This window comes from Triticum aestivum, chromosome 4A (genome assembly GCF_018294505.1).
Source record: "Triticum aestivum cultivar Chinese Spring chromosome 4A, IWGSC CS RefSeq v2.1, whole genome shotgun sequence".
NCBI lineage: Eukaryota > Viridiplantae > Streptophyta > Magnoliopsida > Poales > Poaceae > Triticum > Triticum aestivum.
The window spans coordinates 533,549,068-533,620,509 of NC_057803.1; the positions used below are offsets into that span (position 1 = coordinate 533,549,068).

General features: G+C 45.9%; 3 protein-coding genes across 11 annotated transcripts; 1 reads left to right on the plus strand and 2 right to left on the minus strand.

Moving 5' to 3' along the window:
* Positions 1-9,292: 9,292 nt before the first annotated feature.
* On the minus strand, positions 9,293-12,680 carry LOC123082217 (probable protein phosphatase 2C 74). Its single transcript, XM_044504591.1, has 4 exons — positions 11,954-12,680; positions 10,706-10,912; positions 10,072-10,242; positions 9,293-9,975 (listed from the first exon to the last, which is right to left on the minus strand). The coding sequence occupies exons 1-4, from the start codon at positions 12,494-12,496 to the stop codon at positions 9,637-9,639; spliced, it is 1,260 nt and encodes a 419-aa protein (XP_044360526.1). The 5' UTR covers positions 12,497-12,680; the 3' UTR covers positions 9,293-9,636.
* Positions 12,681-30,528: 17,848 nt separating this feature from the next.
* Positions 30,529-41,362, minus strand: LOC123086748 (non-lysosomal glucosylceramidase). Of its 7 annotated transcripts, XM_044508528.1 has the most exons (20): positions 41,089-41,296; positions 39,965-40,061; positions 39,310-39,420; positions 38,997-39,053; positions 38,830-38,900; positions 38,071-38,170; positions 37,201-37,271; positions 36,967-37,067; positions 36,791-36,894; positions 36,629-36,682; positions 36,494-36,549; positions 36,363-36,401; positions 36,109-36,253; positions 34,234-34,415; positions 34,076-34,143; positions 33,384-33,456; positions 33,246-33,307; positions 32,235-33,162; positions 31,253-31,543; positions 30,529-31,065 (listed from the first exon to the last, which is right to left on the minus strand). In XM_044508528.1, exons 2-20 carry the CDS (start codon positions 40,037-40,039, stop codon positions 30,792-30,794), a joined length of 2,862 nt encoding a protein of 953 aa, XP_044364463.1. In that variant the 5' UTR covers positions 40,040-40,061; positions 41,089-41,296; the 3' UTR covers positions 30,529-30,791. The 7 variants fall into 7 exon arrangements, with proteins under 7 accessions (XP_044364463.1, XP_044364461.1, XP_044364462.1 ...); XM_044508526.1 differs by having other exon boundaries at positions 38,830-39,053; positions 41,089-41,362; XM_044508527.1 differs by having other exon boundaries at positions 36,791-36,891; positions 38,830-39,053.
* Positions 41,363-47,103: 5,741 nt separating this feature from the next.
* Positions 47,104-54,258, plus strand: LOC123086749 (protein MAIN-LIKE 1). Of its 3 annotated transcripts, none has more exons than XM_044508533.1 (8): positions 47,104-47,244; positions 47,339-47,435; positions 47,840-47,933; positions 51,426-52,615; positions 52,691-52,801; positions 52,900-53,062; positions 53,137-53,679; positions 53,764-54,258. In XM_044508533.1, exons 4-8 carry the CDS (start codon positions 51,429-51,431, stop codon positions 54,148-54,150), a joined length of 2,391 nt encoding a protein of 796 aa, XP_044364468.1. In that variant the 5' UTR covers positions 47,104-47,244; positions 47,339-47,435; positions 47,840-47,933; positions 51,426-51,428; the 3' UTR covers positions 54,151-54,258. The 3 variants fall into 3 exon arrangements, with proteins under 3 accessions (XP_044364468.1, XP_044364469.1, XP_044364470.1); XM_044508534.1 differs by having other exon boundaries at positions 53,137-53,557; XM_044508535.1 differs by lacking the exon at positions 53,137-53,679.
* Positions 54,259-71,442: the final 17,184 nt, after the last annotated feature.

Here is a 71,442-nt window from a genome sequence, read left to right on the forward strand (position 1 = left end):
ACCGTATTGCAATAAACATGATCCAATCATATTCATGCTCAACGTAAACACTAAATAACATTTATTTTAGGTTTAACACTAATCCCGAAAGTATAGGGAGTGTGCGATGATGATCATATCAATTTTGGAACCATTTCCAATACACATCGTCACTTCACCCTTAACTAGTCTCTGTTCATTCTGCAACTCCCGCTTCGAGTTACTATTCTTAGCAACTGAACTAGTATCAAATACTGAGGGGTTGCTATAAACACTAGTAAAGTACACATCAATAACATGTATATCAAATATACCTATGTTCACTTTGCCATCCTTCTTATCCGCCAATTACTTGGGAAGTTCCGCTTCTAGTGACCAGTCCCTTTGCAGTAGAAGCACTCAGTTTCAGGCTTAGGTCCAGACTTGGGTTTTTTCACTTGAGCAGCAACTTGCTTGTCGTTCTTCTTGAAGTTCCCCTTTCTTCCCTTTGTCCCTTTACTTGAAACTAGTGGTTTTGTTTACCATCAACACTTGATGCTTTTCTTGATTTCTACCTTCGTCGATTTCAGCATCACGAAGAGCTTGGGAATCATTTCTGTTATCCCTTGCATATTATAGTCCATCACAAAGTTCTACTAACTTGGTGATGGTGACTAGAGAATTCTGTCAATCACTATTTTATCTGGAAGATTAACTCCCACTTGATTCAAGCGATTGTAGTACCTAGACAATCTGAGCACATGCTCACTGCTTGAGCTATTCTCCTCCATCTTTTAGCTATAGAACTTGTTGGAGACTTCATATCTCTCAACTTGGGTATTTGCTTGAAATATTAACTTCAACTCCTGGAACATCTCATATGGTCCATGACGTTCAAAACGTCTTTGAAGTCCCGATTCTAAGCCGTTTAAGCATGGTGCACTAAACTATCAAGTAGTCATCATATTGAGCTAGCCAAATGTTCATAACATCTGCATCTGCTCCTGCAATAGGTTTGTCACCTAGCGGTGCATCAAGGACATAATTCTTCTGTGCAGCAATGAGGATAAACCTCAGATCACGGATCCAATCCGCATCATTGCTACTAACATCTTTCAACTTAGTTTTCTCTAGGAACATATCAAAAATAAAACAGGGGAGCTAAACGCGAGCTATTGATCTACAACATAGATATGCTAATACTACCAGGACTAAGTTCATGATAAATTTAAGTTCAATTAATCATATTACTTAAGAACTCCCACTTAGATAGACATCCCTCTAATCCTCTAAGTGATCACGTGATCCATATCAACTAAACCATGTCCGATCATCACGTGAGATGGAGTAGTTTCAATGGTGAACATCACTATGTTGATCATATCTACCATATGATTCACGCTCGACCTTTCGGTCTCAGTGTTCCGAGGCCATATATGTTATATGCTAGGCTCGTCAAGTTTAACCTGAGTATTCCGCGTGTGCAACTGTTTTGCACCCGTTGTATTTGAACGTAGAGCCTATCACACCCGATCATCACGTGGTGTCTCAGCACGAAGAACTTCCGCAACGGTGCATACTCAGGGAGAACGCTTGTACCTTGATAATTAGTGAGATATCATCTTATAAAGCTACCGTCGAACTAAGGAAAATAAGATGTATAAAATATAAACATCACATGCAATCAAAATATGTGATATGATATGGCCATCATCATCTTGTGCCTTTGATCTCCATCTCCAAAGCATCGTCATGATTTCCATCGTTACCGGCATGACACCATGATCTCCATCATCTTGATCTATATCAATGTGTCGTCACATGGTCGTCTCGCCAACTATTGCTCTTGCAACTATTGCTATCGCATAGCGATAAAGTAAACAAATTATTTGGTGCTTGCATCTTATGCAGTAAAGAGACAACCATAAGGCTTCTTCCAGTTGCCGGTAACTTCGATAAAACATGATCATCTTATACAACAACTTATATCTCATCACGTCTTGACCATATCACATCACAACATGCCCTGTAAAAACAAGTTAGACGTCCTCTACTTTGTTGTTACAAGTTTTACGTGGTTGCTACGGGCTGAGCAAGAACCGTTCTTACCTACGCATCAAAACCACAACGATAGTTCGTCAAGTTATTGTTGTTTTAACCTTCTCAAGGACCGGGCGTAGCCACACTCGGTTCAACTAAAGTTGGAGAAACTGACACCCGCCAGCCACCTGTGTGCAAAGCACATCGGTAGAACCAGTCTCGTGTAAGCGTACGCGTAATGTCGGTCCGGGCCGCTTCATCCAACAATACCGCTGAACCAAAGTATGACATGCTGGTAAGCAGTATGACTTGCATCGCCCACAACTCACTTGTGTTCTACTCGTGCATATAACATCAACGCATAAAACCTGGCTCTGATGCCACTGTTGGGGAACATAGTAATTTCAAAAAAAATCCTACGCACACGCAGGATCATGGTGATGCATAGCAACAAGAGGGGAGAGTGTTGTCTACGTACCCTCATAGACCGTTTGCGGAAGCGTTATATCAACGCGGTTGATGTAGTCGTACGTCTTCATGATCCAACCGATCCAAGTACTGAAAGCACGGCACCTCCGAGTTATGCACACGTTCGGCTCGGTGTCGTCCTCACCTTCTCGATCCAGCAAGAGGGGCGAAGTAGTAGATGAGTTCCGGCAGCACGACGGCGTGGTGACGGTGTTGGTGAAGAACAATCTCCACAGGGCTTCGCCTAAGCACTACAAAAACTATGACGGAGGATAAACTAGAGGGGATGGGGTAGCCGGCACACGGCTTGGTGTTTCTTGATGTGTCTTGGGTGCTAGCCCTACCCCTTCTATTTATATGTTGAGCCCTGGGGTCGAAACTTGAAGTAAAATCCTCCACAAAGTCGGTTTCACCTGAAAGGCAAGAGTCCTTCTCGGACTCCAGGGCCAGACGCCGGAGTTCCCGGCGTCTGCCCCCTGGACTCCGCAAAACTTCCTTTTGCACTTTCCAAAAACCTTGTGGGCTTTCCCCTTTGGCCCAAATAAAGTGTTCTCGTACCCAAACATTTCGGGAAACATCCGGAACCCCTTCCGGTGAATTCCGGAACCCTTCCAGAGTCCAAACACTATTATCCCATATATCAATCTTTATCTCTGGACCATTCCGGAGTTCCTCATCATGTCCGTGATCTTATCCGAAACTCCGAACAACATTCGGTCACCAACATACATAACTCATAGTACTATATCGTCAATGAACGTTAAGCGTGCGGACCCTACAGGTTCGAGAACTATGTAGACATGACCGAGACACCTCTCTGGTCAATAACCAATAGCGGGACCTAGATGCCCATATTGGCTTCTACATATTCTACGAAGATCTTTATCGGTCAGACCGCATAACAACATACGATGTTCCCTTTGTCATCGGTATGTTACTTGCCCGAGATTCGATCGTCGGTTCTCAATACCTAGTTCAATCTCGTTACCGGCAAGTCTCTTTACTCGTTCCGTAATACATCATCCCGCAACTAACTCATTAGTTGCAATGCTTGCAAGGCTTATAGTGATGTGCATTACCGAGTGGGCCCAGAGATACCTCTCCGACAATCGGAGTGACAAATCCTAATCTCGAAATACGCCAACCCAACAAGTACCTTCGGAGACACCTGTAGAGCACCTTTATAATCACCCAGTTACGTTGTGACGTTTGGTGGCACACAAAGTGTTCCTCCGGTAAACGGGAGTTGCATAATCTCATAGTCATAGGAACATGTATAAGTCATGAAGAAAGCAATAGCAACAAACTAAACGATCAAGTGCTAAGCTAACGGAATGAGTCAAGTCAATCACATCATTCTCCTAATGATGTGATCCCGTTAATCAAATGACAACTCATGTCTATGGTTAGGAAACTTAACCATCTTTGATCAACGAGCTAGTCAAGTAGATGCATACTAGTGACACTCTGTTTGTCTATGTATTCACACATGTATTATGTTTCCGGTTAATACAATTTTAGCATGAATAATAAACATTTATCATGAAATAAGTAAATAAATAATAACTTTATTATTGCCTCTAGGGCATATTTACTTCACTCTCCGCCTTCAGGAACGCTGTGACACAAATGTTTCTTCGGTGTAATAAGGGACAGGCTCAGTCTGTATCTCTTTTCTTCAGGAACACTTTTGAGTGACCGTAGATCTCCTTTGTGATCCTCTTCTTCCTCACCCCCTTAGGGCATGTACAATGGTGGCATATGGATACAGATGCCCCATGATAAAAAGTTGCTTGAGGCATCTATATTGATTTTTTCTCCCCAGCGCAAGCTACTACTAGTGGGCCTCATCAAATAATATAAAATAGACTCTCACTACATATGCATCCCTACTCTCCACTCTAAAATTTTCAGCTTTATGCACTGGACCACACTTTTTCTTCCCAAGCACCAGCCTCCTACCGAGAATCCCGCTACACCATCTGAACCTATTTTTTCCCGATATCCAATCCTATATGGCCTGCGAGGCATCACCCTAGGGCTATGCATTGGCCATGCCCTTACTCCCCATGAAACTTTCTACAATACTTTTGAACTTTTGATATGAAATGTTCAGGTTGGTCTAAGTTCCACCATGGTTACAGTGAAAGAAGAACAATTTTTTTATGCATAAAGAAGAACAATTTGAAAAGTGAAACTTACGCCACAAGCACATGTCATGCAAATATCCCCCTACGGCCGTGCTAAATAATACTTCTGGAGTATTTTCAAATTTTGAATGCCTCACAAATAGTGTCTAGTTGGGGAGTATGCTGGCTATTAATTACTCTAGATCTTCCCAACTCAAAGCAAAAAAAAAATTGGGTTTTCTATTTCTATGCCCCTCTTCACTTAGTCCTCCTTAGTTTTGCCCAAGCACACTTATTTTGCTCACTTATCCCCTCCACCGCGCACCCACCCTCACCAATGCCCAAACGGGGGTTTGTCGTTGGTCAAGGTAGTTGACTGTTAGCCTACGCTGTTACTGACAAATGGGGCACACCATGCTAGGTGGCGCTCTCACAATCAGCGGTGTGCGTGCATCCACATACATGAGTAGTTACATCACGGTTACGTCGGTGCTTTCACACACGGGCAGTATGCACGGCGTGGTTTCCCATGCAAGGAGCCGTGTCGCTGGCATTCCCGGCAGGCATCTATTAATGCATTTTATAGCCGCGTGGGGGCGCACCGGCGTGCACCCACTCTTGTTCCAATCCCCTCCCCTTGCCGCCCCACAGCCTTCACCACCGTGCACCTCTAGCAAACCCTAGCCACCTCCACCAAACCCTGGCCGCCTCCCCTTCCAGCAGCCGCAACAATGTCCAGGCAGAATGGACGTTGTGCGTATGTCATTCCCGGCCTGCCACGCGCCCTCCGGATCGAAGAAGCGTTGCTCCTCGCCCGCTGTGGCGTCATGGTGTCGCTGGACACACGCCTCCCAGCCAGATGGCACCTGAGCGCTAGGGGGCTCCTGGTGGAGCATGTCCCCACCGTCGGCACGCCGGCCATGTCACGCGCAATACATAACTTTCGGCAAAGCCTGCCGCTGGTGGAGTGGTCGAAGCAGCGCTACACGCTCGGCAGCCAGCGGTGGCCAGAGATCCCGGTGGAGGAGAACGGGGGCCGCATCCAGCACTTCGATGGCTGGTACCCATCGCCATCGCAGCACAACATCGACGAGAGGTACGCCTTCTAGGAAGGGTGTGCCTTCCCCGATGTCATGGCCATGTGCCGCGTCCAGCTCGGTCTGCAAACAGGCGACTGGGTTTCATAGTCGTGGGCCACCGCTCGATCCACGACGGGGGCCACACCCACAACCGGAGGAGGCAGTGCCGGTGCCAGCAGCAGCAGGGGCCTTCGCGTGCCCAAGCCGGAGCTAGCGACGCTAGGGACGAGCTTGCGCGGCCTCCTGCTCATGCCCAAGCCGGAGCTAGGGACGAGGTCGCGCGGGCCCATGCGCATGCCCAAGCCTGATCCCAGGACGAGCTTGCGCGGCCCCCTGCGTGTTTCCAAGTCGGAGCTGGAGCCGCCGCTGCTAGCGGAGTATAGGGGGGCGGTGGACAGTGAATCCGGCGGCCCTGTAGACCTGTTGGGGCTACTTTTGGTGCTGCGCGAATCGACAAAGGCGCCGCAACGCCACCCTAATGACCCAGTGGACTCGTTGGGGCTGCGACAGGCAGTCGTGGCCTCGGTGTCTCACGTCACCATTGACCTTGTGAGTGATGACAACGACGACAAGGACGAGAAGAAGGACAACGATGACGACGAGGACTACTTCAGCGGGAGCAGCGGCTCTGACATGGACGACAATGATCAGTAGCTTTGTTTAGGATGTTTGTACAAATTTTAAACTTTAAATGAAATTTGTGTTGTTTGAATGTCCAATTTGAATGTTTGTATCTATGCATGTTTGAATGTCCAATTTATGCCCTGTTTGCTTGTGTGTGACTAGTGGTCACCCAAATTTCATGAAGATGCAAAAAAATGGGCGTTTTCAATTGAAAAGTCTCAATTTTGTGAAGATTTTTTCCAGACTTGTTGTATTGCAAGTTTGATATTTTTTCCCATAAACTAGTGCACATAAGATGGCTCAGTGCAAAGGCATTTGAATTTTTGAGCCTTTTTCATTTTCTTTTTTTTCAAATCGGGGTCAAACTCGCAATGTTGACCATTTGTACAAAACGGCTTGGAATTCCCACTTTCCTTGTCCCAAGTTCATCCATCACCAATATTGTACCATAAAATGATTTTCCAAAAAAATCAGGAGCAATCTACATCACACTTGTAGTGCAAATTTGGGCCTTTTCTGATAATTCACTAAAATTCAACTAAATTCATGGAATATAGCAATATTAATCTGAAATTGTTGAAACCTGGTCAATGGCCATCCAATGTGGCCTAATTGTGATGAAAAATGAAATGGAACAAATTTCTAAATTATTTGAGGCACTTCCTTCATAAACAAATGTCATTTCCAGGGCTTGGAAATTGGAGAATTTATTTTTATTACAAAATAATTACAAATTCCTATTAAACATTGTCCAGAATGGTAACACCAGTAGTTGTGCCAAATTTGGGCATGTTATCATGGATTTTGCCATGTATGTGGCAATTTCCATATGCATATGCCTTGAAAATCCACACAAGTCCAATCTGGATAGTCAATTTTGTGAAGATTTTTTCCAGAATTGTTGCATTGCAAGTTTAATGTTTTTCCCATAAACTAGTGCACATAAGATGGCTTAGTGCAAAGGCATTTGAATTTGTGAGCCTTTTTTCATTTTTTTTGTTTTTTTCAAACTGGAGTCAAACTTGCAGTGCTGACCATTCATACAAAATGGTTTGGAATTCCTACTTGGCTTGTCCCAAGTTCATCGACCACCAATATTGTACCATAAAATGATTTTTCAAAAATTTCAGGAGCAATCTACATCACACTTGTAGTGCAAATTTGGGCCTTTTCTAATAATTCACTAAAACTCAACTAAATGCATGAAATATAGCAATATTACACTGAAATTGGTGAAACCCGGTCAATGGTCATCCAATGTAGCATGTTTTTGATGAGAAATGAAATGGAATAGATTTCTAAATTATTTGAAGTACTTCCTTTGCAAACAAATGTCATTTCCTAAGCTTGGAAATTGGAAATTTCATTTTTTTATTACAAAATAATTGCAAATTCCTATGAAACATTGTCCATAATGATAACACCAATAGTTGTGCCAAATTTGGGCATGTTATCATGGATTTTGCCATGTATGTGGCCATTTCCATGTGCATATGCCTTAAAAATCCACACAAGTCCAATCCAAATATAGTCCATTTTCTGAAGTTTTTTTCCAGACTTGTTGTATTGCAGTTTAATATTTTTCCCACAAACTAGTGCACATAAGATGGCTCAGTGCAAAGGCATTTGAATTTTCGAGCCATTTTCATTTTGTTTGTTTTTTCTCAAACTGGTGGCAAACTTGTAGTGTTGACCATTCATACAAGATGGTTTTGAATTCCTACTTGCCTTGTCCCAGGTTCATCCACCGCCAATATTGTACCATAAAATGATTTTTCAAGAATTTCAGGAGCAATCTACATCACACTTGTAGTGCAAATTTGGGCCTTTTCTGATAATTCAATAAAACTCAACTAAATGCATGGAATATAGCAATATTACTCTAAAATTGCTGAAACCTGGTCGGTGCCCATCCAATGTGGCATGCTTTTGATGAAAAAATGAAATGAAACAATTTTCTAAATTATTTGAGGCACTTCCTTTACAAACAAATGTCATTTCTAGGGCTTGGAAATTAGAAAATTGATTTTTTATTACAAAAAAATGTAAATTCCGATGAAACATTGTCCACAATGTGGCCTGCTTTTGATGAAAAATAAAATGAAACAAAATTCAAAATTATTTGAGGCTCTTCCTTCACAAACAAATGATTATTGAGGACTAATCTAATTTCTGTGGCCTACTTTTGTTACTTTGCTTGTCCCAAGTTCATTCACCAAACCAATATTTAGTACTAAACTAATTTGGTTGACTAAAGTGCATCCGTCACACCAAATGGCTTGAACAAAACTATTAACACCCCAATGGTATACTGCATATAGTGAGTAAACGGTTTGTTTTATGCTTCACTTCGTTTAGTGCATAAAATGGTGAGGACTGATTCGAAAGTCATGTACACATACTTGGTCGGTTGGCTCTTGCGCCTCTCTTTGAGCGTCTAGTCTCGGATTCGAGTTCTCATCCTGGCTTAATAAACCACCTCTTTTTCGGGTTGGCGCTCTCCACTAACAAAGGTGTCCCACAAGCCAGTGACTGCGCCCATCACCTATGACCGTGAAGCCACTGACAAAGGTGTCCCACGCGCCAATAACTGTGACCACCACCTACGACCGTGCAGCCACTGACAGAGGTGTCCTAGAAGTCAGAATACGCGCCCACCATCTACGAGCGCGCAACCGCTGACAGAGGTGTCCCACAAGTCAGTATATGCGCCCATCATCTATAAGAGGACAGCCGTTGACAGGGGTGTCCCACGCGTCAGAAACCACGTTTGGGCTTTTGCGAGGGTGAGTCGTACGGTGAAGGGAAACGTGAGAACTGCCATAGAGCGTGGGCAAAACTGAGAAGAACTAAACGAAGAAGGCACGGAACTAGAAATCCCAAAAAAGTTACTCGAAATCTTCTGCAATTGCAGTGTGTCCACACAATCGATTTTGTTTTAGTACAAGCATGCGGGTGATATACATACATATACAGGGACAAAAAAGACATTGGAGATATAAAATTGCCCTTAAACGAAAAAACAAACATGTGCATATGTACAGGTGATAAATTTAGGAGCTCTCTACAGTTGACCATCTCCGTCTTCATCTCTCCCTCGTCAGCTTTGATTTGTTAGTCCAAACTACTTCGTGACACCCTTCTCTGCATACTCTGCCCCAAAGATCTGAGGCCGGTCAGCAGGATTATTGTCCTCGCTCACCAGGATTCAGTTCCTAAAAATGCTAATTATCCGCACGGGTGCTCACGTTCTTCCTCGACGATTTGCAGAGCTCTGCCCTTGTTCCCAAAAATGTTGCGAGTATGTATCCTCTCCGTCTGGTTCATTCGTCATGCTATTATATCGTGAACCTCTTGAGGTCGACCACCATGACGGTGATGTCATCCCTGCTCCCTCTACACCGCGCCATGTCCACGAGCTCCTTGAAGCACCCCGTGGAGTCCCGGCCGGCGCGGCTCCTGGAGACGGCGTCCACCGCCTCCTGGTTGGACACCTTGTTCCAGAGGCCGTCGGAGGCGAGGACGAGGAACTCGCAGCCGGCGGTGAGGGGAAGCCTCCGGATCTCCGGCTCTGGGATCACCCAGCGCTTGAGGTCGGCGTCGCCGAACGCCCGCGACACGGCCAGGCAGTCCTGCACCCTCCACACGCCGTTGCTGCCGCAGCTCACGTAGCCACCCTGAACGAATTTTGGCTGTCAATCAGCTGCCTTTCTTCTCTATGATCGGTGTGACGTTGCGTGCATGCATGAATATATATGTGCACATTTGCGTACCGAGTTCTCGATGCGGGACCTCTCGTCCTCCCTCGCGGCGGTGTGGTCGGAGGTCACGGCAGTCGCCACACCGCCGCGGCACATGACGGCGCGGCAGTCGCCGAGGTTCGCCACGTAGATGTCGCCGTCCTTGACCAGCGCCGTTGCGGCACATGAGCCACCTCTCAGGCCCTGCGTTCACGAGGGACAAACAAAGAGTTAAATCCCTGCAACTCATCATTAACATTTCTACTAGAAAAAAGAAGATACGTTTTTGTCCTCCCAGTTGTTCCTAGTTACAAGTTCCATTTTAACCCCAAATTCAGACACTTTGACCCTTACTTTCAGCGTCAAACGGATTTGAACTCTGAACTGAAAACATTGGTAACATTAACATAGCTGTCAAACGTAGCAATCGCCAGTCACCAGAGGCGACACCTGGGCACCTGGGACACGGCGAAGGGAGCACTCGTACAATCTAAGCCAGCATCTTTCTCTGTCGCAATCATAGCAACGAACAAACCCTAATGGAGTAGTAGTGGACATCGATCGCCATTGTCGGCATGCAACACGCATCGCACAAACAGGAGGAGTCTGCATGTGTTGACGCGTTCAACTCGGCCGGAAGAGACCTGGTAAAAACAAAAGTACACACCTGCTTCACGAGCTCGCTGTCGGTGGCCAAGTAGGCGGCTCTGATGGCCGCCGTGACAGCATCCGTCGACCCCGACGACGGTTCTGTTCCCTGCGCCTCCTCCGTCGTCGTGGCCAGCACAGCAGCGACCACGTTCTTGCCGAGGTGGTCGGAGACGAAGTCCACCGCTGCGCGGCCGCCGTGTCCGTCGTACACACCGTAGAATGCCTGCAAATGCGAAAGCATTTTGTTATTCCCTTGTTGGGCGGCGCGCGTACATCTTTATTGCCTAGGTCATGTGTGCCCTGACCGAGTCAGTTCAACAAGATAAGGGCACTTATTCCAAATCATAATTAGTGGCACGTTCAGCACATGCATAAGTCAACGCCCCCCTATACTGCTTGCACCCGTAAAAACGATCAAATTATTCCTGAAAAAAGTTCATATTTTGAGGAACTTTACCCCTTAGACAGTTTTTATGAAGGACAAATTGTGTATTTTATTTTAAATTTCTGAAAAAAACAAGCATATGTATGTTGCGGTGAGTACACAAATTTAAGTTTTCGTAAACAAGCATAACTAACCATGCATGATCTATGAAAATCAAACAACCAATGGGCTACTTTTTCACGCTAAATGATCATATGAAAACGTTGGGGTGACCCATGGCTCAATCTTAGAAATATTTAGTTAGATAGCCAATAGATCACTGTTATCTCATCTGTTTTTCTACATGCAAGTGCCCTAAAGTATGAGTTCTCATAGGTGACTTACAAATAGTTATTTCTCGTTGCCGGAGATATAGAATAACTATTTAACTTTGTATACTAGCCATGAATGGTCGTATTTTCTTAATTTATTTCGCAAAAAAAGAATGGTTGTATTTTCTTAAAAAAATATTAAGTACATCCATATAATTGAGGCCATAACTAGCATATACGATATTTATCGGATTTTGAAAAACTTTCAAAAGAGATTTTGTCCTTCCAAAACTCAGCTCATGTTAAAGTGCACCGCCTTACTATGATACAGTACTAATTTAGGAGACTTTGTGAGCCCCCAAATAATAAGGGACAAAGGCAAGCTAAGACCATATATAGTTTAGGATACATTTGAAAATCGTCATTTAGAGATGAGTAGATGACACGAAGGACATGGGAATTAAAATCGGTTTTGCTAGTATATATTTTTCAAGGAAAAATGTAGGCATGATGATGATTCACCCGAAGTCTGAAGAGAAGATATCGATCAATGAGAAAAGAATTTTACCAGCTGGGAATCTGCTCCAAGTTTCTGAGCGATCACACCATATGCATCCTCCATTGCATGCCTGGCCCCTCTCCTGCTCGCCAGCCAAAACCCTTCCCCCTCCACCTCCACCTCGGCCTCCTTCTCGGCCACAACGGTCCCCCAGCCAGCCGCCACCTCGACGGCCTCAGGGGCGACGGGTATGACCAGCATCGACGGCCTCTTCCTCGCCCCCCGCGCCGCCTTCTTCGCGGGCTCGACCTGCTGCGCGGCGCCACCGCCGCCGTTGCACGCCGCAAAGGCGTCCACCGCCGGCGCAATCAGCAGCTGCTCCCTGGCCTCCCTCTGGTCACGCTCACGCAGCGCGTCCCCTACGGCGACGCTGAGAGCCGGGTGCGCCTTCCTCCGCATGGAGAGCGGCGCGGACGACGCAGGGGAGGTCGTGGCGGGCAGGGAGACCGGCGGGGAGCAGAGGACGGATGCCATGGCCTTGCGGAGGGCGCGGGCGAGGCGGGCGAAGGCAGCGACCACGGAGCAGAGGAACTGGACGGTGTACAACAGCATCGCCGGCAGGGTGGGAGATGGACGGAGGCGGCAGAGGCAGTTGGACGGACCAGCTAGCGATGGCTAATTCTGGGAGGAGATCGATGAGAGGCTGCCACTAGCTGGCCGGAGTTAGGTTTTTATATATACAACATGGGAGAGAGAGGGTGACGAGGAGGAGGGGCAAAGAGAAGAGAAGGGGTCCTTGATGCTGACCGGTCAATGGAGTGACCAAATCACCTTGGCTAGGCTGGCCTGCCACATGCGGTTTAATACAATTCCGGCCTGGTTTTACGTGATCCCAATGGCGCATCCAGTTGTTGACTAGTGAGGAGCCGAGCGAGCCCCCCGGAGATTTGACAGCTCCGGCAATTGCTCGCTTAATTTACAAGACGAGGGCTCATTTGCTTCAAAGGAATTCTATAGAATTTCCAGAGAATTGCAATCCTATGGGAAAGGGTTTCCCCGCTTTGTATTACAAAACAACCAATCGATACAGCCAACGATAGGTGTTGGGACGGAAGCAGCACAGACACGCTCAAAAGAAACGAGAGAGAAAATATAAAAGAAACAAATGCCGACAACGACGGATCGACAAAAACACGAAGAAGCCCCGCGACCATTGCGTCCACCGGAGATCTCCCACCAAGCTCCTAGACTCTGAAGCGCCGGTACTAATCAACACCTTCAAGAAGGGACGCGACGATGCTGACGCTGCTGCAAAGGGTTTCCCCCGGTACGCGACGAGGAGAGAAGAAGGGTATCCTCGGACGCCCTTCAGGAAGGTCCGGCAGCACCCTCAGGCGCCACCGCGTCGGTGTCGGCCAGGCCGACAGGGATTTCTCCCGATCCCAACCTTCACCTTGGGCGCTCCGAAGCCCGCCACCGAAACCGACAACCATCATGCACCACGCTGGTCTTGAAGCTTCTCACGCCGTCTCACCACGGCACCACGAAGAGAGGTCTGCACACCGAAGAAGAGGAGCCGGGACAGAGGCGGCAGCATCGTCAGCACACGGGAGGGCTCAACCTCCACCATCAACGACGGTAGCCGACCGGACGCAATAGTAGGAGCACACTAGGCCCGTGGGCCCACAGGCCCGGCCGGGCCACCCAAGGCCCATAAAGCTCCCGCCTTCGCGCTGCAGCAAGCACGCCGACGGCGACGCCGCCCGGGTCTGAGCTGCTCCACGTCCGCAACACGTAGAAGACAACGAAGCCACGCCGGTAGCCGACCCGCTCGGACCCAGATGAGACCCGCAGGGCTTAGATCTGGGCTGGGGCGCGCCGCCGGCCACCCCGCACAACCAAGCTGCCCCGCCGCCAAGGAGCAGCGCCTCCCTCACATCTGTCGCCGGCCACCGCCGCCGGGTTGCCGGACCGCCGCCTAGCCGAGCAACACCGCCGCCGCCCCCCGCCCCGGGCAGGGAGGACGCACGCGCGGGGAGAGAAGATCCCACCGCCGCCGACACCACCCGGGCCAGAGCCGGGGGCGCCCGCCGGCGGCGGCGGGGAGGGACGACGCGAGGTGGAGGACGAGGGAGCAGGCGCGCTGGCCGCCCTGGCCGCCTCCCGGGAAGGCAGCGCGAGGGCGGAAAGGGGGGGAAGGGAAGAGCGGGGGGGACCCGGATCTGGTCGCGCGTTGGCTAGGCTCGCCGAATCCGGTCGGGATCGGGCGAGGGAGGTGGTGGCGGCGACGAGGGTTAGGAGCGGGGGGGCGGGCCCCACTGAATTTCTTGTTCGAGGATTGCAATCCTTAGGGATTTTTTTTATGTTGGTCCTTTTATTCAGGCCTTCTTTGGTTTATAGGATAGGAATTTCATAGAAGTAGGAAAATCATAAGAAATGGGATGCCATGTATCTCAATTTTTACAGAGAAAGACATGTCATTTGACGCATGGGATAGGAATATTTTCATTGAGTCTATGTTAATGTTTTTTTCTTTAAAATGTGAAGGATTGGTTCCTATCCTACATAGAAATGGAAATCTACTCCTACAAACCAATTCATAGGAATTTTTCATATCCTATTAATTATTTTGGTACAAACTCACTCTTCTAACATTCAAATGAACAAAAATAGTTGTAAGGGCATCTCCAACGCAAAACATCGCATGAACTTTCCTATTTGTCCATGGACGCGTCCGGGCGTCCGCGGAAACCCACAATTTGTTCGGATAATTCAACTGTTTGCCGAAAAAGGGTTTCCCCCCGCTTTGCATACAAAGCAACCAACCGAATCATACAGGGATAGGTGCTGGGGCGGAAGCAGCACAGACACGCCCAAAAGAAACGACAGAGAAAGAACAAAGAAACAAATGCCGACAACGGCGGATCAACAAAAACGAAGAAGCCTCGCGACCACTGCGCCCACCAGGATCTACCACTAGGCTCCAAGACTTCCGGAGCGCCGGCACCTATCAACACCTCCAAGAAGGATCGCGACGATGAAGACGCTACTGCCAAGGGTTTCCCCCGGTACACGACGAGGTGAGAGGAAGGGTAGCCCCCGATGCCCTCCCAGAAGGTCAGGTGGCGCCCATAGGCATCACCGCGCCGGTGTCGGACACGCCGACAGGGGTTTCCCCCGATCCCAACCTGCACCTCGGGAGCTCCGGATCCAGTCACCAGACCAACCACTACCCTACGCCAACGCGGACATGAGGTCCCCACGCCGTCTCACCACGGCACCGCAAAGTGAGGACAGCGCGGCGAAGAATCAGAGCCGGGACTAGGGCATCAGCATAGTCAGCACGCGGGAGGGCCCCACCTCCACTGTCCGCGACGGTAGCTGTCCGGACGCAATAGCAGGAGCACACCAGGCCCGTGAGCCCACAGGCCCGGCCGAGCCCTCATGGGCCCGTAAAGCTCCCGTCTTCGCGCTGCTGCCGGCACATCGTCGGCGCCGACGCCCCACATCCGAGCCGCTCCTCCTCACTGCGCCACAGACAACGAGGCCACGCCGGGGAGCCGGCCCGCTAGGACCCAGATGGGGCCCTCCGGGCCCAGATCTGGGCCGGGGTCGCGACGACGGCCACCCAGCACCACCACGCCGCCAAGGAGCGGCGCCGACACCACGCCTGCCGCCGGCCGCCGCTGCAGGGCAGCCGGACCGCAATCACGCCGAGCTGCACCGCTGTAACACCCCGGATATAACTTTCCCTATTTGTACTCCAATTCTTGCCGTTTCCGGCGTTAAGTTATATTTATTTCCTCGGGTTCGGGTTTTGTCTCCGTGTGTTGTTATCGTTGTCATGCATCTCATATCATGTCATCATGGGCATTGCATTTGCATACGTGCTCGTCTCAGGCATTCGAGCATTTTTTCCGTTGTCCGTTTTGCATTCCGGCGCTTCGTTCTCCTCCGGTGGTCATTTCTAGCCTTCTTTCATGTGTGGGGATTAAACATTTCTGGATTGGACCGAGACTTGCCAAGCGGCCTTGGTTTATTACCGGTAGACCGCCTGTCAAGTTTCGTATCATTTGGACTTCATTTGATACTCCAACGGATAACCGAGGGACCGAAAAGGCCTCGTGTGTGTTGCAGCCCAACACCCCTCCAATTTGGCCCAAAACCCACCTAACTCTGCTCCATCATCTAGATCGTTCGATCACGATTGCGTGGCCGAAAACCGCACCTCATTTGGACTCTCCTAGCTCCCTCTATGCCTATATATAGACCTCCTCCTTTAAATTCGCGGTTCCACTCTTCCCCCTAACCCTAGATCCATCCACCGCCGCCGCCGGATGTGTCCGGGACGGACCGGACGCGTCCACTCCGCCGCGCCTAGCCTCTCCCGCGCCGCCACGTGGCCACAGCCACCGTCCCCGCCGCCGCGGCCCGCCAGGCCCAGGGAGGGCCCCCGCGGCCCGAGCCGCCGCGCCGCCACCTCCCGGCCGGCGCGCCGCCGCCTCCCGGCCGCCGCCTCGCCCGGCCGCCGCCGCCTCCGCCGGCCCCGGCCCGGCCTCTCCTCTCCACTCCGGTGACGTCGGCGACGAACTCCGGCATGAACAGTGCGCGCCGGCCCCGCCTCGGATTCCGCGCCGGTCAAACCCTAGATCTGGGGTTGTTTTTTTTACTAAGTCCCTGATATTCTCAGTCCATATGCACATGTTCGTATCCCCGTAACTTTGCATCCGTAGCTCTGATTCATGCATATAGCATATCAAAATGTTCATCTCAGAGAGTACATCATTTCATTCCATTGCATCATTTTCATTTGAGCTCATCTTGATGCCCGAAATGCTGTTAGAAGAGGGCTACTTGAGTTAATTGTCAGATCTGCTACTCCGTTTAGCACTTTTGTCATTTTTGCCATGATTAATGTGTGCATGCTATGCCCATGAGTTCTACATATGTTTTGTTAAGGGTTTTGTCATCTTTCCAGAGGTGCAACCCATGTATTTTTGTGATGTGTGTAGTGACTTATGCAAGCTTGCAAAGTGGTGCACTTGATAATTCTGTTTTCAGGGACTTAGTGATTTCACTAAGTCCTGGAGCTGTTTATCTCATGATGCCATATGTTCTTGTTATTTCCTAGTGATCCGTGCCTTTTTTGAGGATGATCAGTAAGGATGTTTTGTTAATATTGTAGTGCTCTATCCATCCGTATATTTGTTTGCATTTATGGAGCACCCTAGCTTGAGTCAGTCGAGCTCTACTTTTGCTACTTCGTGAATCTGGGCAGATTGTCAACTTGTTTGCAATTTTGCCGATGTTGTTGTAGTTGATCCGTGCTTGCTATGCCATTGTTCTTGCCATGTCTATCTTGCATTTTGTGTCTTCTTGATGTGTGTATGCTTGTATTGCCATGACTTGCACTGTAGTGAGTGCATCGAGCTCGTAAACATGCCTACTTGGGTTATATTTCAGCATGTGCCAGTTTTCACCAAGTCTGAAAACTGATTATGTTTTTGCTATGTTCACGTGCTTGCAATTGTATTTTATGATCCCTTTTGGCTCAAGGTCACTAAGGGAGTTTTGTTAAGCTCTTTGAGTAGCTCCATGCCATGCTTTACTTTGCCATGTTCAGGTCCTGTAGCATATAGTTTTCATGCTCCAAAGAGGGCTACCTGATCTGAAATTTCAGACAAGTGTTAATTTCACTAAGTCTGAGATCTGTTTGTCATATGCATTTTTTCCATGCTTTTTTGAACCTGTTAATGGATGAATTGGCCGTAGCTCAGTGCTAGACTTTTGTTAAGCATCTTGTGTGCATCCCTGCCATGTATTTTGTTGTCATGTTTGGGTGCTGTAGCATGTTCATCTCATTGCATTTAGATGCCTACTTGCTGTAAATCGCAGACCGGTGTCATTTTTGAATCGCTTGCCATTTCCAAACCGTAACTCCGATTCTGGCGTTCTTTATATCGTTTTCAAGCGATTTCATCTCATCTTTCCAGTGGCTCCCTTGGATTTCCAAGTTGAGGTCAGGTTCATGTATTTCCTGTCATATCTTGCGTTTTGCATCCCGCATCGCATCCCGCATAGCATATCATCATTGCATCATATCGCTTGATCCTTGCACGTGGTTGATTGTATCCTTGTTGCTTGTTTTTCTTGTTTGAGTAGAGCCGGGAGACGAGTTCGCTAACGAGGAGCCCGTTGAGTTTTCTTTTGAGGATCCAGTCAACTCTGGCAACTGTGCAAGCAAGATGATCATACCCTCGAAATCACTACTATCTTTGCTATGCTAGTTTGCTCGCTCTTTTGCTATGCCAATGCTACGATGCCTACCACTTGCTTGCAAGCCTCCCATTTTGCCATGTCAAACCTCTAACCCACCTTGTCCTAGCAAACCGTTGATTGGCTATGTTATCGCTTTGCTTAGCCCTTCTTATAGCGTTGCTAGTTGCAGGTGAAGATTGAAGGCCGTTCCTTGTTGGAACATTTATTTACTTGTTGGGATATCATTATATTGCTATGTTATCTTAATGCATCTATATACTTGGTAAAGGGTGGAAGGCTCGGCCTCTCGCCTAGTGTTTTGTTCCACTCTTGCCGCCCTAGTTTCCGTCATATCGGTGTTATGTTCCCGGATTTTTGCGTTCCTTACGCGGTTGGGTTATAATGGGAACCCCTTGATATTTCGCCTTGATTAAAGCTTTTCCAGCAATGCCCAACCTTGGTTTTACCATTTGCCACCTAGCCTTTTCTTTCCCTTGGGTTCTGCAGACTCAAGGGTCATCATTATTTTAACCCCCCCCCCCCGGGCCAGTGCTCCTCTGAGTGTTGGTCCACCTATCAGCTACCGGTGGCCACCATGGGCAACTTTGGCTGGCCTACCCGTACCTAGGACAATCTGAGTGTGCCCTGAGAAAGAGATATGTGCAGCTCCTATCGGGATTTGTAGGCACATTCGGGCGGTGTTGCTGGTCTTGTTTTAACCTGTCGAAGTGTCTTGAATTACCGAGATACCGAGTCTGATCGGAACGTCTTGGTAGGAGGTCTATTCCTTCGTTGACCGTGAGAGCTTGTCATGGGCTAAGTTGGGACTCCCCTGCAGGGATTTGAACTTTCGAAAGCCGTGCCCACGGTTATGGGCACATGGGAATTTGTTAATGTCCGGTTGTAGATAACTTGAACCTTAACTTAATTAAAATGAATCAACTGAGTGTGTTACCGTGATGGCCTCTTCTCGGCGGAGTCCGGGAAGTGGACACGGTGTTGGAGTAATGTTTGCGCGGGTTGTTCTCTAGTTTCTCGCTCGCGCTTTGCCTCCTCTTCTCGCTCTCTTTTGCGAATAAGTTAGCCACCATATATGCTAGTCACTTGCTGCAGCTCCACCTATATTTACCTTGCCTTACCTATAAGCTTAAATAGTCTTAATCGCGAGGGTGCGAGATTGCTGAGTCCCTGTGGCTCACAGATTACTATTACACCAGATGCAGGGCCTGATGATTCCGCTCCAGGAGACGCGTACGAGCTCAAGTGGGAGTTCGACGAAGACTCTCAACGTTATTATGTTTCCTTTCCCGATGATCAGTAGTGGTGCCCAGTTGGGGGTGAACGGGACCGTTGTCGCATGTTGGGTTCTCTTTTATTTTGGCGCCGTAGTCGGGCCATGAGTGTTTGGATGATGTAATGTTATTTATGCACTTGATTGATGTGGCGAGTGTAAGCCAACTATGTTATCTCCCCTTTATTATTTATATTACATGGGATGTTGTGAAGATTGCCTAACTTGCGACATATGCCTTCAATGCGATTATGCCTCTAAATCGTGCCTCGACACGTGGGAGATATAGTCGCATCGAGGGTGTTACAACCGCCGCCGCCTCCCTGCCCCGGGAAGGGAGCACGCGCGCGGGAAAGGAAGGCCCGCCGCCGGGGAAAAGGGGGAGGAGGGGGGCCATGGAAGAGGGGCACGAGCTCCGCCCCGGCCACCTCCCGAGGAGGCAGCGCGAGGCAGGTCTGGATGGGGGAGAGGGAAGGGAGGAAGGGGGCGGAGGAGGGGCGCGGGGCCGGCGGCCGGCGGTGGCGGGAGGAGGGGAGGGGAACCGTAGTCGCCTAGTCGCGGGAGCCCTGCTTCAAGGAAGGGCACTTAGGTTGTTCTGCCGTTTGTGCAACGGAGAGAGGAGAAAGAATGGGAAGGGAGAAAAAAGTTGGTTTGTGGTGTGGTCAGAGTGGTTCTATGCTAAGCCGGCGGTGTCCTGGACATGTCAGACTCCCCTGCTTTGTCGATTTGGGGTCGAAATGAGGAAATTTGGACGCTGGCAGAGGGATGCAGGCAGACAGGTCCGCATTTTCGCAAACGTTTGCGACACCTAGAAACTCGTACTAATCATTTTGCTTTAGTTTCCATGTGTTCTTCAATTTTGCTCAGATGTGGATGATGTCTGTTTGCATGCCTATCTGGATATTAAGGACAGTATAACCGCACCTAATCCCTGCCTTCACAGTGATTTGGATTTTCGGCCGTCCATTTTATTGATCTGGGAGTTTTTGGCCGTCGGATTTCGTCTGAAAGCCAATCTGTTCCGCATCTGTCTAATACTGGCCCGTCTGTCCTGTGGGCCGCTACTCTGGAAGCCGAAACGAAGTTCTCTGGTACATTGGGCCGTCGGCCAAATAGCGACCAGGTCCAGTTCGCTGGGTTGCCGTTTCCGCCACGCCCCTCCCCTGTATCCCACCGTCGGTCCTCATCCCCACCCCCGGCGGCGCTCTAGATGAAGATCGGCGGCAGGTATTCCTACGGTGGCCGCGCCCAGTAGGATCCATGGCGGCACAGGTATGCTCCCCGTCCTCCTTCTCCTATATTTTCTCCTCCGCGTATGACCCTCGTCCGCCGCGTCCCACGCACCTACGCTGCGGCGGGATCCATGACGGCGCCCAGCGGGATCCACACCGGCGCGACCACCATAGCCCAGCCCCATCCACCGTTGCCCCCCCCCTCCTCCCAGGCCAAGGCCAGCCCTTCTCCCCCTTCCTATTTTCTATAGAACAAAAGGGATGTTGATGTGTGACTGATCCACGCCATCTGCTGTAGAACAAAAAGGATGGTGTGATCACAATTTTGTATGAAGAAATGCCCATTCCTTCTGATCACAAGTAAGCTTTGTTTAATTTTTGATCTATTGCTTTGTATTGTGAGTTTATTAGTTATAGAGTTGGGTGTTGATTTACCTCATGCCAGCACACCAGGCAAACGACTATGTTTCTTGATGATGCTTCTATATTACTACCAACTGAGGACATCTGTAATATCTTGATCTTCTCTGTGCAGAACAAAATCCAAGACTGGAGGTTGTTTCTCACATGTCGAGTAGGCATGCCAGGTAAGAATGATAACATGCAACATTTTAAAGTCACACACAGTAGTATTGTTCCGGTGCTATCAATTTTAACTTGTTTTCCAATTGCGGTGACATGCTTCTTGGGCAGATCCGTGTATGGTCCCTGCTCTCAGATGGAGAGAAATTTGACCTCTGCTTTGTTCATTATCAATAAAACCAGACCAGCTCTTAGATTCGTAGTTTTGAGTGTAAACCCATTCATTTGTCTTTGTCAATGTCTCTATGATGTTACTTAACTATATCGCCTTGTCATTATCAATTCCTCAAGAAGACTACATGGATGATGCAAACGAAACGTGCTCACTGTAGGTACTGACTTTTTTACGGTAATGTGTCTGTTGAATATGTAAGTAAAATATTTCAAACATCTAATATGGTGTACCTATTTTTTTAATGTAAAATCTAATGGTGCTTAGATAGTTTGTATTTACTAATTAGTTTTTTAAGATAGATTAGTTTGACTACACGCTTCCTGAGGTATCTTCTGTTTTGGAATAATCATAGAAGATTATTTCTTTTGAAGCATATGTTGCGCATAGAACTGAAATCTTCTTATGTTCAAGTTGGGATTATTGACTGAAACTTAAGGAATTTTCAGATGATTGTGCACTAGCAGTTATTTTTATTTCTATAATCTCTTCATGAACACAAGCATAACTAATGCAGGACCACCATGCCCAAGTGGAGCATGCAGGTATGGCTGAGCTCCTTTTAGCATGTCTCCTCACCCTTGCAGGATATTGAGGCACACGATATCAGCTTCAGCTGGATAAAGTATGGTCAGAAGGATATTCGTGGCTCCAAGTACCCAAGGTAAGTGGTGCTTGTACGGTTTTACCGGAATCACCACGAAAGCTCTTTCTTTTGTGCTCGACCGTGTACAATGGGAGGCTGGCCCAAGCTCTCTCAAGGGTTACTACCAATGCAACCATGGAAATATGCAGGGATGCCTAGCACGCAGGCTAACAATGGGAGGCTGGCCCGCTCTCTCAAGCTAGCACCTATAATAATTGAATAGGGTTCACAAGGCTAAAATCAAAGGCCATTTTTTTCTTGAGAATTATGGCATATTTCTGTTTAGCTCTTACTGGCAACCAACATAGGATGTCCAAACCGAGCACGCAGAGAAGTCAGAGGATACAGGTGAGGATGGGATTGTGCAGGTGTAGGACATGGGTTTGGTCGACAATGGCTTCAGCTGGAGGAACTACAGCCAGAGACCAATTCTTGGGGAGAAGGAATAGTTTAAGAGATAGATCAAGAAGTGTTGGTGCACGCATGCATAATGTATGTATGTACTGAACAGATTTCGTAGGGTCCATGTAAATCAAACAATTTTGTTGTTGTGGGCTCACATGATGCATAAACCCAAGCTTTTAGAAGGAAAAGATCCCATGTGTTGCCTCTTCTACAAATATCATGTATTTATGTTAGTTATATTTCATTGTCTGGTGATAAAGTTAAGAATGACTGTTAGGTGGTATTGTTCAAAGTTGGCAGTTGGTGATTTTAATATTTTCTCTTCGTAATCAGTATGTAATGTTTTAACTTTTTCCTCCTGTGATCGCTTTTTAGGGCCCTCAAACTCCTCCGCCTATGGTCTCCTACCGCTGAGCCATCCTTTTTGAGAGCTTCACATCCTTCCACAAGGTTCCCCGGACCTGTTGTGAAAAATTGTGTCAAATATTTTGTTAAACCAGGGTGTCCGGTTCTGTCTAATTTCAAACAAGTATTTGGTTTGATAAAGATGGAAGTATTTAGAAGCCTAGATGAATTCTTTATTCATGTGTGTGAAAATTAGATTGCACTGCTTCCACGACCAGGCAAGAATGGGACAAATCACTTGCAAAAAAAATTTACTAGCAATAATAACATAAAAATACTTTCCATGTATTTACATGGTTCCTAATATATAGTGTCAAAATGGAAGGGCGCAACAACGCGCGCCTTCAACGATCTAGTGTTAGGGTAGAAGTAGTGACCAACGCTGGATGACTTTTTTTGTCCGGTCTGATCCAAACTAGGAGTAGGGATCTATGTCCTAACACATCACCTAGTGTTATGCACATATTTTTAGTATGTATTCTTTCATGTATACAATGGAGGATCTATGCCCTACCACATCCCCTAGTGTTATGCACATATGTTTAGTATGAAATATTCAAAACATCTTATTATAGGATATAAGATGTTTTGAATATTTCAATATAAATTATATATAAAATAAAATGAGTGAATAAACACGCCAAAACCTATCTATATAAACCCGATTAAAAAAGTTAAATCATTGTATATTTGTGAACGGAGAGATTACCCTATAATAAGTACCAAAATCAAAGCAAATACGTCTACGTTCCACACGTAGCCTGATGCACGGAGTCTAGAAGGGAAAAAGATGTGCGTGCAGGCGGCGTTGATAAAGTAAATGGTAACTAAACATAGTTGCCAAAAGAGGCAGTCCAACTTAGGTGGGAGAAGTACTCCCTTCATTCCAAAATATAGTGCGCCCGTACTTCCCGAGGTCTAACTTTATTAACGAGACCAACTGCGGCGGGAGAAAAAAATATATAATTAAAAATTTCTTTGAAATACGAATTCACTGATATAATTTTTGCTCCCGTCGCAATCGGTCTTGGTAGTTAAATTTACGGCCAAAGTTGAAATATGGAGATAGAGGAAGCACTACATTGTGGAATGGAGGGAGTAGTACGCAATCAATGCATGCAACTGGGCGACGGTTGGAATCGGAAAGGAGCCGCTGCTGCTCGCTTCGATCGGCCGGCCTGCAGGAGACCTTGTATACGTGCTTGGAACCTCCTTACCAACTCAACACCAGCTGCTGCTGCGTAGAATAGTTAGTTTCAACTTTACAAGAAAGTCTGACTTTGTATGAAGTCAACCAAATAGATTAAGTAGATTGTGCCGTCTTTATGACAGCAGGATCGGTTCACGGCAAGTGAGTTGACCCGGTGCGGTGTTGGAGATGTGCCATGTGTTGTTCTGGAAGCAATGAATGATTCCAGATCGAATGTGTTTACGAACATCATCTGTATTTGATTTCAACTACAACTTGTGGATACATATTAGAATACATGTTTTTTTTCAAGAATCACTTATTAGAATACATGTGATTCATATCATCCGCAATTGAGCTATGTGGCGTAGCACAGATGCGGGCGGTCGGCGTCACTGTGGGTCACAATGGGGCTGCTAGTGGGCCCGATATGAGCCCGCGGCATGGTGACACGGATCTGGATGGCGTGGTGCGCTAGGGCACCGGCCCCTGGAAGCGGCAACACCGCCTTCCCTGTTCTTCTGGCGGTGGAGGTGCTGTGGTGTGATGGGTGGCGGCGGATCGAGACCTTGCGCCCGGATCCGTTGGACGCAGGCCGTCGGTGTGCTGCGGCGGTCTGGTGCTGACTGCTCTAGTCGTGCGGGCGACAAAGTGGTAGCGAGTGGTGCAACGTTCTGGCTTTTGGGGTCCTCATTGCAATGGTTGCGGTGGTGCTGATGTCAACACATGTAGTTCACCTTGGTGATCATGAGGTGACTATGGCATCCTTCCATTTCTTTTGGTCTGGTTCGCCGCTACGGAATTCGAGCGGAGCCATGGCTCGGTCTCACAAGTTTCACGGCGGACCGGCTCCTACCCTGCTTTAGAGGTGGCAAGGCATAATTAAGGCTATGGGCAAAAGCCTTATTCTTCAATGGGGGTCGTTGCCAACGATGTTCCTTGGAGGGCATTGTCGAAAAGTACTTCCTCCCATTGGGTCATGGCGGTCGGAAGGGAAGTAGCATTTGGAGGTTGTTGGCTTGGCCGGACCAATCCCAGGTTTCAATGGTGCAATCGTGCGTGGGTCTGGGTGAAAGCCTTTTCATCGACAGGGGTCGATGTCGGGGACAGTGGCGTCTTAGGCGATGTTACCTTCTTGAAGGCGTCTATGAAGATCTTGCTTGCAATTGCTTCGGGGTGAGGTCATGTTAGGTGGTGGTGGTCTGTTTGGGGTGGCTTCGACAATTTTCTTTTCTTTTGTTTCCTGTTGTTCAATGGTTTTTGGCCTAGTTTTCCTTATAAACCGGTCAACTATGTATTTATTTCATCTTTTAATGAGATCGGCAGAGCTCTTGCCTTGCTCATCAGAAAAGAAAACAATCGAGCTATACGGGGGTTTGTGGTTCAATCTCCGGAAATTGAACCAAAGCTATCCAAGGCATCTCACTTTGTAGGTCCATAGATACAAACCCACCATATTTGTTTGCCTCCCACAAGGACCACTTATCACCCATGTGGCTATTGGCTTGCTCATCTTGCACCGTGGGGGTTATGTTTAGAATTGTCTTTTTCCAGTTAGTTTTGCATCTATAAATGGCTATATGACCAATAGAATACATATCAACATATGTATGTGTGTATGTAGGTTTAGTCAATTTGTTAGTATGTATGGTTAGTGTGCCCCTATGAGTTTCCGTCATTATTATTCATGTTTGAAAACCGGCAGTATCCATATCAACTCCGACCACAAGGAAAGTTTGGTTTGAAATACATGATTGTACTTTGAAAAGAAGGTTAAACCTCGGCCTCTGCATTATAGAATGGTTTCCACGATGCACACGGCCATGGTTTGAAATTCAGTATGAGCAGTTCTATATGTGTGATCTCTAATTTCACATTTGGCAGAGCACGATGCCGGAATCATGCAAGATCAGTGGCGGAGCTTAGTGTAGACCAACAGGGGCCATGGCCCCCCCTTATTTTTTGCATCCATTGAAGAATAGGCTACATTATGAGCCTAATTAGTGTTTGAACTACAAATTAGCCCCTCCTTCCCTATTAACTTGGTTCCTTTTCACTAATGGCCCCCTCTTGAATTACTCTCAAGCTCCGCCACTGTGCAAGATGCTAGAATCGACACATTCTCTGTTGAGATGTTCTAGAAACCCACCACGGAGAACTGCACGGCAGGCTGCAGGCTGGGTAGTCTCGGCATGCAGAAAGAAGCATTAAACCCACCACTTGACACTACGAAAGCATTAAACCGGACGGCATGCAGAACTCGTCTGGGCTGGGTAGTCTCGGCAGGCCGGCGAGGGAAGCGGGCTGACGCGGTCGCGCCTCCCCTCTCCTCTACTGCTGCTTTCGTACGACGCCGTCCGCACGTGATGCGACGTGATCTGCATGCCTCCACCCAAGACACTTCCATGTAGTACATATACAAATACTTATAAATAATCCGACGGCGACGTCATGCATGATAACGAAAGGGTAAAGCGCAGCGACTTTCTTATACTATATTTGTCAACTTGTTTAATGGAGATCTTGATGAAGTCAGGGGTAAGTGTCTAGCCTTGTCATCTACTCTACCGCATTAACTGTTGTGAGCCAAGGTGACATTAATTTGTTCCCCTAGGCGTTATCTGATTTTTTATGTTATTTATATTATTAGTATTATTATTAGAAGGCGTGCTACGTCTCACTGAGACTTGTTCTGCTCATACTGATCGAGTTCTTTGTTGTATAGTTCATTTTTCTTTCCTGCTACTTTGTACATATCTGCAGACGACAAGCTATAGACTGGGTATTTTTACTAGAGTGATTGGTAGGTTATTTGGCTGAGAGTAGCTGACAGTTTCAATCAGAATCTTGAACATGTCAAGTAACAGGCACGTATTCTCTTTATTTAATTATTACTCCCTCCGTTCCAAATTACTTGACTCATATTTATCTAGATACGGATGTATCTAGACACTAAACAAGTATAGATACATTCATATTTAGACAAATTCAAGTCAACTAATTTGGAACGGAGGGAGTACATTGTTGAGCGCAGAATTTTTAAGCATGAAAGCACAAATATTTTAACTATTTAGTAGAATCTCGTTCCAACAATCTAGCGCTTGGTACGTACCAAGTCGACAAATGCTTACATTTCCAATTTTTCATGTATCAGTGTGCTCAAGAATAATATACTTGCAAGAAGATAATTTAAAGCAGGTTGTGGGTGAGAGCAAGAGCGGTAGGTCGTGCCACCTTCCTTCTGATGACATACACACTCCTTTTTTAGGGTGTCGTGTTCTTGTTTCAGGTGTATTCCTTTGTACATGTCTATATTTTCTATCAAAATGCATCTAGACTTTAAGTTTCTCCTTTTTTGCGGGGAGGCTTAAAGTTTCTTGTGTTTTCCCAAAGAGAAAATGTTGGTTCCACCCCGTCCTTGCTCGCAGCGTGATGCCATAATTCAGGTGAAATTTCACGGCGGTCTGAACGGGAAGGATGACACTATAAGCTTTTTTTTTACAAAAACTATCGATCTATTCATCTCCAATCATGACAGTACAACGAACACCAGTAAAATGAAAAGTACATCTATATCCATAGACCACCTAGCGATGACTACAAGCACTGAAGCGAGCCGAAGGCGCGCCGCTATCATCGCCCCTCCCTCGTCGGAGCCGGGCACAACTTGTTGTAGTAGACAGACAAGAAGTCGTCGTGCTAAGGCCCCATAGGACCAACGCACCAGATCAGCAACCGCCGTTGATGAAGAGAAGTTTAGATCAGAAGGATCCAACCTGAAGACACGTGAACAAAAAGGAACAAAGACCGGACCGAGCGGATCCACCAAAGACAACCACCGACCGAATCATGCGAGATCCGCCGGAAACACACATCCACGCGTCCTCCGACGATGCTAGACACACCATCGGGACGGAGGCTAGACGAGGAGAACCTTATTCCATCTTCAAGAAACCGCCATTGTCTTGTCTTCTTGAGTAGGACACAAACCCTAACAAAACTTGAAGAAGCATATGAAAACAAAGCCCTTCCGTCGGTAAAGGTCGGGATCCACCCCGCACCCATGGCCCTAAGGCTACAGGAGATGTGGGAGATGCGGCGGCGCCGCCGACGAAAGGCAGAAACCCTAGCCACCTTAGGAGAGGCAAAGGGAGGAGATGAAACCACATATACTTGTAACACTATAAGCCTTTTGGCCTATGGTTTGTCTAGGCTTTGGAAGTTCGCAAGATCCATTGTCCCAGTAGGTGTGAACTGATTATTAAGTCGTGCTACGCCTTACTGAGACTCGTTCTACTGACACTGATCGAAATCTCTGTTCTATAGCTAATTGTTTTCTCCTGCTACTTTGTATACATCTACAAGATGACAAGCTATAGACTGGGTATTTTTATAGTGATCGGTGGGTTATTCGGCTGAGATGGAGAGGAATGAGTTCAGAGTAGGTGACATTTTCACCCAGAATCTTGAACATGTCAAGCAACAGGCACGTATTTATTTAATTAAATCACTGAGCACAACTACCTAAGTGTACCTTCGTGCAAAAAAAAATATCTAAGCCTAAAAGTACTGAGGGTTGTTTGGTAGTACAGTGCATTATGATTATTTATTTACTAGACCGAACCGGCAAATGCTAAGGTTTAGTATGCCATATAGTATTACCACCTTCACATCATCATTCCATGTCTCACCCACGGACTGCTTCTTTCGGGAGTGCTTACCACTTTGGCGTGGCATTGCAAATTCAGGTGTGGCCCCTTAAGGTTGTACATAGCTCTTCCTTTTTATCGAAGTTTTGGCGTTTTCGAAATGAGAAAAGGGCGTGGTTCCATGGTCCCTCTTCCCGACCTTGCCCATGGTGCGGTGTCATAATTCAGGTGAAATTTCACAAAGATCTATATAACGTTATATATTACTAGTTATATATTATAAAACTACACACTGAAAAATTTAAGTGTTCTATTTCTAATGGTATATATAATTCTTATGACATATAATTCGTATTACATTATTAAAATTAGAGACCTAGAGATACAAGCAAGACCTATAAACCCCAAAAAGGAGTGAGTGGCGTAAGTAAAGTGGCAATACCATAGTTTACCTTTCCATCTTCCATGTATCACCCCATTTTCCATGTATCACCCAAGAATAACATAGTTACAAGAAAATAATTTAAAGCAAGCTGTGTGTGGGAGTGAGAGCGGTAGGTCTTGCTGCCTTCCTTTCAATGATATACATTTTTTAAAGAAACACAACAGAAATGCAGATACTCACATACAAGTACGCACACTAACTCCTATGAAGTCACACATTACCTATCCCTATAAAGCATTTCCGAGAGACTGAGCCGACATATCCTCACATATGCCAATTGACGAACATGCCATACTGCTCAAAGAGTATCGCCGAAGAACCTGAAATACAGGAAATATGCAAGCACCCGTGCTAAGTCTAGAACTTGAACCAGGGTGGATTGGTTTAACTACAAAAAACATAACCATCTAAGTTATCCTTAGTTCACACAAACTCTTTTTTAAGAGTGTCGCATTCCAATTTGGGTGTAGCCTTTACACGTAACTATATTTCTTATCAATGCATCGAGACTTTAAGTTCTTTGTGTTTTCTCAAAGAGAAAATGTTTGTTCCACCATCGTTCTGCCCTGACCTTTCGCATCGTGATGCTGTAATTCGGAAGATATTTCACTACAATCTGAACGGAAAAGATGAAAATATAAGCCTTTTTTTGCGAAGGAAAAATATAAGCCTTTTGTCTTATGGTTTGTCTAGGCTTTGGAAGTTTGCAAAATCCGGTGTCCCTGTAGGCGTTAACTGATATTGTGGGGTGCTACGTCTCAATGAGACCTGTTCTACTGATCGAATTCTCTGTTCTATAGTTAAATGTTTTTTCCTGCTACTTTGTATACATATACATTTTGACTTTGTTGTGGTACTTGGGTGTGTGTGTGGACTTGGTGTGGTTGTATGTCCTTTGGCGATCTGCTTTATCTATAAAGCGGGGCGAAAGCCTTTTTCGGTATACATATACATGATGACAAGCTATAGACTGAGTATTTTTGCTAGACCGAGTATTTTTGTAGTGATCGGTAGGTGTAATTCGGCTGAGATGGAGAGGAATAAGTTCAGAGTAGGTGACATTATCAGTCAGAATCTTGAACATGTCAAGTGACAGGCACGTATTTATTTGATTAAATCACTGAGCACAACTACTTAAGTATAACTTCGCGCAAAAAAACTATTTTGAGTATAAAAGTACTGAGGGTTGTTCGGTAGTATACTGGATTATGATTATCTATTTACAGGACTAGGGTCTCGTTTTAACATTTTAGCACTTTGTACGAACCAAGCCGGCAAATGCTAATGTTATTCCCTTAAATGAGCTTAAATTATCTATAACTTTGATTGAAGACTATTAAGAAAAGTGAGCCTGCAAACTACTCGACAGGAAACCATTGTAAATATTTCTCAGCTCTTAAGAAATGATTCCCCCCTTTTGTTGTACTCAAGAAGCACAACCGTACAAGACGCTCCGAAGAACAACATGACATACTATTTTCTACTGGACTACATACATGGATCTCATCTTTTATTAGCATTAACTCCATACTAATGTGTGCTAACCAATAACATGTTTCCGCAATCAACAATCAAATTGAACAATGTTGCTCCAATAGTGCATTCAACATTCAGGCATGTCGCGGCCCATATATCATGAAGTAAACCTGTTCCGGACTATCTCATAGATAACCCGAGGGACGCTCTTGGACGATTCATCTTCAGGTAACTGCAGGAGCTTCGCTATTCGTGCATATGAGAACTGGTTCTTCGGAAAAGAATCTTGTGTTATGTCTGTCGGAGGCTCCTTGTGGAGCTTTGGATTTGAGAGTGCCCACTGTATCGCCCATATGGCGAGTGGGCGCATGTAGCACAAGGACCGGTACTCATCGTCATTGTTCCAAGATTCAGGAGTTTGGAATGCGTATCTGAAAACTCAATTTGTCAGCATTTTTGGACAATGGAATGGAAGCCAGAAGAATTTGGATAAAATAATGCATTATCAACTGCGCGATGATCTAGACTCGCGAAAATTATCATAAAACAGATTCATTTTATGTGCCTCAAGTCCGATATTAGCATGGGGGAAGCCCCGTAATTATGCAAAACACTCACCCAAGTCCTTCTGAAGACCAGGCAGCATGATAGACTCCTTCAGCTGTTTTGAAACCCTCCTCAACCATGCCTTCTTGAATCATAGATGCAGCAAGCGCGTATGTCACGCCTGGCCATATCTCCCTAGATTGCATTGTGGACATGTCCAATGTACCATCTGGCCACATCCCATTGATTGCTCCCCTGTTACCATCCTTGAACTTCATTACGTTGAAAGTATATATCTTTTCAAGTGCACTTTGTGATTTGTCCTTGTCAACAATTGAGGAGAGGCCGCAGGCTTTGGCATACCTGAAAGAAAGTCACATCGTTTGACGAGTTCATGAATAATATAATCGACTTAAAGTACATTAGTCAGTGACGTGTTAGACATGTGACAGAAACAACTTTTGAACAGAAATAGATTGTGATGCACATGTGTTTATGTATACACTGGAACTGGAGTACACCCTGGTACTATGATTGGTCACCAGTATTATGTCACTGCAAGTCTGCAAGCTTTCCTACTCATATATGCAGGACAACAAGAAATATGTATGAAATTTGGGGCATGAGAGATGGCAACATTTTCACCAGCATAATTCTTCAGGCTGCACATAAACAATGATAAAAGTAGCATAATTCTTCAGGTTGCACATAAACAATGATAAAAACTGTATCATATTGTTTTGACCAAATTTTCAGCTATTCGCAAAGCAGGATGAATAAAGTATAAATATGTATTTTTCATAAATTTATTAGTTTTCCAAAATCAGGTAAAAGAAGCTAGTAGAAATCAGCATGGACATAATTCATGATAATACTAGAAGCTAAAAACATAGTGTTCAGTAAATGCTTGGACAAGGGAAGCCAGTAAAAATGTGTTATGTGGCTAACTTGTTTCTATTGCTCTCATTAGGCAATAAAATTGGTTAGATTGGTGAAGATTTGGAAACGAGAACAAAGATAGCAAACATTACAGTCAACAGATTAAGTGATATACCATTGTCCAGCCAACTGATCAGCGTGAATGGAGGTACTAGCTTTAGTGCCAGCATCATCATAATTGAAGTAAGAACCATTCCACAGCTTCTTGTCATAAACAGATTTAGCCTTCTCATACTTGTTCCAGAAAAGCTTTTCAGAAGCTTTGTCACCAACTTCGTGTGCCAAGGCCGACGCAGCCTGAAGAGCAGCCACCCAAAGACCACCACAGTATGCGCTTACACCAGCCATGGACCAAACATCATAAGTTTGATCTGGGAAGTCCTCATTTTCAATCATTCCATCTTTATCTTTATCAAATTGTTCCATATATGCCATCGCCATATAAACAGATGGCCAAACAGCTCGGGCGAAGGATTTATCGCCTGTGGCCACAACATCTCTGTAAACTTGCAATACAAACTTTGGGTTCAAGTCCTTCCAACGGTCTGTGTTATGGAGTGTGTATGCGTTCACTTTGAACCAAGGGTCATATAGACCAAGATCGTGAGGAACAGCTCCAAGAACTTTTCTTGCCGCCAATTTTCCATCATGTAAGAGCTTGAGCTTTTCAGGGTCGTGCATCATGACAGCTGCAGCGAAGTCTCTCTGAACGCTGAGTTGAAGTTTTGGAAATAGCATGATAAGTGAAAAAGATGAATAGAAATGAACATCATATGTGTTCCACATATAGTATTCAATTCCCTCAAGGTAGAGAAATTGGCCAATGTTCTCTTCACCCTGAAGCAAAGTTGTTCCTATAGCAGAATTTGATGCAAGAGATGCATGAATTCTCTCAAGTACTGATGCCATTTGATGAAGAATGTCAGCGGCAGTATTAGTCTGTGGGTTCATCTCATTGTCATCATCTGTTTCTCCATTTGACATGTCAAGGGAGAACTTTTTCCCTCCAATTGCTGTTAAACTTTGAATTGGTGGTAATCCATCTGTGGAGATGCATCTATGTTAATACTTATGAAACGTAGCCTATTTCAGTTAATAATTAAAGGAAACAAGTTCAGAAAAATGCCTGTCCATATAGTTCCTCCGGCATTAAGATAATAAAGTTCATTGAATAGTGTGACTGGATACCTGTTGAAGAAAATTTATGCTATGCATCAGTGTTTAGTACTCCCGGAATTGTTGGTTTATGAAATTTCAAACATACCATTCAGGAAACCTCTTGTCTTGCAAAATAGGATGCTGCCAATCCTCAATTTGCATCTCCCAGGAACTATGATCTAATAGTTGTCCAGAGTAAACGATAAAATTCAGTAACAAATATAAACAGGAAATCTAATTACCGTAGTAATAAGGTAAAAATGCAGGTCTGCAGCTTCCTCTGCAACATTATCTAAGATGACATCAAGAACAAATTAATCTGTTCAATGACCAATTTCACAACACATTTTACATTATGAATTGGTGTGCAGCAAAACATGGAAGAAATGTTCCCACAACCAGTGCTTCAAATGCAAAAGCTTGGTGCATGGTAAACGCTATTTGTTGTGAATACTCATTACTCTGGTATGAGGAAGTATATTGATAGGGATCTCAACTAGCAGTTTGGGTGAGACTAGCAGATAACTAACGAGTTCTTTTTTCGAGCAACCGGCAGGAGCGCTGCCTCTTCATTAAGTAAAAAAGAGTTGACCAGTTAGCGAGGTAAACCAGCCAAAAACCAAAGAATTAGCCAGTTTTGGTCAGTTCACAATGCAAATAGGAAACATGGAGCCATTATGTTCTTTCTTTTCTTTCAAAATAATACATTTCCAAAGCTATGAGGTTCCTTTAATATGCAGTGCACACTCAAGAACAAAAATTATTCCATAGAATCTTCGGGGAGGAAATGGACCATACTAAGAATGGCATCACGGGCAAGGCTTGCAGCTGCATCGACATCTGTGCCATAGAATTTTGTATAACGCCTGCAAACCCAGGAGAGAAGTTAGTTTCAGTTTTTCTTTTTACTATTTTATCCTTTTCTGGCAAGTAATTTTCTTGGCTTCCATTCTAACCTATGGTAGGTTTTTCCACTGCAGAACTTTACTTCAGGGGAAGCCCATGCAAGTGAAAATGAAACATTCTGAGTTGCCTGAGGAGCAAGCTTAACTGAAGCTGCAATAGCTGCTCCTATTGATGTTCCTGGTTTGGAGGACGTTGATGAATTGACAGGATCAAGCAGATCAAAAGATCCATGCTGCCAAAATGGAAAGGAAATTGTGCCAGCTTGTTATTAGTATAAATTTATTTACTGAACTGTCCTATTGCCCTATACAGAATATTTAAATCCTTAAATATTAAACTGAAGAAAAATAAGGTTTATTCTGGTTTGTAAAACTTTTAATAAGAATATATTTAAGCATGAACTCAGAACACAAATTAGGTTTTCTATATTGGAAAACAGATATCTCTGCATCAGAACATCTTGATGTGAATGGTAGATAGCTTGTGGACTATACATGCCTAACCCACAATTCATAAGAAATAATTTCATCTAGGAGTTGCGAATAATATACAGCAAAGTGCATATAGAACCTCAGTACTGTCAGGTGAACCATTTTTGCATGTCAAAATTAAGTTCTGTTGCAAAAATGTCCAGTTCAGAGTTCCAAACTTAAGTGCCTTGCGAACATTAAGTAATGTGATATTCAGTTTTCCAAACTGAAATGGCTGATACAACATAAAATATCAAATTTCAATTTCTGTGCCAATGTCCTACTTTCTAGCAGATTGAATTATTCTAAAATGTTCAACGCATTGTGTTCATATATTACAGGAGAGCCCTATCGAGCGTAATGTAACAGAAGTGCGAAAAAATGAGGGATCTCAAGATGGGAACAAGACAAGAGATACACATACATACATAGAGGGCGGCCCACAGTAATAATACAGAACAGCAAATATTTAGTAACTAACTCTATCAGTTAAGCAAAGAGCACAAAGTGTCCCGGACATTGTAAGAAACTGTCCTTTTGGACCTCTAACTCTGATAGTACCGTGTGTCTCCAAAGTCTCTTGCAAAGAGGCACCTAATCAAATATCTTCCTATTGCTCAGAATACAAGTGCACTAGCACCAAAGAGTAACCAGTGCATTGAAAGATAATTTGATCACCCCAGCCTCCTGCATTGCCAGCTTTAGCCTAGAAATGAGATTTCTTATTTATTGAAACAAAACCTACACTCCTGACTGCCTTAAATAGCCTTTATTAAGGATTTGGACGTGACAGTGATTTCAACACTTCTTTCCTGATTTCCCTAATACTTTCCGGACATCTAGACTGGACGACTTCTCTGGATCGACAGGGACTTCTTCTGACATGGCACATACCAACTCGACTATGTGTCCAGTCCCAATAGTGATGTCACTACAACGAGTGCTGCGTGCCCACAAGAAGTGAGCCTAGCCCACTTGATTGGGGGAGTGGATGTACAACACCACAACATCAGTTCAAGTCCTCATGGATGCGAATTTGGGTTCCCATCTATACTGTTGGGACTCCGCCTACAGTTTTCTTTCAAAAACAAAATACATGTCCAACAATTAGACAGTCTAGAAATTAAGTGTGGAACACACAGCATAAATTTAGATGTTAAAATAACTAAAAACTTATACAAACTAGACACAGGAGAGCTGCCTGAGATAACATCCATTATCTTCCACCCATCACAGAAGAAGCCAAAGAAAGATTTAACATGCAAAGTACATACAGATGTGTGTAACTTCTTCAAAATCAACTCAAGGAGGTGCATTACAGATGATTGAAGAATGCACCAAGAATGTAAAGCTAATGCAGCGGCGGGTGTCATTTACTGCGTATGCAAAATATAACTACGACACAGTGAGTTTAAACTTTAAAGTTTCTGCTTCGAAAATAAGTTTCTAACAAACCTCTTTCACTGAGTTCCACATATCTTTTGCTGTGAATTCATCAGAGCTACCGGACATCATAAAGTAAGGGCATTCAGAGATATGAACACCCTCTTTCTCTTGTGCAGCTATGGCGAAAGTTACTGGTGGCAGTCCATCAGCTGTTCTGCTCTCAATTAATAAAATTGTAAGTGTCTGAGTTTAAAGTTTACATGATCAATATCATTAGTGATAAGAGATCATGTATCATACGGAAATTTGAACTAGGAAGTTACCTGTGGTGTAACAGTACACCATGCACGCCATCCTTTTCTCTGTTGTCATTAGATTTATGAAATATGAATCAACTATTTATTCAATAAAAGGTGAAAAATAAGCCAAAAACAATCATTCATCAGTGTCTTACGTCATACTAGAATTAGAATGGTATCCTGTGAGTTCAGATTTTCCACCAACAGAGTTCTGCAGATATATAAACTTATCTGCAAGTTGAAAGGCCCAGAAGTAGAATAAAAATGCAGGGTATCAAATAAGAACTTACAGCCCATGTAAAAAGCAAAGTCACATCAGCAGCTGTGGTTCCTGAATTAGTTACCTGTTTTTTTAATTAGAAAATCAGATTAAGATGTACTGATGTATCATCATGTTAAAACCAACCATTTAATAAGTGCATTTATGGAAATCCAGGGAAGGAGCATATTACTGTGAAAGTGAATACTGCAACAGGATAACTGCTCTGTTGATAATTGTGTGGAATAATTGGAGAAATCTGACGGCACATTATCTTGAGATCCGGGTCAGGTTCTCCTAGTAACAATAGCACAAACTTACAAAAACAAAATAGCTACTCAGAAAAGAGTTATATGGTTCTTGCAATACCATCATAAACAGTCCAGGCCCTAGGGTAAAGTGCATGATAAGTAGATTTCTGCCCATTCAGATTCCAATCCCAGGATCCAATTCCTGAAACGTTAGTTCCTCTGCAATTAAAAAAGATCTAAGGATATTTTTCCGTGTAAATGATTTATACATCAAAATGCTACCCTATTAATCTATTATGTAGGCTAACTCGATGCATGAACTATAAACTAAGAAAAACACTGATATACTTACTTTGGCAAATCCGGTTTCCCAGGATGCAACACTGTCGAATATTTTGCACTGTCTTTGCGGGAAATGAAGGCCTAAAACAAAATGTATTTAAATATCATTCTAAATTGCCAATATTATATATATATATATATATATATATATATATATATATATATATATATATATATTTCTGTTTATTTGCTAACTGATAGGAACTATCATAACAGGGTAGTCATAGATCTCACTTGGCAACTAATGCATGGCTGTAACGTGCGGATAAGAGTTAGAGAGAGCATCTAAATAGACCATTTACTTATGAAACTATTGTTCTGCTCATTTCAAGTAAAATCTAACTGATAAAAACATATGAATGTGTAATTGAGTATATGACAACCTACAGAATGCTCTAAAGGTTTCACTATCATACTCATTATAACAAAAGATTTGGTCCCTTCAAAGAATGGTGCCTTCGTATTTTTGCCACTTCTGGTGATTTTGTCTCTTCTTCCTCTATTTTGTTCTCAGAGGGTTAAGAACAAATTGTTAGGAGTTCAGTCCGTTTAAGACCAAATTGTTAGGAGTTCAGTCCATAATGTTTAAACTTGACACGGAGGCATAAAAAGAACATTACATCTTCTTTGGGCTTCTTTGGGCCACAATAAAAGCCGCTTTAGTAACCCACTTAACTTATTGTGACCCCTGCTTAACCAGTGACTTATACTTTTATGCATATATTGTTTCAGTAGACTAAACCACTGCCTTTATAGCGGCTTCTATGCGGCAGATGCCTAAGTGGAACATTACGCATTGATTTCAACTACAACAGGATCAGATACAGAAAGAGCACATATATGTGCCTAAGTGGGACGAAGTAGAATAGCTAAGACTTACAGAAAATTGATTTGCCATTACTGGCTTATCTTCACAGGCTCCGGGGAACAATTGCCAGCGTTGAAACTCGCCTTTGCAGCTTCTTCCAATACTTCCTGCACTACACTTTTCCAACAATTAGAGGATAGTGTACTAAAAGTTCCATTACACAAAAGAAGAGTTTTGAAGCATGCACTACTAAAAATTACTAGGAGAAACTAAAAATTAATTCTGTGAGGGGCTACAATATTTTTATACATATGTAGAGAAAAAGTGCAAGTGCAGAACACACTCGTCCATGTATCAGTGTGATACTTGCCTCGGAATCAATTTTATCCCTAGTTAGCACAATTAATTATATGCAGGAGACTACAAGTGCAAACATGATTTATTAGCATACTGGTCAATAAATAGGCTTTAAATATATATGGTTTTCCCATAGTAAAAGTTCAGATCATTGAAAATGGATGAATAAATAGGATGAACAAAAGACTCAGAAAAAAAATAGAATGAACAAATATATCAAACCCATTTGTCATCGGAGTTATTGGAACAAGTTAGATAAAGGTAATAAATGCAACAGGTACATGATAAACTAGCACTGGATGGAAAGACATTCAGAATCCACTAAGCTCACTTGTATGGCACGCAGTTAAGCAATGTATTAAAGACTAAAAGTAGTAAAGTAAATTTTCTAGTGATAATTTAAAAACTATAAGATGCTACGCTCAACATTGATAAGGAATACATGTTACACTGAGTGAAGTAAAGTAGGTATACCCAATGCCTCCAAGTGGAACACCCTGACCAGATCTTGCAGTGCGCTTCTTCATGGGATCAATAATAGCAGTCTGTAAAAAACTAACAACGATAAGAAATAGCATCTGTAATTGGGGAAACTCCACACAACAATGAGTGGTAGTACAAGCAAACATGTGAAAGCGTACTCGTCCTTTTGAAGTTTCCTCAAGGATGTGTCGACCAAGACGCAAACCAAGACCAGCCTGCAACAATGAAATGAATGTAAGGCAAGGAGAAAACACTAAAAAGAATGTGAAGAACAAAGGAAGTACAGACAACAACAATCCTAGTAAGCACCCAAAAAATGTCAGAAAAAAAAGCAACACATACGAATTCTAGTTAAGGTTGCCAATAATCATTGTTATTCTTATAAACAACAGCTGGACTACTAAAACAATTATGCTCAGATACATCTCAGCAGACCATAAGATTAAGAATTCCATAAAGGAGAAGACATACCATCTGCCGTATCTCCCTCCATGTAAGTCCAAATGACGGCAAATCATATCTAACATGGCTTAGCTTGTGTTCCCATGTCAACTCTGGAATTTGTCCAGGATTAACCTTTTCCTGACAAGAAAAAAAGCAACACATACAAATAAGAAGAGGAAAAAAAGGATGAATGATAGTCGTAACTATTTGTCTATTTCCCCTTTTTTTCCTTTTCTTTTGTACTTGATTCACACATTCAAATTGGTGGTTAGAAGAGTTAACTATGGATGATGTGCACAATGGTCATCTTTCTGTATGTACACTATTAAGTACTCCCTCCGTCCCATAATGTAAGACGTTTTTTAACACTAGTGTTGTGTCAAAAGGTATCTTATATTATGGGACGGAGGGAGTATTTTGGACTGCATGCTACAAGGATTTGCTTGTCAAGAGAGAACAAACAACTGTTATTGACAGTGAAGGTGAATAACAGTAGATTTTTCCTTGTAATACATCAAGACACAAAACCGTTTGCGTTTTGTCAGAACAAAAGGTATAAAAAGGTTCGAGAAGGAACAAAAGGTATAAAACATTTCGATTGTCAGTAGAATTCACAAAGTCATCATGGTAGGGAACAAATCTAGTGGCAGCTTACAAATGAATCTTGGAAGAAATAACTCACTGAATTAACAATACTTTGCGAAGGCGAACTGTTCAGAGACACGCCGTTCGATGGCTCATGGACATCCTTCACCATTCTTTCTTCCTTGGAGCTGGGCCTGCAAACAGATTGAAATCTGAATGTGTAACAAGTGTGGTGCCTTGTAGTTCCTAACTATCTGAATATGTTCATTAGAAAAAGCATATAGGATGGAACAAAAAATTGTCAGTTCAACTCGAGATAGGAACGCTGTCAGCCACGAAGATACTGAATATCTAGCACCCAAGGAGTTGCATGTGTAAAATAAAATATGTATTTGGTGCGATGTGAAGCTTGACATGGTTGTTTTTTATCGGCCTTCATCAGTATGACAGTGTATCTTAGACAAGTGCAGATAAGGCATATGTAAACAGAGTTAGCAAAACCGCGGTAAACTGAAGCTGACGACACTGCTGTGCTGACTCATCAAACTTCAATAATATAGTAATAAAAAGGATTCCTTGCTTTTACTTAATTGCAAACACAGACAAACAACGGACCACGGCATCTCATATAGAGGGTGTTTGTTTTCAAGGACTTATTGATCTAGGGACTTAAATAAGTCCCTATAAGTCTCATCTAAACCAAACATGAGGGATTTATAGGGACTTAAAGTGGGCATTTGGGACTTATGAAATAAGACTCTCAAGGAGGGACTTATAGGGACTTATAGTTGTAATATGGTTTTATAGAGACTTATAAACATGTAGGGACTTTTTAGGGACTTGGGACTTATAAGTTAGGACTAAAAAAATCCTAAAAATTATGAACCAAACAGGGCCATAGTATCAGGGAGAACTGGATTTTTCAGAACAGAACAACAGACCACGCCAAATTCTCAACGCACGCATTGATTATTAGATGAAAAACAGTACTATCATTCTATCCAACTGCATGCTGCAAAAACTGCCCTTGATAAATCGCAGAGAAAAGACGACACAGGCAATCCTACCGGAGGAGGGAGAGAAGAAAATGGGTAAGGATGATCCCCGCAAGAACACCCCCGAGAAGCACCAGCCTGCCGGGGCGCGAAGAGGACCCCTTCCTAGAAATCGGGAGAGAAACCCTGAATCGATTCGAGCGGCAATGGGGAGGAGGACTCTGACCTTTCCCGATCTGGAGTCCGCCCGCCGGGGATCTGAGCTCCGCCCGGCCGCCCCAGAGACCAGTCGGAACTCGGGAGCGCGTGGGACGGAATGGAAGACGATGCCGGCCCGGGAGTAATCGTAACCACCACGCACCGACGTGGCTTCTTCACTTGTGGCTTCAGTTTACCGGAGACCGGAGAAAAACCCACGATTTTGCGGAGCCGTTCTGCCGTGCCGTGGGGCCAACTCCGGAAAGTGACGTCTCACAGGCAGGGTTGCTTGCTTGCTCCCGGACGGAGATTGATCATCACACAAATCTGATGCTCTGCAGCTAAGGTATAATGTTTATTTATTTTTATTTTGAGGGAAAATAGTGTACGTAAATTGTTTGTTAGTGTCACGAGACGACGTGTCTAGCAGCTGCTGCTGAGTCACTAAGAGTTTGCTGCTGAACCTACCTTTGTAGGTGTGCATAGCCTCTTACAGAACATTTCGAGAAAGTTACATATCTCTGATGATTATGTTCTTTGTGATGAAACAAATGCAAGGTTTAAGTTCGAAACTTGGTATTATTGATGACTTTATCAATCTTAAGATGATATGACAACCCAGTCTTTCGAAGATGCTCGCAAGGATATAATTGATGTGCATATGTTTATAGGAAGATTGTACGTGTGTATGCATGAGTGTCTCTGTCTATACGGTGTTTAAGAAAACATTATGAGAAAGGCAGAAAGCTGCTAGATCAAATTAAGCTGAACGAGTTTCAGATGGTAAGTTGACTTTTCTCCGTTCAACTTTAAGCTTATGCACAATTGATTGTGTTTGATCTCCTAGTCGTTTTCCAACCGTCAAGCGGCTTGAAGGTAAGCCCGGAAAAGAACAAAGAATAGACTTGAGTGTTTGAAAAACGCACAAAAACCTCACTATTATGAGTTATACACATCGCTGAGGGACAGAAGGTCTGGCCGTTGATGTGATCATATGGCATCATCTTTCGTTTTCCCCCTCAGTACCGTCCTTCCGAGAGCGATGCTCAGTCGGCATGCCACATGCGAGAGTAAATTGCACGTTTCATCCCTATACTTGCTGGCTTGTAACAAAACCATCCTTGTACTCGTAAAATGCTCCAATACAGTCCTGAGACTTGCGAACGTGTAATAGATACGGTCCCTGCATACGCTTTGTGATACGTTGGGCCCTTTCCCCCACCTAACTGACACGAGTGAACTTATATAAAAGAATTAAAGCTGCCTCTGCTAAGCTAGCCCTACTCACATGCTTTTGAAGTACTTTGGTATGAGTACTTTCCTACCTGACATGTGCTGGTTGCAGGGACGGCCCCGAGGGGGGGCAGGGGGGCGGCCGCCCCGGGCCCCCAAATCCAGGGGGCCCCATCTAGGGTACGTACGTGTAGGCAGCCCGCAGATCGGCAAGAACGCAGCGTCGCAGCGGCTAGCCCATGCCCGCGGCCGTAGCTAACGCTGGTCTGGGCAGGCCAGGCAGTCCCGCGCACACATCCACTTCAGAGCTCTTGTAGTCGTCGTAGGCTCGTACGAGTTGATTGCGTAACGCCTGTTCAGTTTCCTAATTCCCATCTTTTAAAAAAAGTTTTCCCTACCCTAATTTCATGCCAAGATGCGATCGTGAGTTCACGTCTTTGTGTACCCCCAAGCCACGATCATGAGCTCTGAACGCGAGTACGCGAGTCGCCGTTCCATGGATGGCCTCCTTTCTTCCATCTCTACTCCAGCACACACGCGCTCATGCACATCGCCCAGCGCCTGCCGCAGACGCATATATACGGATCAGGTCATCACGGAGCGCCCGATCGGACAATTACCGGCAAAGATTCAACCGATCCAAAGTATTATCATATTCTTTTCTAAATCACGGGTGAAACGGCCATGGTTGCGGCACAATCACTGCTGGAAAATCGTCCGCGGTGATTTGCATACAGGCCAAAATCATGGGAGATCACAGGGATTGCGAGAGACAAGGGCGGATCCAGCCCAGCCAAGCGCCCCGGGCCTCCTTTGTGCACTGTAGCAATTGCTACAGTGTTTTGCTGAATTCTACAAAGGAAATGGGCCTCACGCCCCGGGCCTGCCCCCCCCCCCCCCCCCCCCCCCCCGGCCTGGGGCCTAGATCCGCCACTGGCGAGAGATCATGTTGATTTAGGCTAAGAAAATTTGCTGCAAATTTGGCTTCCGCGATTTCCTTTCTCCGACAACTTTAACAAGTGATCATATCATCATAACTCAAAAAAAAAAGTGATCATATCATCATTCCTTTTCCATATTACACGTGTACTGCTAATTAATCCCTCCGTTCCATGGAACAGAGGGAGTAGTTTATCTTCATCAACATGATGCATGTCTATATTGTTAAACTTTTGATGCAAATTTCTTTACTTTCAGCATTCTGTATAAAATATTTCATATCAATATTGCTTATATATTTATTATTAAAAAAATATGAGTGGATTTACTATAATGTTAGTTGGTAATATTTCTTGTTGGTAATAAATTTATGCATATATTACTATAACTTATATGATGCTTATATTAAGGACCCGACATACCCATTCAAATAATATATATATTAAGGGCCCCTAGGTTTTAGTTTCGCCCCGGGCCCCCGAAATCTCAGGACCAGCCCTGGCTGGTTGTTTGCTACTGATTTTTTTGAGTGTTTTCTACTCCCTCCGTTCCAAATTACTCGTCGTAGAAATGGATGTATCTAAAACTAAAATACATCTAGATACATCCATAGTTGTGACAAGTAATTCGAAACGGAGGGAGTATCTTTTTTTAACACAATACAACACATATGCTTACATATACACATACACATATTGCTATGCATGCACACCCTAACCTTATGAGAATCTTTGAGATATTAAGCCAACACAACATCTTGAGATTGACGAAGTCACTATAAGCATCTTTGTAGTCGACAGGAACATCTTCTCCAACTGAACGGATATCGCCGAAGAGCCTAAAATAGACTAAAAAAATGTGAGCCCCGGTGCCAACACAGTACAACACAAATGCTCACATATACGCACATACAGTCACCCATATGAGCGCACATGCACACACCCTATCCTTATGAGAATCATCGAGATACTGAGATGGCACACCATCTTGAGATTGACGAAGTCACCGCAAGCGCTTTTGTAGTCGACGTGAACATCTCCTTCCACCGAACGACATCGTCGGGGAGCTTGGAATAAATCCAGGAGAATGTGAGCACCGGTGCCAACACTGTACAACCAGATGCTCACATATACGCACATACACTCATCCCATATGAATACATGCACACACACCTTATCCTATAATGTTGTCAGTATAGTACAAAGCGTAGCATTTTTTGCTCATTCCACCTATATAAAATTAGGTTAATTAAGATGTGATACGTACTGAGCAACTTTTTCTGCATGACATCATAGGATAAGAAAATCAAAGAAAAATATGTGACTTAGAGTATCCAAGTTAGTATCATATAGATTGTGAGAATTAGGCTGGATTTTTATTGATAATGCACCTCTCTAATTATGTTTCTCATGCATGCTATTTTTCATGACTAAGCGTTACAGGATGCAACATATATTACTCAAAATATCATGTATAAAGAAATCGTGAATGCACTGTAATAGCGAAGGTTCTATCTTTAACTAGAGTATTTTTGTTCAATTTCTTTTTGAACTAAAAATTTATATACATTACAGGAAACAATGACATCCAACACCGAGCCTAAAAGAGTGGACATTTGTATAATTTGTATAAATGTTAATCCTTTTTATTTTTAATTCACTTTTCTGTTGTTTTTCTTCTTCTATATCTTGCTTCTTTCACTAATACAAATTTTCATCTGTAGCAGAACAGGGTATTATCTTTAAAATTTGATCTTCAAAACCTATACTGGAGCAATTTTCCTTCAGTTCGAAGGAGCTTCATTTTGTATAAATTTTGGTTGCACCAAACGATTGTCAAACTATGACTATGTTGGTGGGGACATATTTGGCTACAACATTTAAGATATATAGCCAAGTGTCCGTAACCATGGGCGAACTGTTTTTTGGTACCCGCAAAAATGAACTATTTTTTGGTACCTTTCAGTATTTATCCAAGTTAAATTTGCTCACACTTTACCAATTGCCAGCTCGCTTACCCACTGTCTTATTTTCTTCTACGTATAAGAAAAACAAAACATGCATGCACACGAGCTTTACAACGGGCATGACGTGCCGCCACGCCTCTGCATGCTAGTTAGAGTTTAGATGAGACAAGAGGGCCCTAGGTAATCGAGGGTTTCAGTTGTTGCCTCTGTCCGTGCTTCTTCGCTTCCCCAAGCACGACGCAGCTGCCGGCAGAGTAGGGTTCGATCGAAGGCGGAGATCACGGCTGTGGGGGACAGCCGGAGCGGACTGAGTCCTGATTGTCGTCTCCGCTATGAGCGCCGCCGGTGGCACCCATACATCACTTCAGACTACCCACAATGAGAGTATAGATAGTAACATCACATATATTTATATAAAATATAAAATAGATGATGTGGCAAGCAATAAATAAATTAAGAGAGATATGTTGTAACATAGTTAGTTACTATTAATATGAGTAACATCACACATATCAAGGCAAGATAAGTCTATAGTCTAATAAATGAAGTGTTGCATATTACCACACATATGTTACTCTCCACTATAAAAGTAGTAACATAGAGTAATAACATGAGCATGTTACTACTCTATGTTACTACTTATTGTGGCTAGTCTCAGTCCACTACAAACAGCATAGCTGAAACTAGAATGCCAACATCACTTCAGTTCATAGCAAACTTTTTTTCTTGAATACGCCCGGGAGTGTGTATTATGCATTAAAGAAGGAGTGGAGTAAAGAGCCCCTTCATGTTGGTGTTACATGTTTGAATTAGATGGACCCAACTCCACTGTGTGAGGCGATGGCTTGCTAGCTAATCTCTCTCATCAGCAAACTGAACAAACCATAGCAAGAACTTAATCATAACAGTGCAAGTAGGCCTTCGTTTAGACAACAGAGCAGCTGGCGGCTCCACCATGCCATGGACGCAATCTTCGTCATCGTCACGCTGTCCGAGCCTGGAACAGCAGTACAGGGGGGCCTATATATACGCGCGCACACCACGCTGCGCATCCACGCCTCCACTCGCGCACGACTAGCACACTCCGGCCCACGCCCAGGACGCGCACTGACGCGCTCCACGCATGCGAGCTCCAACCGAACGCCACTGATCACGATTTTTTGTCCAAAAGGACCCCCTGACCAACAGAATTGTCAAAAAAGACCACATGTCAAAAACATTGACAAAAAGGACCCCCTCAGCGGTGGCGGCAGGCGCGGCAGGCGACACGTGGCACCTGCCGCCACCGGATGAGGCGGCGGGCCCGGCCGCCACCGCCGGAGGCGGCCGCGCGGGAAATAACCGTGTCAGCACAGTGCGCCGAGCCCGGACGGAACGGCCAGGCCTGGTGGGCCACGCCGCCACCTAGTGAGGCGGCCTCTGTGGCCGCTGTCGGGCGCGGGCCGACCACTTGTGATGCTCGCGGGCCCCGCCTGTGGGCCAGGCCGCCACTGCAGGAGGCGGCGAAACTGCTGCTGCACGCGCGACAACGGCGCAGACGGCGCTGATTCCCGTGCGGCGCTGATTCCGGTGGCGCAGATTTTCACGGGCGCTGCTTTTCCCAGCTCCTTGTTTTGCCTGCCACAAGTTTCGATGATCGGATTCCCGCCTAAACTTTGTAGTACTGATTGCTACGTAAACGACACTGATTAAAGCTGTGCGTGATTCTCGCTTCCGTCTATTTCTCCAGCCGAAGCGACAGCACTCAGGCGTTGTTGTTGCTGCGTATGATGAGACACCGCGATGCTGAAATCCGATGCCGTGGTAGGTGAGTTCTGGTTTGTTCTGCCGACAATATAGTGGTCCTCTTCTTTTTAAACGCACATCCGCGACTCCGTGCGCATACACTCTCTCTCGCATATCTCTGGTTGCCTCCTCTACCTCTTAACTCTCTCTGAGCGCATACATAGACAGAAAGGAAAACTAGGTAGCCACTTTTACTCGTGATTTTGGTCGATTTGGAGTTTGATTTCGAAGATGATGAAGTTGAAGAAAAGTTAGATTAAGGTAAGATCTATCCATTTTTGTTGGTTTCGTTCACATGCATGATGTTTTTGTTCTGTTTTATTAGTTCCTAAGTGTGTATTCTCTGTTGTTTTAGGCATAATTTTAGCACTTGAAGGAGTCATTTGGAGTCATTTAGAGCTTGAGGAGTAGGATTTGCGTTGCGAAAGTGAAGTACGAAGTTGAAGATCAAGGTATGAGCTTTGCAATACATTTATTTATTTGTGCATGCAGGGTGGTAATTAGTTAGTCTTTTAGCTCGTCATTAGCTATGCTATGTTAGTGCGTAGAGGTTAGAAATAATTTCAGACGACAGATACAACATTTACAATATTTTTTATTGCATGTGGTATGTTATTTCATGTGGTATGTTATTTTATGCGGTATGTTTATTAATAAGTCTATAGTTATGTCGCAATAATCTAAATTTTATATGTTAAGATTAGGTGCTAATGTACTTAATGATGTATGTAATTAGGTAAAATAATTCATCTTAGTAACAAACAAGGAGGAGAAGACATGATTGAAGAAATTGTGTTTCCATTTTGTTAGCAGGAAGAAAAATCCGTGTGTAATATTGATGTTAATGTGATAACAGGTTGACTCCGTTCATATAGTACTGGCGACGGATATTTATTGGAACTATTTTGACGCTTAATTGCATTTGCAAGCACATCCATATTGGAGCTAAGGTAAAAAAATGACACTGTAATTTTGTTAATATTTTTTGTATTGATGTACTATTGTGAATAATGTGCATGTTGCTGTAAATATTATTATTTGTAGATAAATGATTGTTATCGTATGATGTGAAAAAAATTATATAAAGCCGAAAGAAACTAAATGTTTTACTCATATGATATTAAAATGTTATTATCGTACTATTATGTTTACTGGTTGTTTGGATAGCGAGTAATTACCATGGGTTTTGTCATAACATGTTGTAAGAAAAATAGTTTGACATAACCTGTTGTAAGAAAAATGACACTCATATGATATTTAAATGTTATTATCGTAATATTATGTTTAGTGGTTGTTTGAATAGCGAGTACTTACCCTCAGTTTTGTCATAACCTGTTGTAAGGAAATTATGTAGAAAACCATATTTTACTAATAGTCGTTTTTCCAGAAGTTAAGTTTTTGCATGTTACGAGAACTATTTTAGGATATTTTTGGGGTAGTTAGAGAAAAGCAAACAGAGTTTTAGTTTGTTACGCTCATAGACAAGTTTGAGAAAAATAGATCTGTAAATACCCGTTAACCAAACAACCCCTTAAAGTCTAAGCAAATGATTCTAAAAACAAACCGAATATTTATAACGAAAATACGGTTATTATTTTAGTCATAAGATATGTAAATGTTGTCATCGTTACTAAATGTTCAGTTACTAATTATTTGAAATGTAAACATGTATGTTGGTTAGGTACTATGGAAAATTTAGTAGTGTACTATGGGAACGTCTTACGCGACGGTCCATGCGGGGTGGATGTGTCCTTCTGCGAGTCGACTACAGTAGTGGTGAGAGACATGGTCAACGTGGGTTACGCAGCGGTTAGAAGGTGCATCCGAGCGGTGTTTGGCCCAGTGATGCAGGAAAAAAAATGACAATGGAGGCCTTCGTCGTTGACGGAGGAAATGATGGGACAGTTGCCCGTTGGGGTTTGCGGCCTGTCACAGGTGATCGGTCGTGGGGGTCGTACATGAGGTTTGCAAGCAATCCCAATAACTCAATGTATGGTCAGCCGATGGTGTATGTGGAGTTCATTTCAGTCACTGATGTTGCCGGATGCAGTAGCAGGGGTGGTGAGGTCGAGTTGGCCATCACATCAGCCCCTAGCATCGGCCCATCGGAACCGACGGGCGGCCAGCCTGTGTATGACACAGGATATTGGTCGGCGGCCGTTGACATGAGCGAACACGTGGAGGGATTGCCGGAGGCGCTAGATGATGATGATCATTCTTCTGCGTCTTCGGAGTCAAGCGGAGAAGAAGATGTTCCTCCTCAGAGGGCGGTCGCGGCGGCACTGCAACCTGGGTTTTTACAGGATATGAGCATCACCAACGAATTTCACTCTGCTTCTGGCCTAGGAGCGGGAAGCCTGGAGGTTGGGCAAGTTTTCCCAGATAAGAAGTCTGCTTACCAGGCAATGGGTAGCTATGCAATCGGCATCCACCGCCAGCATAGAGTGAAGCAGTCTGATAAAAAAGAGTTGAAGGTCATATGCATCCACACCGCGAAAGGTTGCCGCGGAAGAGTTCTCGCTAGACTGAAGCCTGGGGTATGTCAGTCATGGCATATCACAAAAATAGTGGAGCATACCTGTGAGCAAACTGGGACTCTTTCAGATCACTGCAATGTGACAGCAAAATTTGTGGCACAGACGATGGAAACAATTGTGCAGGGAAGTCTCAACATTAGTGTTAGGGCTCTGCAAAAAGATGCAGAGGATCTAATTGGATTCCCTGTTAGCTACAGCAAGGCTAGGCGTGCGAAGGAAAATATATTCAAGAACTTGTATGGTACCTATGAGGAGGCATATTCTTATGCCCCTAGAATGCTTCATCAAATAGCAAGTGCTAATAGGGGGACTCAAGTTTGGCGGAGAGAACGTCCAAACCCAATGAACCCGGGTGAGCTAATCCTGGACCGCTTATTCTGGGCATTCGCCCAGACTATACAAGCCTTCAGGCACTGTCGCCCGGTATTATCTGTTGATGGTACCTTTCTCACTGGAAAGTACAAGGGCACACTATTGGTGGCGATTGCAGCGGATGCAAATAATCAGCTTCTTCCTATTGCATATGCATTGGTCGAGAGCGAGAACAAAGATAGCTGGTTGTGGTTCCTGAGCTGCGTGAAGATTGGTGTCGTGAAAGAGCGTAAAGGTGTTTGCATCATTTCTGATCGCAACACTGGATTATTAAGCGCTCTTGAAATAATTAAGGCGTCGGAAGAAGAGTGGGGCTGGCCCGATCTAGAGGGAAGGTGGTGCATGAGGCATTTGGCAGCAAACTTTTACTCCAAATTCAAAAACAAGGATTGGTTCAAGTTATTCAAGAGGATGTGCATGCAAAAAACTGCAGCCAAAATGAATGCGATATGGGCAGGTATCAATGGTGAGATCGACCGCGCGGCCTTGCCGCAGAGAGAAGACCGGAGGGGTCGTAGGACGACCATAAATTTGAGCCAGTGGATCACCGAGAATTGCCCTCATTTGGAGAAGTGGGCGCAGGCTCACGACACCGGGGCTCGGTATGGAATAATGACCAGCAACATGTCAGAGGTGTACAATGGTGTTCTTAAAGGGGTGCGAGCACTGCCTATCACAGCCCTAATTGAAGAAACTTGGAACCGGACCCTGTCATACTTTGCAGACAGGGTCACCGTCGCCAAAGCACAAGTTGAATTGAACAAGCCATGGTCCGAGAAGATGCAAAGACATCTGGACGAGAAAGCAAAGAAGTCCCAAAGTCATGGCTGCAGGAAAGTGGACGCACTTAGGAATAAGTGGGAGGTCAATGTGCGAGCCAAGTACGTTAAGGGTCACCACAGAGGATCAAAAAAGCAAGCTGTCACCCTTGGCTCAACCTCCTGTGAGTGCACTTGTAACAAGCCCAAGCTTGAGGGCTACCCTTGCAGTCATGTGCTCCGGGCGGCTGCTGTTCAAAAAATCAGCGTCGAGCCATACATATCGCCGTACTTCAACATGTACAATCTGTACAACACTTGGAACGGTGAGTTCTGGGCTTGGGGCATTGATATGAACTACAAAATGTTGTGGCCAGATGGGCCGAAATGGGTTCCGAACACCGACTTGATGAGAACCGCAAAGGGACGACGTCAGTCTAGGCGTCATCGCAATGACATGGACCATAGCCAGATGGGAGAACCAAGGCGATGCCGCGTTTGCAGGTGTCCTGGACATTCACGCAAAGACTGCCCGTATCGAGCCAACAACAACGCATGATGTTGATATATATGTACTCGCCATGTCTATTTATATTTCTACTCGTTATGTGTACTTATATTGAATTTAAATTGATTCTCTTTGTATTATTGTACTCCTGATGTTAACTTCAGATAATTAATGTAAATCGTATCTCTTTGTATTTTTTAAGTTAATTTTGATTTGCATTTGTATTTCTGTCTTCCTCGTAATTTATATTTGTATGTTTGTGTGCAGGTTATGGGTGAAGTGCCAGTGCTTTTGCAGGGGCCCCATGACGCCGGGCACCGTTGCCACCTATTTTTGAAACCAAATACTAAGCATGATTATCGGCCTTTCAGACTTCGAACCATAAAGAAAACATGGCCAATACACAATCATTTCCTTGCTCACCTTGACGCTTATGGACTACAAGGTTTTGCTAGGCTCACATCATGCGACGACCAAGTACGTTCGGACCCATCCCTTTTGACATCCCTCGTTGACCGGTGGAGACCTGAAACCCACACCTTTCACTTTCGTTTTGGGGAGCTTGCACCTACACTGAAAGATGTTTCTATGATCACTGCTCTACCAATTAGAGGTGAGCCGGTAGTCTCTCCACGAGTGTCTCCATCTTGGGCATTAGATATAGCAGCCCGTCTTGGGATGGAAATGCCAGAATCACAACGTTCTGGTAACCCTCGGGGCATCCCACTCGTCTGGCTTCGTGATAACTTTCTTCATTTATCTAGCTTCGCCAATGAGGAGACGAGAAAAAGACATCTGTTTGCATATTTGTTGTGGCTCCTCGGGAATCTATTTCCAAATTCACATGGGGACGTTGTTGTCCCTGGTCTCATCTACATTGCAGAGAATATGGTAGATGAACCTTTACCCGAGCAGCCAAAATACAGCTTCGGTTCTGCCATGCTATCTCATACATACAGAGGCTTGTGTGATGCCACGCAAAAAACCTCTTTCGCACAAAAAGCTCCATTACTTTGTGTCGCCTATGAGTTTCTACAGTTGTGGTCCTGGGAATACCTCCCTGTAGGACGACCTCGTATAGTACAACCCATATACCCATATGACTTTGGCGAGGGTGCTAGCGCAACTATGGCCACCAGGTGGACAAAGGCACGGAAACGTTGGTCTCCAGATATTGCGAAAAATTGTTACCCTATGTACCACCAGCAGTTTGAGATACTTGATGAGGCAGAAGTCACATGGAACCCGTGGACTCAGGACCAGCTAAAAATGGTCTTTGATGCTCGACACTTCACACCAGGCATGTTGACCGATAGTGCATTCTGGCTGACTCGCTGCAACTTATTGTTCCTGTGGTGTGTTGAACCTTACAACCCAGAGCGTGTAATGAGACAGTTCGGTCTCTATCAAGAAATTCCACCACCTTTTCCCAGACGTATCGACGAGGAAACACATAAGTAAGATGTGACATCCCTAAATAGTTAGTGTCATTTTTAATTTACTAAACTCACACTTTGTTACATAATTTGCAGGCTAACCAATATGGGCAGGGGTTGGAGTTTATACGATTGGAGGGAAGAGAACAGTGAATGGGTACACAAGTGGACAAATGAAGCGCTAGCAGATATAGTGCGTCAACTTAGGTATATTTTATGTACATTATTTTTTTACGATGATCATACGATGCGTGAAGATGCTTTGCTTTCATCACAACGGTTTATGTAATTATTTAATTTTGCAGGCCGTACGATGGAAGTACAGATCAAGCGTACAAGCAGTGGTACTGCATGAACACACGTGCTAGCCTGGCCAGTCAGCCAGCTACTATACCAACACATCTCACACAAGAGGAGCAGGCGCGGAGACATGTTGAGCTGCATGCAGCTTACTATCGTGACCACCTGGTAATCACTTGTAACTTTTTTAGGTCCATCATTTCATAATCATTTGAACTAAATAACATTCAAATATTGTTCAGCTTGAAAATGTCAACGAAGTAGGGCAGATGGCTACGGATAGCATGCCGGCCCAGGGCCCATATCGCAAGACATTCCAGAAACTTTTGCAACAATTCGTGGCAAAGAAGTTCAGATGCGGTAGAGGCGACGACGTTGCCACTGGAGCATACATGCCGGTAGCGAGGTCAGCCAGACCGAGTGCGGCACCGTCGTCCAGACCGAGCGAGGCGCGTACGAGCCATGAGCAATGGGGGGAGGGTCCGAGTACTAGAACGACATTGCCACGACATGACTCATCTCTACCACTGCATCGCTCTTCTTCGATGCAGCTTCGTCAGGGGCAGACATCTCAGGACCATGGCACGGGCTTGGATTCGATGCCCGAGCAGTTTCTTTCCCCTAACCCATATGCGTACACAGGATATGATGCATACACCCAAGGTGAGGGATCTCAGCCGTTTCTCTCCACGCGAGGGATCCCCATGCCCGAGGAGACTCGTGTACCAGATTTAAACCAGCACCAAGTACAATGGCCAGACAGTATAGGAGAGGGATATGCTCAGGTAGTCATGTTTACATTTCAATGCATTTACAATGATATCATATATTATCCTCTAACAGTTTGTTTAAAATGTTTCTATGTGCAGGACACACCTGATGTTAATTGGGGCGATGAGAACACCCAACGCGGCGTCAACACAGGCCTCCGGGGAGCATCACATGATCATGGCGTCAACACAGGCCTCCGGGGAGCATCACATGATCTTGGCGACACGGTTACATCATTAGTTACAGAGTTCTTCGGAGGGGATGTTATTGGCCCATCTTTTATCCCCCCGGAGTCACAACCATACGCCTACAATTACGCTTCAGGTTCGCAACAAGGATTCGCGACTCCACCACCTACGCAGGACTCGCAGACACATGAAGCCGAATTGGAGTACGGCCGCGGTCTTCGTGTGACCCGGCCACCTAATCGCTTGTCCCCTTCCGGTCGTAAGGAAAGGCCAGGTGGTCATCGTAAAGTAGGGTGATTCATCTATGCACGTGCGCGACCCATTGTATCTATATATGTGTGTATCAGACTTTTCGATTTGAACATCTATGTTTGCTGAAATAAAAATGCACCAGTCAGGAACAATTTTTCCCGCCTATATCTCCCGCCATACTATCCCGCTCCACTGCACTCGTTCTTTCCCGCCATTTTCTCCTCTCTACCTATAAAACCCCCTTCAGACGGAGGTGGATAAGCATTCGAGTGTAGTGTAGTCGAGATGTCCCATTATCCTTTCGATCGTAGTTTTCACCCTGGGATGAGCAGGACTCTTCTGAGGCTAGCTACCGATTTCAGGATGGACAATAGGATAGTTCCATGGGACGAACTCACCGGTAGTGACACCATAATGAATGAGTTGGCTCACCAATTACGTAGGTCTGGGTGGCCTGAAAGGACCTATGAGGAGGTACGTAAAGAACTTCTTAGGTTGCGTGCAAGGTGGAAGAATGTAGTGGAGCCGAAGAGTGAAACTTTCAGAAGGACTGCAGAAAATCATCCATTTTTATGGACTGAGGAGAGCGAGGATGAAGATGATATCTTCATGCCGCCGCTTCCGGGTGCTGCATCATCAAAGGGCAAGAGTTCTGCATCGTCTAAGGGCAAGAGTACTGCATCCTCGAAGAGCAAGAGTTCTGCATCGTCCAAGGGTAAGAGTTCTACATCCTCGAAGGGCAAGAGTTCTGCATCGATGGAGGATGACGATGATGCCTTCATGTAGTTTTATTCCAGTTCTACCGTTTAATTCGGATGTACTTGCATTATTAGTTTGTACTCTCTTATTGTAGGGCATTATGTTCTATCTTAATTTTATTTTGTAGTTGTTGCACGATGTTCGATATTAGTGGAGGAAAAGAAAATGCCACTACTTTATTCTTAAACTATATTTTTTTCCATTACGACACGGCACAACTGAAAATAAGATACATTGTAGGAATAAACCTACATTTAACTCCTGAAATAAAGCTACATTAAAGTGCAGAAATAAAGATACAAATGATTGCGAAATTTAAAATACTACCACAAGAATCTACTGAGTCCAGCGTGGATATTTTCCTTTTCCATCGCCAGCTTCTTCTGCTGCCTTGGCCTCACGAGCCCTTTCTTTCTTTCTCTGCCTCTCAGCCTCACGAGCCTCCTTTCGCTGTTGTTCCTGCTCCTCCATGCGACGAGCCTCTTCCCTGTTTTTTTTCCCATTTCCTGAAAAACACGGTGTTGCTCCGCATAGTATTCTTTTAACTCTCTCTCTTGCTCTGCTTTCTCCTCAGCTTCCGCCTTCTCGCGTCGCTCTTCCGCAAATAAACTATTCCACGCACGGCGACTTCTTTCACGAATCTCAGTCACTGCCCAAGCCGGCTTCTCCGTGTCAATCCAACGATAGTACATGCACAGAGGCGGAGGAGACTACAACAAGAAACAAGAATGTTACTAAAGAATCAATGAAAATACCAACAATATCTATTCATGATGGTTAAAGCATACCGGAGGCTTGTCGTACTCTGAAAGAGCTACGGCAGGATCTTCCTCATAATTGGCGCACATGAAAAACTTCATGCCCAACCAATCAGAAAAATCCGTCACCTCCTTCACCTTGCAAAGATCGCCACACCAACACCGCAGGACTGCCACCCCAGGAGGCAAACTTGCATTCTTCATTTTCCTCGGCCTAATGCTTTGATCTGAACAAGGCAAACTCATATCGACTGAAAAAATGTGTTACACACTTTGCGCACTGGCGATTTCTAGGATGGTTGGACGAGAGCCTCGGTGTCTTCTTTTATAGGCTCAGACGATTAATGATGGCGAGAAAATAAGCGAGAACAGAGGAAATTAGGCGGGATATTTTAGGATCCCTGTAGTGTCGGCACAACAGGGAACCTCGGATTCCCGCAACGAGTGAGTGTATTTCTGCAGTGCCGTCGCGTCCTCTCAAGCAATAGCCAGCACGCGCGAGGGAATTAGCTAAGTCTGCAACAGGGAACCTGTCGCCGCGCATGACTAAAGCAAAAGCAGGCTATCAGCGTCAATTTTCGAATCATCAGAAAGAGCGAAATTTGTACCGGAATCAGCGCCGTGAGTCACGGAATCAGTGTCGTTTTCCCGCGCATGCAAAGATGCCGCCAGCAACAGTGCACCTCGCCTTCCGTGCAGTCAGCGTGCAGCAGCAGCTCTTTTTTGTCGGCAGGGGTGCCGCCTCACCCAGTGGCGGCGGGGCCCACTGGCGGGGCCCGCTCTCAGCAGGGCCTGTCGGCCAGGCACCGACCGCGCCAGGGTAGGCCGCCTCACCCGGTGGCGGCCGGGCCCACCTGGCCAGCCCCGTTCCGTCGCGGCGCGAAGCACTGCCGATAATCCGTTCGCAAGGGGTGGCCGCCTCCTGCGGTGGCGGCCGGGCCCGCCGCCTCCTGGCACGGCGGCTGGCGCCACGTGTCGCCCGCCGCGCCTGCCGCCACTAGCGAGGGGGTCCTTTTTGACAATGTTTTTGACATGTGGTCTTTTTTGGCAATTCTGTTGGCCAGGGGGTCCTTTTGGACAAAAAATCCACTGATCACCCCGCTGCTGCTGCGAACTAACTCACGCATACAGGCCATACACTAGTCGGACAATGCCTATACAATGCCCAGACACACACCAGATACTGGCCATACATGCCCTGAGCACACGCACACAAGTCTGGCACAGACTCGACCTGGCCGCGCTCACGCCGGTCGCCACCGTGCCGGGCTCGACCCGATGCACACACGCTCGTGTCCACCTGTGCATGTCATGGCTTATTCCATCACGCGTGACGGAGAAGCCGGAGATGCGGCTATGGCCGACGAATGTGTGTGGGTTGAGCGCGTTGTGGCCGTTGCGGCTGCAGCCCTGGTGCACGGAGACGTCAACGGCGAGGGCTGACCAGGTCGTGGACGTAGAAGACCACCATCTTGTTCGACCGTGGGGAGCTCTCGACGGAATTGGATCCTCTGACATTAACTTTCCTTCTTGCAATTCGTATGATTAAGGCTAAAATAATTTAAATTAATATGCAAATAACAGATATAATGTGTACATTCATAATCATTACATACAAACAATTTGATGGTGAAATAAAATTAATTATTGATTATTTATATCTACAGTAAATGTCAATAGTAAGTAATCTGCTAAATATTTCTAACATTTCTTCTTCATTTTACACTAGGATTACACTGTAGCACTGTGACTTTGCTTCTCCAAGTTAGAGGATCCGGCTTCACTTTTGCCGCCCGCCGCGAGAGAGAAGTCGTCTCGCCGGCTCATGTTAAGGGTTCCAAAGATTGGAGATTTTTGGCGTGGGCCTGGACGGGAGCGTCTCGTTGGCCTCAGCACGATGCGCACCAGGCCGGTTGGGCTGGACCAACTTTCGTCCTTGATGTGGAAGGGAAAGGCCCCAATGTATTCACAGGACCGTATCCGTTACGTTTTTTTTTTTGCATGGTTATCCGTTACGTATTTGCAAGTCCTAGGACTGTATTGGAGCATTTTATGACTAGGAGGACGGTTTTTTTTACAAGCCAGCGAGTATAGGGATGAAACATGCAATTTACTCCACATGCGGTGAAGGTAGTCGGCCAATGGGTCTATGGACGTGAATCAGGGAAACATTTCCCGCAAAGAAAGAATCATGGAAAGATGGTGATGCATTGTAGGAATTATTAATCATGGCCATCTAAAATTCGCTTTGATGCACAAGCTTTAGTTAGCCTTATCACTACTTCTAAAGAGGGAGTTGGTAGACTGGTATCCATGATTTATCTTCGCCTCACTGATTAATTTTCACTCAAAAGTTATTTTTCACCTCACCTTCCACCACCACCCCTTCATGTTGGTTTTCTTATTCACGGTTTATTGTTCTTCCCATTCTTCTTTTTTTTGCAAATCAGCATTTTCCTAACATACAAAAGATAATGGATCTAACTTTCCTAACTTAAGCAAATCAACTGAACCCTCTCATCAGTGTAATTTGCTTCAGGAATAACATAATTTAATAAGAAAACAAGTAACGGATTTTAAGGAAAATAACATTTACTAGCAGAATGCACGTGCATTGCTATGAATCTTTTTAATTTTTTTTGAGTATCCATACTTATTGGTAAACATTTTTGGCATAAGATAAACTTGAAAGAGGCCCTTGTCATATATTACTCTAAGTGACAATGATTTTTTAGCAGGAAAAAAATTTATAACCCACACATGATTGGACGCTGCAGCATGCCGGTCCTCCAAAGAGTGCATTCATGCCCACGACATTACGCAGGAGTCCAACACCTAGTTCCACACGGGGTGGCCATACAATCGCGATACATAATGGAAAGGAACATATACCTATTTAAATAAGATATTTTTCGTGACAATAATCCGTCACCGGTGATCTGTCCATGGGTTTGACTGGTCATAAATTCTGACTAGTGGGGCCTGCAGTTGCAGGCATGGCTTCTTCCATGTGGGTCCGCCATGGGTTTTATCGCTGACGGTCCCGTTAGTAATAAGTCGGGCGTTAGTTTTGACCATTCAACGATGCTGACATATGGGCCTAGAAGATGCCAATGTGTCTGCTTACATGTGGGACCAGACATTGGTGACGACATGCATTTACGTCACAATTACCGTCGCACGTAGAAAAAAGTTGTAATTCATATATTATTAATTTTGCTGGCGAATCTATATTTAATTTGTAATTCCAGGAAAAAAGAACAAAATTTGAATCGCTGGAATATGAGAATTCAAACATTGGCAATAGATCTTTCATTAAAAGTGAAGGTTGACATTTTACAAGGAGACGCAGAGGACATAGTCTCAGACTTTACAAAGTAGAAAAAGGAAAAGTAAGTTGACTATAAGCATGAGGCCGATGGTGTCTTTTGTTGGCTACATGGACTTCCTTAACAGGTGACTAAGCATTGCCTCCATATGTATTTGCCTTTTTCAAAGACAGTGAATTTCTTCTGCTGATCCACCTTGAAATCTTCAATTTCTCATAGCTGCTTCTTCTTGAGTTCTTTAATTTCTACTATCTAGGCAAAAAGTATTTCATTCAGCTCTTCATGAAACATATCACTTGTCTTTTTTTCATCTGCCTCCTGAGTTGCAATGATGTGTTCTAGCTCACGGATGTGCCCACGAGAGGATGAATTCTTTTCGGAGGAGGATGAGTCACCCATGCTCGAAAGAAACGTGCTTGAGGAGCTCTCTTCCTTGATAATTTCTACATCAGGTATTGCTATCGTATCAAGCTGGTTTGATGGTGTATGTTTGATCCTCGATTCATTCTGCAATATGATTGACAACAATGTTAGAGGACTGTTTGATAAACTTAACACTTATGGCCAGACTACACATTTGAAGTGTACAAATTAGACAGTTCTTACAATTTGTTTTTGTGCAGTCTGAATCAATGTAGGATCTTTCTTTGTAGTGAACGTACATACAAGCAAGTCTCCACCGGATTGATTATCATTGTTGTCCTTGGGCTTACATCAGATTCATCAATTGTTAAACATTAATATTGCAAGCCATATAACAATCCAACATAAAGCATTTCCAATAAGGCAGTACAAATACTTATACCATATGTCTGAAGTGGGAATCAAGTTTTGTAGGTGCAGTGTTTTGGCTTAGCTTCATAGTAGATGATGATGAAGCTATGTACCTAGGGTAGGGTCATGAATCTGTCCAACATACCCTCCCCAAGGACATCTCTACAAAGAATCAGAAGCAGTCAAAGAGAAATCATCATCCACTCGACCATGAAGATGTGTTCACTCGACCACCTTGAAGACACTCGACCACCAGAAGATGAGAAGCCCTTCACTCCGCAACGGTCGGGGTTTAAACCATAGCTTTATGGACATTTATAGCACTTTACTTCGGACATTACCAGTAATGCTCCTCCTTTACGAACATTGAACCCTATGTAATGGAGGGGAGCTGGGGTCCTGGCGCACTCTATATAAGCCACCCCCCTCCTCTAGGACAGGGGTTCACATCTTTTGTAAACTCACACACACATATAATCTAGTCGACCGCCTTAGGGCACCGAGACGTAGGGTTGTTACTTCCTCCGAGAAGGGCCTGAACTCGTAAAACTCGTGTGTACAACTACTCCATAGCTAGGATCTTGCCTCTTCATACCTACCCCCCATTCTACTGTTAGTCTTAGATCCATGACAGTTGGCACCCACCGTGGGGCAGGTGTCTTAGCGACTTGTTGGAGAAGTTGCAATTTTTCCGATCCCCTTCATCATGGTTTCAGGCGGAGGTTTGGCTGAGGGCCGCGAGATCCGTCTCGGCGTGCTCGTGTTTGTCGCCGACGACTCCGCTTGGCTTCAGGAAGCTCCACTCGACGTCGACGCGCTCCCTGCCCGCGGGGCGACGCACTTTCGCGCGTGCGTCCGCGGCGTCCTTCTGCGGCAACCGTCGACCCAGTACCAGTCGGCTCCAGCAGCTTTCCCCCTCCCTGCGGTCCATCGGAGCAAACGTCCCGATCGGTCAAGACTTCAGCGGTGGGTGAGGCATGTAGTGGCCCGCCAGTCGGCCACCCCTCAAGTCGCGGCGATCGAGCCCGACGAAACTCTCTACGGCCTATTCGATCTGTCGACTGGCTCCATAGAGACCGCATCCGAGTGCAATAGCAGCGACCCAGCGGCTGAAGTTATGATGGTCAATGGACCATGCAGCCCTCCTGGCTTCACCCGTGAAGACGGAGGCGACGGGAACGGCGAGCCGTCGCGTGTTCATGAAGAGTACCGCCCCAAACCCCTCTCTTCGCAGCAGAGGGAGGAACTTCGCCGCCGGAACATGGATGCACTGCATACTCCTATAGTTGGAGAAACCCCTGAGGCCCAGGCCTTGGAGCAGGCGTGCTTGGCCAACTTGGCTGAGCGCACTCGACGATCGCGCTCGACAGCGTGCTCCCGAATCCAGTCGACGCCAACTTTTTCCTCCTCCGACTCAGGTATACTGAACCCCGATCCAGAATCTAGCAGCTGCTGCCAGGATAGCGGAGCCAATTCAACCTTCCCAGTCAGAAGCTAGCCGAGGTCTGGTGCAAATCTGAGCCTTGCTCCGGGTGGCAGGAGAACAGAATACGGTTGTATCCCAGTCACGGGATAGGATCCATAGCAGGTCCGTGGTTGCGAACACAGTTCAGTCGGCCCATAGCCCAAGGTCGCCCCCGAGGAGTGAGGGACGTGGAGATCGACGAGATCAGTACAGGAACCATGAGCAGTATGATCACCGAGTCGATCGTGATGATCGTCGTCGAGTGCCCACTCCTCCCCCAAGGAGTGGGTCATACGTGCCTCGGCAACATGAAGACAGACGCCCTCACAGTGTTGGGCGAGGTATTCCAGTCGACCCCAGGGAGCGAGGCTTTGACGCGAGATCTATTCTCGTTCAAGGTCTGGTCGACAGAAACAGAGCTCACCGAGAAGGCCATGACAAGGGTTCGCAAACCAGCAACAGAGCGCATGTCTCAGGCCCAGAGTGCTTCAGCAGAGCTATCAGAGCTGCAGTGATTCCCTCCAACTTCAGGTTGGCGACTGGAGTCAGTAAGTTCACTGGTGAGTCCAAGCCTGACACTTGGCTTGAAGAATACCGAGTGGCTATCCAGATTGGTGGCGGCAATGATGAAGTGGCCATGAAACACCTTCCTCTGATGTTGGAGGGCTCGACTAGAGCATGGCTGAATCATTTGACACCTGGCAGTATTTATACTTGGGAAGATCTCGCCCGAGTGTTTGTCAGAACATTCGAGGGCACTTGCAAACGACCGTCAGGTTTGACAGAATTACAGTGTTGTGTTCAGAAACCAAATGAAACTTTGAGGGATTATATCCAGAGATGGATCACCCTACACCACATGGTAGAGGATGTGCCAGATCATCAGGCAAATTGTGCCTTTAAGGAAGGTGTCAGGTATCAGGAGTTGAATATGAAATTCGGCCGGACAGGAAATATGACTCTGGCTCGGATGATGGAAATTGCCACCAAGTATGCCAATGGTGAAGAAGAAGAACGACTCCGGAGTGGCAAGCACAAAGCAGTCGCCCACGAAGCCGATGGAGGAAACTCCGGTCAGAAACAAAAGCGCAAGGCCGAGCCAGCTGCTCCTAGTGAAGCCTTGGCTGTGGTTCAAGGAAAGTTCAAGGGGAAGCCCAAGGGGCCGTGGAACCCCAAGAAAGAAAAAGATCAAGATGGAAATGACGTATTGGATTTACCGTGTCACATCCACACCAAAAAAGATGAAGAGAGTAATTTCATTTACCCGAAGCACACCACTCGGCAGTGTCGGCTCCTAATCCAGCAATTCCGAGAGAAATAGCCCAAGGAAAAGTAGAAGGAAGCAGACAAGGCTGAGGATGAGGAAGAGGATGATGATGGTTACCCCCATGTGGATTCCACTCTGATGATTTTTGCTGACGTTGAGAGCAAAAATCGATTGAAAGTCATCAATAGAGAAGTGAACATGGTCGCTCCGGTGAGACCTAGTTATTTGAAGTCGTCACAGACTGCCATTACATTCGACTAGTCTGATCACCCAGCGCACATAGCCATCCCTGGGAGGCAAGCACTGGTGGTCAACTCGGTGGTCGAAGGCACTCGACTGACAAAAGTCCTGATGGACGGTGGCAGTGGCCTGAACATACTGTATGCCGAGACGTTGAAGGGAATGGCATTCCGATGTCCAGACTCAGTGAGAGCAATATGAGCTTCCATGGGGTCATTCTAGGCAAGAAGGCTGCATCACTCGGCCAGATTGCTCTCGACGTGGTTTTCGGTGATTTCGAGAATTATCGCAAAGAAAAGTTGACATTTGAAGTTGTGGATTTCCAGAGTGCTTATCATGCCATTCTGGGCAGGCCAGCTTATGCACGTTTTATGGCTCGACCATGTTACGTGTATCTCAAATTGAAGATGCCTGGTCCCAAAGGGGTGATCACTATCTCTGGTAATCGGAAGAAGGCAGAAGAGTGCTTCCAGAAGGGCTCAAAGATCGCCGATGCTCAGATGGCCGTGGTAGAATTGCAAGAATACAGAAAAATGCAGATCCGAGTGATTTGTTGCGAGCCAAGAAGCCAGCCACAGATTCAGCATTCCAGTCATCCGGTGAAACGAAGTCGATTCACATTCACCCGACAGATCCCAATGCTGCTCCGACTCACATTTCAACCATACTCGACTCCAAATAGGAAGAAGCGCTCATCCAGTTCCTCCGTGAGAACTGGGACATCTTTGCATGGAAGCCTTCTGACATGCCGGGTGTTCCCAAGGGATTGGCTGAGCATCGTTTGCGAGTCGACCCAAAAGTGAAGCCAGTCAAAGAACATCTTCGACGGTCCGCCGTACAGAAGAGAAAGGCAATCGGTGAAGAGGTGGCTCGGCTTTTGGCAGCTGAGTTTATCTGAGAGATTTACCACTCCGAGTGGTTAGCCAATGTCTTCATGGTCCCAAAGAAGGACGACTCACTTCGCATGTGCATTGATTTCAAGCATATCAGTCGGGCCTGCCCGAAAGATCACTTTCCTCTCCCTCGCATTGACCAGATAGTCGACTCGACTGCAGGGTGCGAGCATTTGTCCTTTTTGGACGCCTACTCCGGGTACCACCAGATCCGTCTGTATGGACCCGACGAGATAAAGACAGCTTTTATCACCCTGTTTGGGTGCTTCTGTTATGTCACAATGCCATTCGGTTTGAAGAACGCTGGAGCCGCATTCATGCGGATGATTCAGAAGTGCCTGCTCACTTAGATCAGTCGGAATGTGGAAGCATACATGGATGACATTGTGGTCAAGTCACGTAAAGGTTCCGAGTTCCGACCTACTGACTGACCTTGCTAAAACCTTTGCCAGCATCAGAAGGTATGATATCAAGCTCAATCCATCAAAGTGCACGTTTGGAGTTTCGGGCGGAAAATTACTCGGTTTCCTCGTTTTCGAACGATGAATCGATGCTAACCCAGAGAAAGTGGGTGCTATACTCCGAATGAAACGCCCTGTGTGTGTGCATGATGTTCAGAAGCTTACTGGTTGCTTGGCCGCCCTAAGTCGATTCATTTCTCGCCTCGGTGAAAAGGCGCTGCCTCTTTACCGACTGATGAAGAAATCAGATAAGTTCGAGTGGACCCCAGAAGCTGATGCAGCATTTGTAGAGCTAAAAGCCCTGCTTTCCACCCAGCCGGTGCTTGCTGCTCCAATCAGCAAAGAGCCTCTACTGCTTTATATAGCAGCCACTGGGCAAGTCGTCAGTACAGTACTTACGATCGAGCGGGAAGAAGAAGGAAAAGCTTATAAAGTTCAGCGCCCAGTTTATTATATTTCTGAAGTCCTAACTCTGTCAAAGCAGAGATATCCGCACTATCAGAAGCTTGTCTATGGGATTTACATGACCACGAAGAAGGTTGCACACTATTTCTCTGATCACTCTGTTACAGTCGTCAGCCACGCTCCATTGTCAGAGATTCTGCATAACAGAGATGCAACTGGTCGAGTGGCAAATTGGGCGATTGAACTCCTTCCCTTGGATATCAAGTTTGAGGCAAAGAAAGCTATCAAGTCCCAAGCAATAGCAGATTTCCTCGCCGAGTGGATCGAACAGCAACTGCCGACTCAAGTTCACTCGGAGCACTGGACCATGTTCTTTGACGGATCCAAAATGCTGAATGGTTCTGGTGCTGGGGTAGTACTGGTATCCCCCCGAGGAGACATGCTCAGATATGTCCTCCAGATTCACTTTGATTCCTCCAACAATGAAGCAGAATATGAAGCACTCCTGTATGGGTTGCGCATGGCCATCTCACTCGGCGTCCGTCGCCTCATGGTCTACGGTGACTCAGATTTGGTAGTCAATCAAGTGATGAAGGAGTGGGACGTCAGAAGCCCAGCCATGACTAGTTACTGCAACGTGGTGAGGAAGCTGGAAAAGAAGTTTGAGTGGTTAGAGCTCCATCACATACCCAGACTGAAAACAAGCAACCGATGACTTGGCAAAGATAGGTTCTAAGAGAGAAGCCATTCCCAGCAATGTGTTTTTGGAGCATATTCACACGCCGATAGTTCAGGAAGATCCTTTTACTGAAGAGCTCCCGCAGCCTAAGAGCGCCACAGACCCGACTGAAGTCGATGTCCCAGCCGTGGTCGACCTGATCATGGAGGTTATGGCCATTACTCCCGACTGGACAGTGCCCTACATTGCGTACATCCTCAGGAAAGAACTCCCAGAGGACGAGGAAGAGGCTCGACAGATCGTCCGTCGATCCAAGGCCTTTACTGTGATAAGAGGACAACTGTTCAGGGAAAGCGTGACTGGAGTCGGTCAGTAATGCATAACACTAGAAGAAGGTCGAATGATCCTCAATGACATCCACTCGGGGACCTGTGGTCACCATGCGTCCTCTCGGGTCATCGTGGCTAAAGCATACCGAGCTGGATTCTATTGGCCACGAGCAAATGAAATGGCGAAAGATATAGTCGACAGATGTGAAGGCTGCCAGTTTTACTCCGACTTGTCTCACAAGCCAGCGTCAGCCTTGAAGACCATCCCCCTCATCTGGCCCTTTGCTGTTTGGGGACTAGATATGGTTGGACCACTGAGAACTGGCAGGAGCGGCTTCACTCATGTGCTCGTTGCAGTCGACAAGTTTACCAAATGGATCGAAGTTAAACCTATCAAGAACCTTGAGGCCAGCACCGCTGTCAGTTTTATCAGAGAATTGACATTCATATATGGAGTTCCACACAGCATCATCACGGATAATGGGTTGAACTTCGATTCTGATGAGTTTAGAGCTTTCTGCGCTTCTCAAGGCACACGAGTCGACTATACTTCAGTCGCTCACCCGTAGTCGAACGGACAAGCAGAAAGAGCCAATGGCCTAATTCTCAAAGGACTGAAACCCCGACTGATGCGTGATCTCAAACACGCAGCAGGCGCTTGGGTTGATGAACTTTTGTTAGTTCTGTGGGGTTTAAGGACAACTCCTAATCGGTCGACCGGACGAACTCCATTCTTCTTAGTCTATGGAGTCGAAGCTGTTCTGCCAAGCGACCTGCTCCACAACGCACCCCGAGTCGAGCTCTTCTTCGAAGAGGAAGCAGAGCAGGCCCGGCAGGATTCGGTCGATCTCTTAGAGGAGGAAAGAGAGATGGCCTTGATCCAGTCGACCATTTATCAGCAAGACTTGCGTCGATTCCACGCCAGAAATGTGAGGGGTCGAGCCTTTCAAGAAGGAGACCTAGTTCTTCGAGTGGATCAACAGAAACGACACAAGCTCGCCCCGACTTGGGAAGGCCCCTTCATCATCACCAAAGTTCTCCACAATGGAGCATACCATCTTTACAGTGTTGAGCAACAGAAAGACGAGCCACGGGCTTGGAACGCGGAGCTGCTCCGCCCCTTTTATACTTAAGCACTCGTTCGAATAAAATGTAATAAGAAACACCTTTGTAATTTGTTTATCAAAGACAAGAGCTTATAGTCCTCTCATACGATTATTGTTGTTCTTATTTACTTCTGAAATCCCCCAGTGGGTGGGCTTAGTCGCGAATCCGTTTCGCCTAAGTTCGAAAGAAAATCCTACCGAGTGGAGAGCAATCCTCCCACTCGGGGGCTTAGCTGCACTCTAGTACTCACCTAAGTTCTCTCACTCGGAGACTTAGTTGCAGTCTGGTACTCGCCTAAGTTTGAAAAATCCTACCGAGTGGAGAGCAATCCTCCCACTCGGGGGCTTAGCTGCAGTCCAGCACTCGCCTAAGTTCTCTCACTCGGAGACTTAGCTGCAGTCCAGTACTCGCCTAAGTTTGAAAAATCCTACCGAGTGGAGAGCAATCCTCCCACTCAGGGGCTTAGCTGCAGTCCAGCACTCGCCTAAGTTATCTCACTCGGAGGCTTAGCGGCAGTCCAGTACTCGCCTAAGTTTGAAAAAATCCTACCGAGTGGAGAGCAATCCTCCCACTCGGGGGCTTAGCTGCAGTCCAGCACTCGCCTAAGTTCTCTCACTCGGAGGCTTAGCTGTAGTCCAGTACTCGCCTAAGTTTGAAAAAAATCCTACCGAGTGGAGAGCAATCCTCCCACTCGGGGGCTTAGCTGCAGTCCAGCACTCGCCTAAGTTCTCTCGCTCGGAGACTTAGCTATAGTCCAGTACTCGCCTAAGTTTGAAAAATCCTACCGAGTGGAGAGCAATCCTCCCACTCGGGGCCTTAGCTGCAGTCCAGCACTCGCCTAAGTTCTCTCACTCGGAGGCTTAGCGGCAGTCCAGTACTCGCCTAAGTTTGAAAAAATCCTACCGAGTGGAGAGCAATCCTCCCACTCGGAGACTTAGCTGCAGTCCAGTACTCGCCTAAGTTTGAAAAATCCTACTGAGTGGAGAGCAATCCTCCCACTCGGGGGCTTAGCTGCAGTCCAGCACTCGCCTAAGTTCTCTCACTCGGAGGCTCAGCGGCAGTCCAGTACTCGCCTAAGTTTGAAAAAATCCTACCGAGTGGAGAGCAATCCTCCCACTCGGGGGCTTAGCTGCACTCCAGCACTCGCCTAAGTTCTCTCACTCGGAGGCTTAGCTGCAGTCCAGTACTCGCCTAAGTTTGAAAAAATCCTACCGAGTGGAGAGCAATCCTCCCACTCGGGGGCTTAGCTGCAGTCCAGTACTCGCCTAAGTTTGAAAAAATCCTACCGAGTGGAGAGCAATCCTCCCACTCGGGGGCTTAGCTGCAGTCCAGCACTCGCCTAAGTTCTCTCACTCGGAGGCTTAGCTGCAGTCCAGTACTCGCCTAAGTTTGAAAAAAATCCTACAGAGTGGAGAGCAATCCTCCCACTCGGGGGCTTAGCTGCAGTCCAGCACTCGCCTAAGTTCTCTCACTCGGAGGCTTAGCTGCAGTCCAATACTCGCCTAAGTTCGAAAAAATCCTACCGAGTGGAGAGCAATCCTCCCACTCGGGGGCTTAGCTGCAGTCCAGTACTCGCCTAAGTTCGAAATGTATCCCTATCCGCAAGGACAACGAGGTGCAGGTCGACTGCAACCTTCTCCTTCGGAGCTACAGCACAAGTACAACGTATGCTCCATCCCTATCTGCAAGGACGACAAGGTGCAGGTCGACTGCAACCTTCTCCTTCGGAGCTACGACACAAGAACAACGTACGCTCCATCCCTATCTGCAAGGACGACGAGGTGCAGGTCGAATGCAACCTTCTCCTTTGGAGCTACGGCACAAGTACAACGTCCGCTCCATCCATATCCGCAAGGACGACGAGGTGCGGGTCGACTGCAACCTTCTCCTTCGGAGCCACGACACAAGTACAACATGCACTCCATCCCCATCCGCAAGGACGACGAAGCGCAGGTCGACTGGAGCCACCACTTCAGAGCTGCATCTCCAGCACAAAGACTATTCCGAACAGTGAACAAAGTCCATTCGAAGGCAAAACGCAAGCACATTCGGAGATAAACCAAATTCGGATGAATCCTAAAGTTCCAAGCAACAAATCAAAAGTATTCGGGCATCAAGCCTAAAGAAGTTTAACAGTTACAACAATCACTCGGCATTCTGAGGCAAATTTAAAGCAGATTCAAGTCTCATAAGTCTGTTCACTCGGAAGGAGGAGGGCCGGCAGGCTCCACGAATGAGTCCAGGTCGATCCCATCAGCGATCCGAGTAGCGGCAGCAATGAAAGTCTCCATGAAGGACTGGAAGTCATGCTTTTTGGTGTTAGCGACTTTGATCGCAGCCAGCTTGTCTTCACGAGCCTCCTTGCAATGGACTCGCACTAAGGACAGCGCCACATCAGCACCACACCAGGCGGAGGACTTCTTCCATTCTTGTACTCGGTCAGGGACCTCGTTCAGTCGAGCCATCAGGGATTCCATGTCATTTTGAAGCGTCGCCCTCGGCCAAAGCGATGAGTCGATTCAGGAGACTACCTCCTTCAGGCGCACGAGGTAGCTTGTGGCGCTGGCGATACGGGACTCCAGTCGGAGCACGTTCATTGCAGTTTCGTCGCAAACTGGAGAAGCGATAGGGTCCAGGCCCGTCTCGACCTTTCCAGTTTCCTCGTCGAAGTCTTGGTAGAATTCTGCAGCCAAAAATTAGTGAGTCGACCGAGCAAGATCTGATCGCAAACATCAACACAGTCGGTTTAAAAAAATACCTTCCAGCTTGAGATAGAGCTTCTTGGCAAGAGTCCTCAGATAAGCTTCCGTGTCATTCCTCTTGCGGATCACGGACTCCAGTTTTTCATTCAGGGCAACCTTGTCCTTCTTCAGACTAGTCACTTCACGGTTAGCTTCATCGAGGCAAGATTTCAGTTTGTTCACCTCCCCTTCCAGCGTTCCGACTGAAGCGAGCTTCTGGTCTGCGAGAGCAGTTTTATCTTGGGCTGCTTTTTGCGCAGCGGCGAGGTCCGAGTCCTTCTTCTCCAGAGCCAACTTCATTTTTTCTGCAAAAGAAGCAATCGAATCAAACAAGAGATCAAAGAAATATATTGAAAGTCAGTCGACAGCCAGTTACCTTCCATACCAGCAGCTTCGTCTTGAGCTTTCTTCAGATTCTACTGGGCCAATTCCAAGTCGAGGTTGAGTTGCCTCTGCTTCTCCTCAAGTTCAGCAAACTTGGAAATAAGAGTACAAGACTTCTGCAGAAGGCAAAAGACGAGTCAGTCGATAAGATCAAAGGTTGTTTACTTCCGAGTGAATAAAACCTAAAGAAGTTCGCTTAGACCCTAGCCGACTGCACACAGTCGACTGCGGTCTCAGGGGCTACACCCAGCGGGTGCACTTGGCGTGCTCCCGCTGATTAAGACCCAACTCGACCGGTCCGCCCGGACCAAGTCAAAAAAAGCTGTTCAGACCATAGTCGACTGCCAGCAGTCGACTGCGGTCTTGGGGACTACACCCAGTGGGTGCACTTGGCGTGCCCCCACCGGTTCAGATCCCACTCGACCGGTCCGCCTGAGTCGAGTGTAAGAAAAAAAGAAAGGAAGGTAGAACTCAGACCCCAGTCGACTGCTAGCAGTCGACCGCGGTCTCGGGGACTACACCCAGTGGGTGCACTTAGCGTGCCCCCACCGGTTCAGATCCCACTCGTCCAGACCGAGTGAAAGAACACAACTACCAAAGACAACAAAACACCCAGTGGGTGCTCTGATTTGACGCAGACAACAGGAGATTGTGTAGAAGAAAAATTTTCGGGTAGCATATCCTCATAGAACAAGAGCAGTCGGAAAGTCTACTCACCTGTACATTGGCCCGAAGAGCAGCGCTGGCGTCGTAGGCAGCCTGGCTATTCTCATGCACTGTCTTCACCCGCTCCATCATCACGTCAGCCTGTCGGATGGCTTCCCCAGCCGCTTCCGACTGGTTGTCTGGGACGGGGTAGCTGGTGAAAAAGAGATCAGACGACCCAGGTGTGGCTGCTTGGAGCTCCGTGGCATGGAGTTGGACGACTGAAGGAATCACAGGTGCAGTCGACGATGCGGGGTGCTCACTCGACAAGGGTGCAGCGAAGGTCACAGAGGCCCTGCCTGCGTCTTTAGGTTGACGGATGGGTGGTGTTGTTGTTGGCCCTTGCCGAGACATCTTGCCAGCTGCTACCTTCTTGCTCTTCCTGGGCTTAAGAGCCACATCTTCATCGTCATCTGGAAGATCGATGACGTTGGGTGGAGATGCAAGGCAGATCATTTGACCCCAAGTGAACCACTACAATGCAATCGACCAAGGAATCAAGAACAAGATCATAAGAGTTTCTACCTGGGTTAGAGGTAACCGCGTCTTCCATCTCCTTGTCTCAGTACTAGAGAGAAGAGGTTCCTGACGTAGTAGCACTGCAAAGACCCGCATCCAGTCGGTTACGTCCTGTTACTCGAGTCGGCGAAAAGAACAAGTCAGATGATTACCCGGAGATAGTAGGGACGGTCACTTTGATCCTGGGCAAAGCCTTTGGCAGTTTGGAGGAGGTGGCTTTCGGTGCTTTCGGCGCTGGAGGCGGCACAACTTTGGGCTGCTTCGGAGCCCTCTCAATCGGCGTTGGGGAAGACGTCCTGGGACGCTTCGAAGACTTCCCAATCGGCGCGGCCACCAGGCCCGGAGCGCTCGCCGGGTCATGGGCGTGTTTGGATCTCCTCTCCCTGCGAGGAGGCGAGTCGACCTCTTCGTCATCAGTCGATTCGTCGCTCTCCTCATCCTCCTCGGCATCCGAGTACCCTTCGCCGCTCTCGCCCCCGCTCGCTCCTTCCTCGACGTCTTGCTCTTGCACTCCGTTGGGCA

Bases quoted from the DNA above. Each gene is read 5' to 3' on its own strand.
- LOC123082217 (XM_044504591.1), bottom strand. From the start codon at position 12,496: ATGCTGTTGTACACCGTCCAGTTCCTCTGCTCCGTGGTCGCTGCCTTC. The intron at 10,913-11,953 runs GTAAAATTCTTT...TCGCATTTGCAG, and splicing joins TTGGAGCAGATTCCCAGCTG to GCATTCTACGGTGTGTACGA. The intron at 10,243-10,705 runs GTGTGTACTTTT...TCGTGAACGCAG, and splicing joins ACAGCGAGCTCGTGAAGCAG to GGCCTGAGAGGTGGCTCATG.
- LOC123086748 (XM_044508526.1), bottom strand. From the start codon at position 40,039: ATGGTGAAGGATGTCCATGAGCCATCGAACGGCGTGTCTCTGAACAGT. The intron at 39,054-39,309 runs GTATGTCTTCTC...TCATTGTTGCAG, and splicing joins GGAGGGAGATACGGCAGATG to GCTGGTCTTGGTTTGCGTCT. The intron at 36,683-36,790 runs GTAATATGCTCC...TTAAAAAAACAG, and splicing joins TTGCAGTATTCACTTTCACA to GTAACTAATTCAGGAACCAC.
- LOC123086749 (XM_044508533.1), top strand. From the start codon at position 51,429: ATGGGTGAAGTGCCAGTGCTTTTGCAGGGGCCCCATGACGCCGGGCAC. The intron at 52,802-52,899 runs GTATATTTTATG...TTAATTTTGCAG, and splicing joins GATATAGTGCGTCAACTTAG to GCCGTACGATGGAAGTACAG. The intron at 53,063-53,136 runs GTAATCACTTGT...AATATTGTTCAG, and splicing joins CTTACTATCGTGACCACCTG to CTTGAAAATGTCAACGAAGT.